This window comes from Anabrus simplex, chromosome 8, assembly GCF_040414725.1.
Source record: "Anabrus simplex isolate iqAnaSimp1 chromosome 8, ASM4041472v1, whole genome shotgun sequence".
Lineage (NCBI taxonomy): Eukaryota > Metazoa > Arthropoda > Insecta > Orthoptera > Tettigoniidae > Anabrus > Anabrus simplex.
This window is the reverse complement of record NC_090272.1, coordinates 77,967,444-78,039,532: the sequence shown is the minus strand read 5'-3', so window position 1 is coordinate 78,039,532 and position 72,089 is coordinate 77,967,444.

Sequence of the window (72,089 nt, the reverse complement as noted above, 5' to 3'; positions counted from 1 at the left end):
ACACTTCCCCTCTCCTCTTTACTGAACAGAGTATCCTTCAATGCCCTTCGTGCACTACCCTCTGCATTGAACAGATTTATTGCTCACCTCATTCCCCTCACTCCCCTATTTAGAAACCGGAGCAAGAGAATTGGCTTCAGCCTAAATGGAGTAGCAGCAGATAACGGACGACTAGCAGCTCAAGTTAAGTACAGGAAACTTTCTCAATGTTACCAAGGAAATAGTGGAGGATCACTAAAATCATTACTTGTATCACTTGTTCATAACATCGCCAATTCATAATATTTACAAGTTTACAGAACGTAAAAAATATTGTGCATACGTAGCGGAGTCAAGAGGTTCGTGGACTGACCGTCTAGTGTCGCTGTGGTGCACTGCAGAGGAGAGTCTGCACAACAGTTCTTTACTAGTCCCAGCAAGAGGTAGTTGTGTGCTTACAGTGCAGCCAGAACCATGGTCTCTGTTGTGAAGGGTAGTTGAATTTGAGTGTTAGAATTTGAGAATGTCGTAGTTTGAGCAACAGGCAAATCAATCAATCAATCAATCAATCAATCAATCAATCAATCAATCAATCAATCAATCAATCAATCAATCAATCAATCAATCAATCAATCAATCAATCAATCAATCAATCAATCAATCAATCAATCAATCAATCAATCAATCAATCAATCAATCAATCAATCAATCAATCAATCAATCAATCAATCAATCAATCAATCGATCGATCAATCAATCAATCAATCAATCAATCAATCAATCAATCAATCAATCAATCAATCAATCAATCAATCAATCAATCAATCAATCAATCAATCAATCAATCAATCAATCAATCAATCAATCAATCAATCAATCAATCAATCAATCAATCAATCAATCAATCAATCAATCAATCAATCAATCAATCAATCAATCAATCACACTGATCTGCATTTAGAGCTGTCGCCCAAGAGGTAGATAACCTATCAGTTGTTTACGCAGTCATTCCTTAAATAATTTCAAAGAATTTAAAATTTTATCAAACATCTCCGTTGGTAAATAATGTAAAACCCTAACTCCTCATCTTATAAAACGAATATTTGCTCCAATTTGTCCTCTTGAATTCCAACTTTATATTCATATTGCGATCTTTTACTTTTAAAAGCTCCACTAAAGCTTATTCGTCTACTAATACCTTTCCACTGACAACTTAGAACATACCACTTAGTGAAGCAGTTCGTCTCCTTCCTCCCAAGTCTTCACAGCCAAACTCTGAAACATTTTCGTCAGACCACTCTTTTGTAGGAAATGATCTATAATAAGTCGAACTGCTTTTCTTTGGATGTTTTCAGGTCTCGAATCAAGTAAAACTGGTGAGGGTCCATACATTGGAACCATACTCTAACAGGCGTCTTACCAGTGACTTATGCACCCTATCCTTTACATCCTTACTACAGCCTCTAAATACCCTCAAAGTTATATGAAGAGATCTGTAATCTTTATTTACAGTCCTGGTTATTTGATTACGCCAGTAAAGATTCTTTACTTAAACAGTGACCTCCATGAGGTACTTCACCCCGTCAACGCACTAATTAAAATTGAGGGGAACCTTTCCTCTTTGTGAAACTCACAACCTAACTTTTCACCCATTTACTATCATACCACTGACTGCTGTCCATCTCATAATATTGTCGAGGTCTTTTTGCCGTCACTCACAAACATTCTCTGAAATCCTATTTAGTTCCTTTCAAAACCAAGCCAGTCTATGACTCATGTGGTTTTAACGCTGAACGCCGTGAAGCTCCGATAATGCACTGCTGATTTTTACAACTACTTACTGCGGTAGACGACTCGCTGTGAAGCGATGGAAACAGAATATGTAGATTATTAAGTATAAGAACAATCTGAAAATGGAAAATAATATTTATTTGGACTTCTAGTTTGTAGGAAAAAATGTGCAATATTTATGTTATTAACTTACTGTTAACTATAGTCTGTGTCAAATGAGAAGCTGTTTGCATTGCAGTCGTTTATATGAAATAAATAAAAAACATATTTTCTCTTGGTACAAGGTATTTACCGCATTGAGTTGATGGGATAGCCCGACAACATAGCAGCCACTTGGTTGGACAATCCTGAGTAAACTCTCCAGGCTAAAATGCTTCGTTTTGATATAAACTGTAAAGATGTGGGTGCAATCATGCATTTTCATTAAACATGTGTCACATTGGTCTTAAAATGAAAACTGTAAAATGACTCTTTTTCGAGACGGCAATGGCATGAAGTGTTATTGTACAGTACCTGGAAGAAACAACATTCTGCTGTAAATTGATTAAGATCTGAATAATAATGTATTTCTCATTGCAGCAACAAATGCACTACTGTACATATTATATTAGTAAAAGGGAGATGAAGTTAGTATAGTGGTCTGGGGAACGAACGGTAAAGAAGTACAAGAACAACTTGATACATTGTACGAGGAAATTAAAAAGTATGGTATGAAAATCAGCACAGAGAAGGGTAAGACCATGATGATATCTAGAGGGAAAATACAAAGAAAAACCATTGTGAAAATTGATGGTCAAAACTTTGAAATTGGGGACAGTTTCAAATAACTGGGGAGTGAATTCATTCAGAACACAGAACTGGACATGGAGATTAGCAAGAGAGGGCGGCATGTAAGAAGCCTTGTAGAAAATGCATTATGCACCCCGTTTAACTTACGCGACTGAGAGCTAGACAATGACGACTAGGAAGAAGACTAGAATTCAAGCCAGTGAAATGAAATACCTAAGACAAGGAAACGAAGATATTTGAAAGGAATTCGGAATAGAAAACCTAAATTAGAGAACTGATACGAATAAACTAAGATGGTTTAGACATGTGAAGAGGATGGAGGAGAAAAGTGTACCAAATGCAGATGATGGAGATGAAGTTCGAACGAAAGACAACGAAAGGGTTAAGGGGAAAGGAGGAAAGGAAGATGATGTCTAGAGTCGTATCTTTCGTACACGTTAAAATGAGGTTTCATGATGCTGAGAAATGTAATAATTACGGCAAAATGATTTTGTCGGAAAACATACTGATTTATAGCCTCGTTGAAAAATTACACAGTTTTAACATAAAATTCCTTAATTATATTCTTTACTATTTTTCTCAAGACTTAGTTTCTGGTTTCCATCCGCTACTTCTCTCTTCCGTTTCGCCACCTCCCCTTCCAGCAACTGAACTTTCTTTCGCATTTTGTACATCTCCTCCTCCTTACTCTCTACCCTTTCTTTTACCTCTTCCACTTCCTTCGTAACGCACTGCCTTAAGTCCTTTAGCTCCTTGGAATGATATCATTTCCTTTAATTGGTCTATCTGACACGTCTCCGTCATCACGTCTTTTATCCCCTGAATTTCTTTCAACCCCAGGGTACCTACTGGACCAGGCCCTGGGTTTATCTCCACACCACCTATTATAAAAACCGCTACCATCGCCGCTACCACCAGCAACCCTGCCATCTTACCTATTTTCTTTCCCTTCATCCTCATACAGCCAACGGCCGTAGCCGTGTTGAAACATCGGATCCCATGAGATCTACGAAGTTAAGCAACATTGGGCGTGGTCAAGATTTGGATGGTTTGCCACGCGCTGTTGGTGGGGGTAAGGGAATGGAGGAGAAGAAAGGAACTGGCTACCCTACCGTACGTAAACTCCGGCAAAGGCACATCTCTGCGGAGGTTCGGACCTGCCTTCGGGCAGAATACACCCTTACCCTTATCATCCTCATACACAATTCTATTTTCTTCTTCCTTCTGCACTGCCAACTTCCAATCCTGACTCGATAAAGCTCCAACGTAATCCCCAACCTTCAGCAATCCGCTCGCACTGCTTACTCAATCGAGACTTCGAAACTTATTTTCTGTGACTCATGTGGTTAAAAAAAATGACCGATTCAATTATTACCTATTAATTAACGTTTGATGAAGTAATCGAGTTGAGTGGAGAATGAGAACATCCAAACTGCGTAGCAAAGCTAAATCAAACAGTCGAGACACAGAAGCGTGCACGCTTGATTGTCCCCTGTCAGACAGAAAAGCCTGCAGTCTCTGCTACGCTCGTGAACTGCTCGCCTACTCAGCTCTGGTTTAGAATATTCATTGCGGGAGCCAGGACTTGGTCATCACAAAACATGGCTGGGGTGCAAATTTGCTCCATACGGAAGACTGACTGTGACTGAACTCATATCGGGCCTCACAGGCAGGTCTTCAGGAATTTCCGTCATCGTGCACGACAAAAGTCATGAAAGTTTCACATTTTGGTTTATCTCTTCCTTGAGTAGGGTAAGCTTTCCTGAATCCAAAAGTACGCACTGACCGGCACAAAAAGTGGATCATTTCAAATATTTTTTAAAATGTTGTGTTGATTTAACCGAGACAAGTTTTTGATTGATTACACGATACAGTGGATAGACTGTGCCTTTTGCACATTCTTTCCATTGTTAAAGGTCAGTTTCAAGTTCTTTTTGCAATAGGTTGAGAGGATTTTGGAAAGTTGGAGTTTTCCAAACTGAATTTCTATCTTCTATCTATCTTAATCTGTTTACCCTCCAGGGTTGGCTTTTCCCTCGGACTCAGCGAGGGATCCCACCTCTACCGCCTCAAGGGCAGTGTCCTGGAGCTTCAGACTTTGGGTAGGGGGATACAACTGGGGAGGATGACCAGTACCTCGCCCAGGCGGCCTCAACTGCTATGTTGAACAGGGGCCTTGTGGAAGATTGGAAGGGATAGAGAAGGAAGAGGGAAGGAAGCGGCCGTGGCCTTAAGTGAGGTACCATCCCGGCATTTGCCTGGAGGAGAAGTGGGAAACCACGGAAAACCACTTTCAGGATGGCTGAGGTGGGAATCGAACCCACCTCTACTCAGTTGACCTCCCGAGGCTGAGTGGATCCCGTTCCAGCCCTCATACCACTTTTCAAATTTCGTGGCAGAGCCGGGAATCGAACCCGGACCTCCGGGGGTGGCAGCTAATCACGCTAACCACTACACCACAGAGGCGGACCAAACTGAATTTCACTATGTAAAATTAAAGGCACTGTCTCTCTTAATTAACAGTCTTCCTCAAGCTAGTAATGTGCGCTTTCCAACCCTGGTGACGAAGACAGTCTCCATGTTACCCACAAGGCCCTGGATCATTTCCTGAGGGATACGCATCCATTTCCCCCGATAATGCTGGTCGCAGGGTGTTAACATTTTGACGTTGGATATTTTGCTCAAATATCCCATAGATGCTCAATGGGACTGAGGTCTGGTCTACGTGCCGGTCAGTTCAGGATCTGTATCTCGATGTATAATATATACAAATATATGTTCCTGAAGGAAAAGTGTTTTTAAAGTGGATATGTAAATATTATGCCACCACTGCCACTATCAGTTACCAGCTAACATTACATTTCCGAAAGAAAATTTAATATTTAGATACACCTTACTCAAGAACCATAAGAGATCAATCAAATCAGCCAACTTCCTTCATTGTTTAAAATCTACAAGAAAGGCTTGATAAAACAGATTTTCTCCTGAAATATAAATCACTGATCATAACCAATTTTTGACATAAATATGCCTTACTGCTGGAGATCATCTGAAATTAGCGATACATAATGTGTGACATGATGTTACGTAGCAACGGTGCAGGCTGTGATGTGAAGTACTGATGGATGGCCATGACTGAAAGTGTAATATATGCTGTTACAATTTTCAGATTCATTTCTAGAACCATGTGATTATAATCAGTTGTATTAGATTGTCACTACGTCAGGATTGGACGATGTGTACTACGTCATTGGGTCATGTGGCCGTTCAAATAAAGCTCTCTCATTGGCTCTTCCTTTCTCGCCTATCCACAGCCTAAGCTTTCCCTTGACTTCGGGTCAGTCTTCTTAGTGATGGGCTGTGAATGGACTCGCGAAGAATCGAGTCTGGGACCGTAAAACTCGAGTCCGGACTCGAGGCCGAGGACGCTGGCAGCGTTATCTGCGAGCTGTGTATGGAAACAACACGATGCATAATATTGTAGGTAGGCCAAGGACAAGGATTGGTTCCGTTTCCCAATAATGCACAGTGATATAATGTACAAACTAATGTTGCGATGCGGTAATGAACATCACTTTAAAGAAGTGTGTACACAGTCACACTTTGAAACAGTCGTTAATCCCGAAGCATACATACAGTACCGTACCGAAAAAATAAGTACGATATTATACGGCAGGTCAAAATACTGGAGGTGGAAACAATATAATTATGTTATTCTTGGATACCTCATCAAGTGCCCAGAGCATTCCTTCAATCAATTGAACTTTGTGGACGTTGAACTAGGGCATGCGTTGTTCTACAGCACAACAAGATATACAGCCGAACATGTACATTATGCAATATTTACATGACTGTATAGGCCTACACAGCAAACTCTTACTGTAACGTAAAATAAGGAACGTGTGGACACAGGTGCTTATGTACCGGTTCTGGCTCCATGGCTAAATGGTTAGCGTGCTGGTCCTTGGTCACAGGCGTCCCGGGTTCGATACGCAGCTGGGTCGCGAATTTTAACCATCATTGGTTAATTTTGTTGACAGGGGGGCTGGGTATGTGTGTGTTGTCTTCATCATCATTTCATCCTCGTGACGACGCGCAGGTCACCTACGGGAGGCAAATTGAAAGACCGGCTTCTGGCGAGCCGAACTTGTCCTCGGACATTCCGGCACTAAAAGCCATACGCCATTTCGGGAGATAGTGGGTTCGAATCCCATTGTCGGCAGCCCTGAAGATGGTTTTCCGTGGTTTCCCATTTTCACACCAGCAAATGCCGGGGTTGTACCTTAATTCAGGCCACGGCCGCTTCCTTCCCATTCCTAGGCCTTTCCTATCCCATCGTCGCCATAAGACCTTACTGTGTTGGTGCGACGTAAAGCAAATAGCAAATAGCAAAAAAAAAAAAAACCATTTAATTTTACCGGCGCACAATGTGAAATTTTAGAGATCAGGCAGGACAAAAGTACATTTTCGACTAATCTGTTTCTATTATAAAAGCAAAGTCATCTCCGTACAGGCCATGAAGGCCCTTGGAGGGGTGGAAGGTAAAGGCTTCCACTATCTGCAACCTCGGCACTTGATGGGGTAGAGTGGTTAGCTCTACGCCCGACCGCCTTTGCCCCCAGGAATTAACCTGGTACTCAATATTGGTGTAGGCTGAGTGAACGTCAGGGAAGTGGAAATATCCTTTCTTAAATTTTACGACTTCCTGACGGGGATTCGAACCCAAGTCCTTCCGGGTGAACCAAGCACGCCTTTACCGCCTCGGCTAGGCAGCCCCTGTTTCTAATTTAAAGTTCATTATATTATGCTCTTGACTTCTTTTGGCCAATACCTTAATGTTTTGATGCTTCGGATCCCTTCCATTTTTTCTCGCTGATTAGTGTAATATAGAGGATGATTTCCTAGTTGTACTTCCTCTTAAGGGTGAAACCCAGCTTAACAAAGGGAAAAAATAGGCTAATATTCATTCGATTGTTAAGTATGCTACAATTGTTGTTGAAAATTTCTGCACATATCCCAGTATTGGCATGATTCCTGGCAACCAGAAGCAACTTCAATAATGTCAGTTTTTTAATAATTATAATTTAAAAAATAAAATGTTCAAAATTTCCCGCCCTTTTAACAATATATCACTGTTTCCCTTATAAATTCCAAGTTTATAAGAATTTTCGTACTTTTCCTTTTTTAAAGTGTGCATCAAACCTCCAGCTACAAAATGAACCTCAATCATTAACATAGACTGTGATTTGGATTTTTTGTCGGTGTTTTATTCCGAGCACCAGACAATATTAATATTTTTGTAAATAAATATGTTATATAAAATCTAATTTAAATCCTATTGATCTGAATGAGGTACAGATTGTAGTACAACATTATTGGAGGACACTCTGAAAAAATCATAATTATCCGTGAAAAAGTAAGAGAGTTACGAAGGAAACCGTGATATGTTGTTAAAAAGGCGGGAAATTTTGAACATTTTATTTTAAAATGTTATAATTATTAGAATTTTGACATTAATGAAGTTGCTTCTGATTGCTCTGAAGCATGCCAATACTGGGATATGTGCAGCATTTGTCAACAACGTTTGTAGTATGTATAACAATCCCCGTGTTGAGCTAGGTCTCCCCCCCTAAACAATCACCATCGCCACCACCACCACCAGCACTCTGGAGGAAGTATGTAATACCTACAATGAATAGTTAAGTTATGTTCCTAATCTTAACTCCGTATCTATAGTTACCAAAGGCTAACCTAATAGGCAAATAGGTCCTCATCCCGAGGTAGTGGTGCTCCTTTCAGGCACACCCCCATTGCAGGTGAGCTGCATGTACCATTTCAAGCACATACCAGCACTCTTGACATTCTAAAATTTCTGGCGGTACCGGGAACCGAACTCAGGCTCCCAAGGACGGTAGCTAATAACACGAACTGTTACTCTACAGTGGCGCTGTAATGAACGAGCCCAACTAAATATAGACGAAGGAGAAAAAGAAGAATGCCGTGTGACAAACTAAACGAAAGGCATTTACACTCGCGGTTTCACGTTATGGTCATCGTTTACTTAGCTGTTGTAATAGTACTTAATGCAGGGCCTCTCAGGGTGCATGCGCTTGGTGCATGCACTGTGCACGGTGCAAAAGACGACTTGGCTTGGTTGACCAGAGTGCAGACCCCCACTCCTCGATTTGGAGCAATAGCGCTGTCTCTCTCTTTCCCCACGCCTGTCTCGCTCGCTCCCCCTGTCTCCCTCTCCCCCACTTGCGCCGTAGCGCTCCAAATCCTGGGTGAGTTGAGCCGAGTATAGCCGAGTAGAGCCGAGCATAGCCGAGTAGCCCAGAGACGAAGCGTTGATCCGAGCCATACCGAGCGGCACCGATGCACAGTGCACGGAGCTCTTGCGTCTCGCTCTGCACGCGTGAGATTTTGGGCGTTTGAGAGGCCCTGACTTAATGATTGGAGTATTTATTCCGACTGCTCAGCAACAGGTCGCAGTTACGGACGTGACGTTACCGTGGAGACTCGAGTACTTCGCACGGGTTACTCGGAGAGGCTCGGACTCGCTAGACCCGATTTTCGCGAGTGCAAGCGTCACTCGCGCGCATCACTAGTCGTCATGTAGCCTGCACCTGATTCATTCCGACTCCTTAGCTGATGTCGTACTTCCAAAAAAAAAAAAAACGTGTGCTATTACTGGTTATATACCTCAAGATGTTCCATACGTAAAAATTGGCGACGAGGTAAAAGCCATCACATTGCAGCGAGTGCCAGTGCTTCCTCATGGAAACCAAATTTTTTCTCGTGTGTTTTCACTGTGAATGACGCAACATAGTACAGTCCGTTGTATCGGGCCTCCTTCTGAAGCAACGTAATGTCGGGTGTGCCTTTCGCTCCATGCCCTTAGACAACAGTTTTTTCACTGCCTTTGCAACCTTAACTCAATTATATCACGCGATGTCTTTAATTGGTAATATTGGACCATTTGACAGTTCGGAAGATACTTGGTCAACCTACGTGGAACGCTTTGAACTTTACGTACAATTCCGAATGCTAAAATACAGTGATCGGTATTAAAATCTACAATTTACTAAAAGATTTAATCACCCCTGATAAATCTTCTGACAAACCCTTTGATACATTGTTAAAATTGTCCAAGACCATATCCATCCTGAACCTGCATTTATAGTTGACCGATATAAATTCAGCAGGCGAGATCAATTGGAACATGAGACTGTGTGAGATTATATTGTTCAACTAAAGCAGTTATCCAAGTATTGCGAGTTCGAAGACAAACTTCCTGATTATTTACGGGACAGATTAGTCAGTGGCATCCGTGGTGAATCCACCAAGAAACGACTGCTGTCGGAGGAGAATTTCACATTCCAGAAGGCGGAACAGCTGGCGATATCGTTGGAAGCAACTGACAAGGATGCAGTGTCCTTGGCCTACCACAACACACCAAGACTCCAGAAGTTCACAGCACGGCATTCTCCACGGAGTCCGCCTCTGTGGTGTAGTGGTTAGCGTGATTAGCTGCCACCCCTGGAGGTCCGGGTTACTGGTCATTCTCCCAAGTTGTATCCCCGACCAAGAGTCTGAAGCTCCAGGACACTGCCCTTGAGGCGGTAGAGGTGGGATCCCTCGCTCTGCCACGAAATTTCAAAAGTGGTACGAGGGCTGGAACGGGGTCTACTCAACCTCGGGAGGACAACTGAGTAGAGGTGGGTTCGATTCCCACCTCAGCCATCCTTGAAGTGGTTTTCCGTGGTTTCCCACTTCTCCTCCAGGCAAATGCCGGGATGGTACCTAACTTAAGGCCACGGCCGCTTCCTTCCCTCTTCCTTGCCTGTCCCATCCTATCTTCCCATCCCTCCACAAGGCCCCTGTTCAGCATAGCAGGTGAGGCCGCCTGGGTCCAGTTGTATCCCTGACCAAGAGTCTGAAGCTCCAGGACACTGCCCTTGAGGCGGTAGAGGTGAGATCCCTCGCTGTGTCCGAGGGAAAAGCCGACCCTGGAGGGTAAACAGATGATGATGATGATGATGATGATGATTCTCCACGGAGCAATGTACCTAATGTTTTATCACGTGTGGTGAAAGTGCCTCAGTGTTTCTTTTGTGGTCATAAAGGTGGGTATTCTACTGCTAAGTGCCGTTATCGTGAATATATTTGCAATTTTTGTCGGAAGAAGGGTCATTTAGAGAGGGTTTGCAAGTCAAAAAATAAGAGCAAGTCTCAGTTTCATAAAAAACCAAACATGCTTACAAACAATCCTTCTTTTTCTAAGGGAATTAAGAATCAGCAGGGAAACAGACTTAGACCCAACCAGCACTATGTAGACTTACATGAACCCAATGTTAGTCAAGAAAAAATGTGTGTTGAAGTTTATGATATGTCTAACATTCTTCAGTGTGATGAAAATGATCAAATCATTCAGCCTAAGTTAGGTAAAATAACAAAAAATGTGCCCATTAGAGTAAATTTTATTGTTGAAGTAAAGCCAATTAATTTTGAAGTAGACTCTGGTGCTTGTGTGTCTGTTGTTTCTGAAAATTGAAAATTTTTATAAGGCTAACTTAAGTCATGTAATATTGATACCCACAGACTTAGTTTTAAATTCCTACACCAACGAGAAAATCAAACCTGTGGGGAAGATAGAAGTAAATGTTAAATATCAGTCCCTGGAAAAGAGTTTAGATTTGTATGTTATTAGCAATGGATCTAATCCTCTCATGGGGCGTGATTGGATAACAGAGCTCCAAGTTGTTATAAGCATTCCCAGCAGTGTAAACAACGTAAACTTGAAGAATGTAAAAATTAATGCAGAGTCTAAATGGGTGCAAGACTTATTTAATGAATTTCCAGAGGTATTCACTAATAAAATAAGGTTGCTTTAATGGAGACCCAGTAAAACTAAACCTTAAGCCAAATGCAGTACCTAAGTACCATAAACCTAGGTCAATACCATATTCTTTAAGATAAAGGGTTGAACTAGAGTTGAAAAGTTTAGTGGATGAGGAAATTATTTCCCCAGTATCTTCAAGTGAATGGGGCACTCCGATTGTTCCAGTATAAAAATAGAATGGTAAAATCCGTATTTGCGGAGATTTTAAGGTTGCTTTAAACCTCCCACTAGAAGTAGATAGACACCCAATACCTAGAATTGAAGACATCTTTGTTGTCTTACAAAAGGGAATTCAGCTTTCTAAAATAGATTTGTCATCAGCTTACATGCAGTTGAGGTTAGCGGAAGAAAGTAAAAAACTATGTACTATAAGTACACATAAAGGGTTATTTGCTTACAACCGTCTCTGTTATGGAATCTCGTCAGCACCGGGTATTTTTCAAAGAGTTATTGAACAAATACTACAAGGTATACCAGGTGTGGCCTCATTCTTTGATGATATTATTGTGACTGGAGCAAATACAGCAGAACATTTATCAAGATTACGAGAAGTTTGTAAACGCGTAAGTAGTAATGGGTTGACTGTTGGTAAAGATAAGTGCCAGGTTTTCTGTGACAGTCTAGACTATTTAGGCTATATCTTAAGTAAAGATGGTTTATCTGCAACCAATAATAAGGTCAAATCAGTTGTTGAGGCTCTAGTACCTAAAAATGTTACACAGCTTAAAGGATTTCTTGGTCTTGTGAACTACTATGCTAAATTTATCCCCAATGTTGCCACTGTTCTTACACCCTTGTACCAGCTTCTAAGAAGAGATGCAGATTTTCACTGGAATTTAGCTTGTCAAAAATCTTGTGAATTAGTCAAAGAAAAATTAGTTTCGGCTAATGTACTAGCACATTACAACCCTGACTTACCAATCAAGTTGTCATGTGACGAGTCACCTTACGGCATTGCGAGTTTTAAGTATAATAGAAAAATATGGTACCGAGAGACGAATTTCTTTCGCAAGTAGAGTCTTAAATTCAGCTGAAAAAACTACTCTCAAATTGATAAAGAAGTCTTGAGCATTGTGTGTGGTGTAAAGTAGTTCAACCAGTATCTATGGGGAAGACATTTTACTCTGTGTACAGATCGCAAGCCGCTTCTAACCATTTTCGGTCCCGAAAAGGGTTTACCAGCCTTTGCAGCAGGTAGATTGCAACGCTACGCATTGTTTCTGTCAGGTTATGCCTATGACATTCAGTATGTTAAATCTCAATGCCATGGCAATGCAGATGGCTTATCTAGGCTACCTTTATCAGCCAATCATTTTGAGGACGTTATAGTTTAGAGTACGTAGGTAGATACTTACAATGCATAATGGAATCTGATGTTCCAATAAACTTTAACGATATACGTATTGAGACACATAAAGACCAGGAGTTAAACAAAATCCTAGGTTATGTGTTGTACAGATGGCCTAAAATGCCAGATACAACTTTAAGCAACTTTGTAAAACGGCAAGCTGAGCTAACTGTAGAACAAGGAATTATGATGTGGGGCTACAGAGTCGTAATTCCAAGGTCCTTGAGAAAGTCCTTGTTAAATGAATCACACAGTGGACACCTTGTAGCAGTTACAATGAAATCATTAGCTAGATCGTACTTATGGTCGCCTTCGATTGATGAGTACATCGAGACAGTAGCCAGCAGTTGTTCAGCGTGTCTTGCCCAGTGAGAAATTCCTAATAGAAGTACACTTCATGTATGGGAATTTTCACCCAATGTATGGCAATGAATTCACGTAGATTTTTAGGACCTTTTAAAGTAAAACTGTATTTAATTGTAATGGACGCTCATAGCAAATGGTTGGAAGTTGAAACAGTTAACTCAACTTCAACTAAACAAGTCATTGATAAATTGCGTCCTATGTTTTGTAGATTTGGTTCTCCCCGAACTCATTGTTAGTGATAATGGCCCTCCCTTTTCCTCTGAAGAATTTTCTCGATTTTTGAAACAAAACGGGATAAGGAAAACGTTGATAGCACCATACCATCCTGATTCTAACGGGCATGCTGAGAATGCAGTTACAACTGTGAAAAAACGTTTAAAATGTGCAATTTTTGAAAATGAAAGTGTAAATTTAGCTTTGAGTAGATTTTTAATAGCTGATCGTAACGCTGTACATAGTACTACTAATGAAACTTCTGCTCAGCTAATGTTCAATCGTCCTTTGAGAACTAAGCTGGATTTGATCAGACCTAATTTGCAGAAAGCTGTAGCAAATAAACAGGACGAACAAATAACTAATGCAGGATGTAGTTACACTAGACAGTTAACTATAGGGCAACCGGTATTAGCTAAAGACTACAAAGGAAAAGATAAGTGCGTAGAAGGTAGGGTTATATATAGATTAGACCCAGTTACGTATTTAATTCAACTCGAGTCTGGGTTGACTTGGAAAAGACATACAGACCAGCTAATAGGGTTACAGTCAGGGCCCGTTTTAGCTCTGACCGTTGTAGGGCTAATTCCTTACAGCGAGGGACGTCACAGTTAGTTGACTCTCCATCAGTGACCACTCTCTGTTGTCACCAGCCTCAGAGTGCCAACAGAGTTCTCCTACTTGTCTCTCCCCGCCCCCCCCCCCATACAAACTGTATCACCATCACGTCATAGTCCAGCTGCAGCTAGCAGACGATATCTGCAACCCTCACAGCTAACTGTTACGTCACCTGTCGCAACTAGACGCTATCCAATTCGGGACAGGAAACCTATTGTAAGGTTCGATTCAGAGTAGGTCACTCTTTTGTATTGTATAGTATCGCATGATTGTATGTTAATTTGATTTGATTTTTCAAATTGTATGGTTACTTATGAATCATACACAATCATTTAGTTACATAATCACTTTTTTAATTCAGTATATATTGCTGTGTTTTCTGTGTTTTCTAATGAATGCGTATGATACTACATTGGCCTGATCTGGTGTAGTCAAGATCTTAAGGAGGAAGGAATGTAATATATTCTGTTACAATTTTCAGATTTATTTCTAGAACTTACGATTGTAAACCATGTGATTTTAATCAGTTGTATGAGATTGTCACTACGTCAGGATTGTACGATGTGTACGTCATTGGGTCATGTGGCCGTTCAAATAAAGCTCTCTCATTGGCTACTCCTATCTCGCCTATCCACAGCCTAAGCTTTCCCTAGACCTCGAGTCAGTCGTCATGTAGCCTGCACCTGATTCATTCTAACTCCTTAGCTGATGTGGTGCTTCAAAAATAACGTGTACTATTACTGGCTGTCTATCTCAAGATGTCCCATACGTACAAGAAAGACTATTACTGCTGATGGATGACCATGACTGAGAGATATATAGAAGGCTCTTTCATCAGGGAAGCATCGTCTCATCATACCCTAGAGAAATTATTTCATTCATAGTAGTTGCATAAGCCCTGAGTGAGTATCGCCATCTCTATGCACTGAATCCTACATTTGTCGATTCAAAATTCCATACAGATGTCTATCGAAAACGATTCGTTAGATGCAAATAAATAATTTGATAAACGATCGTCATCGTAAGACTTGTCGGTATCTGTGCGACGTAAACAAATTGTAAAAAAGAAAAAAAACTTCGGTCTAAATAAATCAGTAACTACACTGAACACTTTCAGGAGGGTAAAGAGTAATCTGAGGAATTGATTAATAAAGCCCGGATTTTTATGCACTAACAGGTTAGACTGCAAACTAATTTGGTTCGCAGGAAGTGTCGGCCACCCGCTCTTCCATAGTGTAAATTATAGGGATTCTGATGGGCCGTACCCCTAATGTTCGTGCAAACCTCATAGCATGGTCGTTGTGAAGGTAGACTATACTTGCTACTCGCTTCAGTAAGTTTGCATTCTAACCTATTAATGCATAAAAATCCGGGCTCTGTTGATTAAGTCCAAGACGTCTGCAGCGGAACATGTCGATGGGTGATTGGAGATGTCCACACAACGGGACGTGCAGCTCAACACTTCCACAGAGCACGAGGGCGGGGACTGAGGAACAGATGAATTAATTTATAGTTTAAAATTATACCAAATATGATAGTTAAATCTACTTCATTCCAATTCATTTTCTATAAATGAAGTACTCTCCCCCACAGTGTCATTTATTGTTAGTTGCTCTGTTTCTTTTACTCTTGTAGCTGTAAGCTAAATAAATAAATAAATAAATAAATAAATAAATAAATAAATAAATAAATAAATAAATAAATAAATAAATAAATAAATAAATAAATAAATAAATAAATAAATAAATAAATAAATAAATAAATAAATAAATAAATAAATAAATAAATAAATAAATAAATAAATAAATATCTGGGCTTTTTAAGGACTATTAATATCAAACGTTCTTGTCTTAGGCCTACGGGTACGTGTGTGACGTGTCCGACCGCAATGCCGTGATGCAGACGGCGGGGGCGGTGAAGAGAGACGTGGGCTCTGTCACCATGGCTATCAACAACGCCGCCATCTTGGAGTACGGCTCTGTGCTAAACCAGAGTCCAGAGGAAGTGCGCAGACACTTCGATGTTAATGTACTGGCGCACTTTTGGGTAAGAGCTATCACATTAAACATGTAGGCCTGTGGTTGCCAAAGTTTTACCACATACCTCATATAAGTAAGTTTACCTCTGATTTTTGTATTTCATTTTGTGTGAATTACTACTTTAGATAGTTCACCAACAATACAGATGTAAGAAACCTCTCGAGGTACTTTCACCGCTCTCGGCAAACCACAGACTAGCAATTTGTCGCCCGGCATTCCGATTTATACGAATAAAAGTACATCGGTGCTACGCTCACTGTCCGCTACTAATCATAATTACAGTACGCCCTGTTTGTTGTGACCTCTTTTCACAAATGAGGCGAGTAGATTCAAAACCTCTTAACCACCAGCCTCCCGTCATAAAATTCACGTGCCTAGTATCTTGCCTCCACGTCGTCATCCTCTAGGCGGATGTGATTTATTTATTTACATAGCTCAGCAATTATCTGTTATTTTTAATGGTGAAATTTTCATGTCGTTGCAAAAATTCTTAAACAATATTTTTCCTTTCTTCTCCAATACTGTAAGTTCTCATATTTAGTCATTGCATATGATGGAGAAGTTGCTGAAGCTGTCAAGGCATTCTGAAATGAAATTATCATTTCAAGAATGTTATCGGTTTTACATACCGCTAACTAGTTTTACGGTTTTCGGAGACGCCAATGTGCCGGAATTTGTCCCGCGGGAATTCTTTTAAGTTCCCGTAAATCTATTGACACGAGCCAGGTTCGAACCCGACAAATTGGACTCAGAAACACAGTGCCTTAACCTTTAGAGCACACAGTCCGGCTTTTTAGTTTCTCTGGTTTATACTTAGGAAAATATTGGTTTCAATAGATGTAAATATTACTGAAAAACGTTATAACAATATATTCTGCCATGTACAGTACCACAATACACAACAGTGTTTTTGGATTAAAACAAGTATTGTACTTACAAAACTTAGTAATTCCACACTGTCGCTGCAGAATTGAGTAAATCCCAACATAAAATTTAAAAATGTTACTCCCATTTACCTCATCAGTTCATCATAGTAACATACATACATACGTACATAAATACGTACATACATACATACATACATACATACATACATACATACATACATACATACATACATACATACATACATACATACATACATACATACATACATACATACTGTACCGGGAAATAGTTATCGGGTAAGACAATATGAAGGATCTCAGGTTGTGTACGGTTGCTATTGGAGCAGGTACAGAGAAGGATGATTTCGCAGGGCGAATAATAGATGGTAGTTAAAATTTTTGACAATATTTATTAATAATTTCAAGCAAATCACCCTGCTTCTCATTCATCGAAAATTAAATCTTCAATCGATCTCTTCAGAATGCAATTAAATGACTGAAATATATACGCCGTTATGATTGAAACAAATTGTCTCTTTGTCCTATACATCCACTCGATGTTAATAATGTTCAGAATAAATACCACGTTTCAATGATTTCAATACACCCTAAAGTTCATCTAAGATTTCACACATAAACTCAATTTCAAAAGAACACTTTGATCATAGACCTTCATTCAACCACTTTGTCAATTGACCAAGATTTTTAGAAGAACATTAAATCAATCACTTTAGGTGCAAACCTAAAGTCTGTCTAAAATTATTGAACATAATATTAACTTGCACTTGCTTTAGCAATCCTATATTTTCAGCTAAATATTTTCAATCACTTGCTGAAGAAATCCTACAGTTCATCTAAATGAATTAAACAGGTTTTTTAAATTGTGGACTTGTTATAGAACAAGTCCTACAGTTCAATTAGGTTGTAGTGAAATGACTTAAGTTTACACAAACTTCGAAAAGAACACCTTAAAGTTCATTTAAAAATGGATCTCCAGTTATGCTTGCTTTGGAGAGAAACCTAAAGTTCACTTAAATATAAAGTCTCGTTAAATGATCTACCATTTCTACAAGTAGTAGGATTAGAATTCACACGATCAAAAATTATTTCGTTAAACGAAGCACTTTTCATTTGATAAACGTAGCACTGTTGAACAATGAGATTGGTTAAGTGCTTTATGAATAAGTCAGTTATTGTCTAAGTATAATTACTCACTCAAGAAAATGTAAAGTACACTTATATCACCCGTGTTCTGCTTATAAGAATGGATGAAGTACGGCTCTACAGCTTGATTACTGGAACTTCTGCAGCGAACAGCCTGAACTCGAACTCAGCATCAGCAGCATACCACGTTCCATCCCACGAAGACACCACGTTTTAATCCCTCGTAGATACCACGATTAGTCCCTCGCTGTATACCACGAATATCCCTCGAAGACACCACGAATAATCCCACGCTGGATACGACGTTCAAAGTAGTCTGAGATTACAACACTTCGCCAAGATTTCCGGTGTTTTAAAAAGAAATGTAGAAACACGGGAAAGTTCAATTGACACTATACAGCAAGTTATAGCACTGTTAATTATCATTAATGAGGTACATTTCACACTGAAATAAGTTCGAATGCACAGTTTGTACTCGCACTTTTATACTATGGCATTGAATACGTCACTTGAAATAACACAGTCTATGTCACAGTTCGAACTACACGTCAAGTTTCTGTGGTAATAAAATGAGATTCACTTCTGAAGTCGAAAGCACAGTCTTTCACTACGCAGTTTATATGAAATGAAATTAGACACTAGCACAGTTTGTAATATCCACAGATTATGTCCTAAATTCAGTATTAGTATGACTATCACAGTCCGTTAAATACTCGAGTAAATGCAAAGAACACAATTTCTACAGCAGTCTTTGGAATCCTAATATTCACTGCCTAAGTGGATTTTAGAGTGAGTTTTCATAATAATGGTTCATATGACCTAATATCACCATAAAATGACCTTAATATTCAATCCTTTTCTTACGACACTGATCGAATTTTCAAGAAAATCCGTGAAAATTGGCTACAGTCAGTCCTATTCATCACTGAATATTCGAGTTCAAATAACTCACAATCGTAATTGTAAACGAGAAAGATGTCTCAAAACTAATGAAATTGTCACTAATTGAAAGTTCAATTTATCACGCACAATTTCCTAATATGCTTGTCACCGTAAGTGATTATGACAGAGTTCAAATTTATGAGGAATTAACAAAGCCCATATTACTGTCGAATGGCAAATTAAACACTGGTATTCTCAGTTCTACCCAAATACACGGTTAAAATCACGAGATCACTTGTTCAAGAAATGCGTAAGTCTTATACGACGAAACTCAGCTTTATAGAACTTTGTAATATTTCACACGTCCACGACGCGGTTGAAGTTTCACTTAATACTATCTTGCACAAGTTCAAAGTCTTGGAATATGACTTACTCATATCTCAGTCATGATCGAGTTGTAGATTTCAACTGACTATCCCCTAGAGTCGTTTACCTTTTTATATTCTGCTGGAAACAAGCTCACTGGGTCAAGCGACAGAGGAGTAGTTACGTATCCCAAATTTCTTCTTGTCATATCTTCTAAACTAAGAGATGGATTGATCTCAAATTTGTAACATTGTACATTTGAAATATGGGCTACATGTTGGTGTTTGTCTTATTTTTATCTGTCAAGCCGTTTAGAAGTTACACAAATAATTTCTGGATGTTTCCATGGTGAGGTGAAATACATGTGGCGCTGACCTTGTTCCCTTCTCTCGCTGTCTCCCTCACACTTACACGGAGCAGTAGAGACGATAAAATTCCCTCGTACAGCTGTTTCCGCTATTACAACTCAGCCATTCTTTAATGATTAAAGATTTTATAACACTCATGTGTCAGGGCCTATGCCTTCCTGGTATAATACATACGTACATAAATGCATTAATACATACATATATATACATACATGCATACATATACAGCAATTCTGTTTTTCCATTTGCCTTAATTCAACAGTATGATGGTCCTATTCACCAGTAGAGATCTCAACTTTTACCTCCGAATTCGGATGTTGCGATGCTATGTTTTCCCTGCCCTGTTGTATGGTTTCGAAGTCTCGACGCTCAGACCTTTTCTGGAGAGGTGGATTGAAGCTTTCGAAATGTACTTGTAGAGAAGAATGCTTCGAATATTTTGGTTGGAAGGGAAGACCAATGAGGAATTCCTCAAGTTGTTAAATAATAAAACAGAGCTTCTAGCAACTACTAAGCAGCGAAACACCGGTTACATCGGGCACATTAAGAGAGGTGAAGGATATTAATTTCTCCAAGTTATCATCGAGAGGAAAAATGAAGGGATACTATCTGTGGAGAGACGGAGAAATTCTTGACTTGAAGACCTGCATCGCTTGTGTTGATGAACTTCCATTGAAAGCTTTCAGTCCTCTGAATCATACATTTTACATGGATCAAGGCTCATGTTAGCAATGAAGAAAACGAACTTACAGACCATCTGGCCAAACAAGCTCCAAACCACCTGGGCTTAAAGGTAGGGGGATGGCGTTCTAAGAAGATGATTTTAGTTAGTGTTTGTATAATACAGTATTATATTCGAGAATTAAGCGTATATAGTTGTCATTTAATTATTTCTAACCACTGAGTAGACAAAAACATACATATCAATAAAAACAATTGACTGTGTTTGTTCACAAATGAACACACGTCTCAAGTAACGCAGAGACTGGAAACATTGCTACGTCCTTTAGTTGGACTCGTTTGTCTTCTTCTTCTCCTTCTACTACTACTACTACTGCTACTAAAAACGTAGACGGTAACACCGTCTCTCAGACCATGGAGGTGTGATACGGTGAAGGAAACGTTCGGAGAAGGTGAGGGGGTTGGCGGCCGTGGTCTATACTAGGAGCTGTCCCAGCATTCGTCTTAGAGCAGGAGAGTGGAAAACCATGGAAAACCATTTTCAGGACAGCCGACCATGGGGACCATCCCCTCTTTGTCCCCCGAGTACAGAGGCATAGAGCCATGGAAGAGCCGTCTCCCGAGTACAGAGGCGTAGAGCCACGGAATAGCCGCGACCACCCCTCGTCTTCTCGGCTGGTCGGTCGGAGTACAGAGCCGTCGAACCACGGACCAGCCGTGGCCACCTATAGACCGAAGCCCACTCTACATCCATCGATGTTGTCTTCATTCATAACTTGTGTGCTACTTATCGTGTGTAGTGTAGTAGTATAATAAACACTGCGTTGATACAGTTTGAGTTGTTATTGTGTAGTGAATAAACAATAAACGTGTTCAAATGTAGCAAAAGAAAACCTACAGCAGTGTGGAAAAGCTTGCGCGAATATTTGTTACGTTCTTTAACAATATCTGGTGGGGACAGAAGTCGGCTCGTATTGTAATCCCTACAGGAGGAATATTCAGCCTGGGCAGACCACAACCCGCTTTACAGGTGTCGTTGTACTGGAATGGCTAGCAGTTATGCCGGCAACCTGTCCGTTTACGGCGTTAAGTGGTTATCCATACCTTCCAGGCGTTTTTTATAGCGATACTAACGAACTTTTGCCTTACCAGACAGTTTCTCTTTATTCCTTTTTTTTTTTTTTTTTCAATTTTACAACCTTAATTATGGTACAGATAGTTTAATGGGCTCTCTGATAAGAAATGTAATATGACTATTAATACGATCCCATAAAGAGTCATTTATGTAATAAATCTTATTAAGCGCATGCGGATGCTGTCATTTAATAATTTGTGAGTAGACACACGGCAATATCCTCGACGCGCCCTTGTCCTATGTGCAGGGATGTATTCACGGTTGCATGTTTCTTTGTTGGTTTGTGGTGTGCTGTGCTGTCTATGAATGAGGAGAAATGTATTAAGATAAATAAGGACACCTGTTCCAGAGCTAGAGCAATTAACCATGACCAGTTAAAATCATCCTCTCTGAAGGTGAGAGTGGTGGATTACCTCCACGGTATCCCCTGCCTGTCGTATCAGTTGGCTACGCGGGGGAGCGTGGGTTGGCGACCATGGAGCCGTTAGCTGAGTCTGACACAGTTTCTACTTACTTGTGTTAGGTTTTTCACTTTAATGTTTCCTGTTCAACTTCCCTTGGTCATTGTTCCTTTCCTACCTCGATGGTATTACGTGTGGAAGACCTAGAGAAGTCTCTCAATTTCATACCCTTCATGGCCCTTCTCCTTTTTACTAGTGCCCTTATTCTTCCAATTGTCAGACCGCTTCCATCTTCCGCTGATTAGTGTTAAGAAATTATTGTTGCCCATTTGTACCCTCTTAAAACAAACACCAACACCAGCAACAACAACACCAGTTGAAATCCTCAGCCCGGCTGGGAATCGAACGCGAGGCTTCTGAACTGAAGGCAAGAGCGCTGACCATTCTGTGAAGTAGCCGAACCAATGGGTTGTTTTAAATCTGTCCTAGAATTATAAACACCAATCTGTCTGACTGCGGTGGATGTGCCTGGGAGTAGATCGATGACGTTTATTTTTATATAATTTGTTGCCATACATTGAAGAAAATATTTAGTGTCCGCAAATTATCCTTCTTATTGTTATAGAAAAATGTGTAAATAATAACCTCTGAAAATGCCAGATGACTAGTCCAAATATATTTCCAGTGAAATGTACCTGAAATGTGATTAACCCTCAACTGGTATCATCTACGTTTGTAACGTAACTGGTATCATACGTCTGTCAGACTCCAGATATTTACTTTTAAATTAAAACATTTGTTCTTAATTTTTTGTTATTTATTCAACTTAATTCCTTTAAATATATGTTTGCAAATATGTCAGTGCAAACAGTAGAAGAAAAAAATTACAAACCCAGAAAAAAATAATAAAATATTAGAATGATGCTCCAAAAATGTGGACGCTTCTGCTTTTCTTAAAAATCTAGAAAATATGATTATTACGATTATTTCGCTGATATATCAGTATTATACAAAGACCATCCAAACAAATAAAACATAAAATTACTGGAAAACTCAAAACATAAAATTAAATTTTAAGGTTCAAAGTCACTGTTTGTTAGAAAGCACAATTTTCCTTATCACAGGATATGTTACTTTATTATATTTTTTCTTTTTTTTTTGGCGCACTCCAAGCAGATCGGTTTTCCGCACTTCTGGCACTGGTACTTCGTTCTTCTTTTCAGTTGAGGATCGCAAAAGTAGCACGTTTTACGAACCTAGAAGAATTCAGGTTCCTCTCGTTCGTCATCAATCTGATGAATCCTCCTCATCCAGAATGTCAGTTCACGTGGAATTTTCTCCACCTCAGTAAGCTTCCGATGCATTTGAGGATATACCAGTGACTTGGCAAGTGACTTCATAAAATCAAGCCTAGCCATTATCTCAATAAACACTCAATACTGAATAACGTCATTCCCGAACAATAGTCACGGAACTGGTATCATACGTCTGTCAGACGGCGCGATAAGTTTAATACTCACTTATTCAAGGTGAAACAAAGCGAGCGGTACATCACCTTCCCTGCAGGGAAACAACATTCCAGCTGAGAGGTACACAAGGGAAGAAAGCAGTAGGCTGAGGATAGGAGAGGGCATGGCCTTGGGAAAAATTTCGGCCGTCTCACAGACGTATGATACCAGTTGAGGGTTAACCAACTTGGGCGAGATAGTTGATCCTCGCTTTAATAAATGAATTTTCTAGTTCATCAAACATCTCAACCGTTGAGAATGTTACTGGTTCGACACCAAGACGAACTGAGCGCTTACTGAAACCCATGTATAAGAAAATAAACATACATATTTGAGTATATTTGGCTATATCCTATTGTGTCCAGCTGCAGGCGCTTTTCTTTCCAGTACTATAATTCTAAAAGCATCGAACGACCGTCCTCCACATCCCCAGCCGAAATAATTGGAGTGTAAAAATCAGGTGCCTGCATGTGAAATTTTGAAGGCTCGCATGTTGACACAACACTTTCCACTCCTGCATTGTGAGTAATCGCTTGCAGTTGGCTTGTCCCGCTTGCATAGCAGGGTGCCCATACTAAGGTTTTCGCATCAACCGTTTCCTCTTTCACTGCAGTTTGGCTGACTGTGCAAAAAAAGCTACCAGAATGATCGCCACATCAAACACCCTCTCATCAAAGTCACAGGAAATGTCAAAGTTTACAAGATACTTGCCGAATAAATAAATAAATAAATAAATAAATAAATAAATAAATAAATAAATAAATAAATAAATAAATAAATAAATAAATACACTGACTGACAGAGCAAATGCAACACCAAGAAGGAGTGGTCAGAACTTTATGCCAATTGCAGGGTAGACTGACGTCACTGAGGTATGCTCATGATGTGAAATGCGCCGCTATGCTGCGCACGTAGCGAACGATAAATGGGACACGGCGTTGGCGAATGGCCCACTTCGTACCGTGATTTCTGAGCCGACAGTCATTGTGGAACGTGTTGTCGTGTGCCACAGGACACGTGTATAGCTAAGAATGCCAGGCCGCCGTCAACGGAGGCATTTCCAGCAGACAGACGACTTTACGAGGGGTATGGTGATCGGGTTGAGAAGGGCAGGTTGGTCGCTTCGTCAAATCGCAGCCGATACCCATAGGGATGTGTCCACGGTGCAGCGCCTGTGGCGAAGATGGTTGGCGCAGGGACATGTGGCACGTGCGAGGGGTCCAGGCGCAGCCCGAGTGACGTCAGCACGCGAGGATCGGCGCATCCGCCGCCAAGCGGTGGCAGCCCCGCACGCCACGTCAACCGCCATTCTTCAGCATGTGCAAGACACCCTGGCTGTTCCAATATCGACCAGAACAATTTCCCGTCGATTGGTTGAAGGAGGCCTGCACTCCCGGCGTCCGCTCAGAAGACTACCATTGACTCCACAGCATAGACGTGCACGCCTGGCATGGTGCGGGGCTAGAGCGACTTGGATGAGGGAATGGTGGAACGTCGTGTTCTCCGATGAGTCACGCTTCTGTTCTGTCAGTGGTAGTCACCGCAGACGAGTGTGGCGTCGGCGTGGAGAAAGGTCAAATCCGGCAGTAACTGTGGAGCGACCTACCGCTAGACAACGCGGCATCATGGTTTGGGGCGCTATTGCGTATGATTCCACGTCACCTCCAGTGCGTATTCAAGGCACGTTAAATGCCCACCGCTACGTGCAGCATGTGCTGCGGCCGGTGGCACTCCCGTACCTTCAGGGGCTGCCCAATGCTCTGTTTCAGCAGGATAATGCCCGCCCACACACTGCTCGCATCTCCCAACAGGCTCTACGAGGTGTACAGATGCTTCCGTGGCCAGCGTACTCTCCGGATCTCTCACCAATCGAACACGTGTGGGATCTCATTGGACGCCGTTTGTAAACTCTGCCCCAGCCTCGTACGGACGACCAACTGTGGCAAATGGTTGACAGAGAATGGAGAACCATCCCTCAGGACACCATCCGCACTCTTATTGACTCTGTACCTCGACGTGTTTCTGCGTGCATCGCCGCTCGCGGTGGTCCTACATCCTACTGAGTCGATGCCGTGCGCATTGTGTAACCTGCATATCGGTTTGAAATAAACATCAATTATTCGTCCGTGCCGTCTCTGTTTTTCCCCAACTTTCATCCCATTCGAACCACTCCTTCTTGGTGTTGCATTTGCTCTGTCAGTCAGTGTAAATAAATAAATAAATAAATAAATAAATAAATAAATAAATAAATAAATAAATAAATAAATAAATAAATAAAAAATAAATAAATAAATAAATAAATATTGAAATGATCATGATCTTTCAGTTTTTCGAACACATTACAATAAAACGAAACTAGTTATACAAACGATATAAAGCGCAACTGTAAAACATAACTTCACAAAACGTCCAAATACATAAACATCAATTTACTCGTTTAATTCTGCCAGTTTAATCACCAGTCACCAAATGTATGTTTCCAAAAATAAAAAGAACTAATCGTTGATGCGAAAACCTTAGCATGGGCACCCTGCTATGCAAGCGGGACAAGCCAACAGTAGGCGATTACTCACAATGCAGGAGTGGAAAGTGTTGTTTCAACATGCGAGCCTACAAAATTTCACATTTCTCCATCTATAAAATCTTTCGTTGTTACTGTACCTTTAATTCGTTCATTGTAAACCATGTATAGAGTGATCCGTATAGTACCGGCAAGATACAATGAGCTGTGAAATAAAATATACCGCATAAACAGTAATCCATTTTCCATAAAACTTACCTTGGATGCTGTTACGTTCATTGGAATCAGAGCAGGTGTTGAAAGTGTGCGCCATTGTCATCAAGGCACGCCGCTATTCACCGTTGCATATTTTTAGAGACTCGCCGCAGTGTTTCTCTGGTAATCCTTCTGATATCAGCCGAAATGTCCTTCAACTAGTGTACCGTATTAGGTTTGTTAACACACCCTGTCCTTCAGCAAACCCCACATAAACAAATCCTGGCTCCTGAGGTCGGGGGATCTTCGGTGCCACGATCCATTAGTGGCGACGCGGTTGAGGAAGGAGCTCTTAATCATTTCCATGGACACAATGGGTGTGTTGCTCGTTGCTGAATCTTGTTGAAAATAAACATTCCATTAGTTGCACGGGGCTGTCCAGTGTCGTGTCAAAGAAGATTGGTCCAATGACTAGTAAGCCAGAAATAGCACACAGCACACCCAAAAATTGCATGTGGATTTTCAAACGCCCAAATCCGGGAAGTTTGTGCATTTACATGGGTAGAGCCATGCTTCATCACTAAACCAAGTGATATACTGAATACTACATTTATCACGCATTAAATCGTGGAACCATAAACAGGACTGTACTAATTTTTAAAATTACATCAGTTGACTGCTGTACACTTTCTTTGAGCCCTGTCTTAATTGTCGTAATGATTTGCTGGGAGACTTCAATAATGTGTCCGTCATATCTGCAATCATTGCTTGTTTACCATGTTTACCATGTTCAGTTAACGGCGTCACTGTTCTTCCCACTTTCTTTCGCAGTGGCGGCTCGTGGATATCAAACCATGTTATCAAGATACACACTTCGAACAATATACGGTACAATGGATATGCAATTATTTTGATTATTATTATTATTATTATTATTATTTTTATTATTATTATTATTATTATTATTATTATTAACATTTGCCTGTTCTTGCCTACGATCGAATTATGTTTACGAATAGTTTCACTGTAGTGATCATTCAAACAAGACACGACATTGACTTTACCAAACATTTCAGAGTCCATGGTACTGTTGATATCACCCCCGTGGTGATCCATTTATCTCCTTTCCTAGAACGGGAGAATAGCAGGCAATGAATGCAGTAAAAGGTTTCTGTGATATCACTTCCACATACCCGCGCGTTCTTGTTGTATACGTCAGGAGAATTAGTCTTTGAGAAGCCCTATTTTCATTTTCCTTGGTCTCCGGTTTTTTCAACGAGAAGTCTGGTGTCGGCCTACCACACTCCTTCAGTTCGACTTTCTTTTCGATAGAAAGAGAAGAAAACGTTAGTTCTTTAATATGTTCGACGGTTATCATACTGTAGGAAGTGCAAACATAACACTACGCCTATATATAAATCACAACCTTTCTCCTAATTTCACCTTGTCACAGTCACCTCACGAGATCATTCATCAACACAAAGCTAAACAACGCGCTCTCCAGTGAGTATGGCCAACATGAGTCAAGTGCGAGGAGACAGTAGTTACAGTCGTTACTTGTTTTGTTAGTTAATAATCCTAAAAATTGCAAGACTGTTTTAAATATATACCGGCACATTTAACTCAGGTAAGTGCCTCAGTAAAATAGTTCCTAGTTTTAGGAGAGAAATGGCACAAACTGACCCCTGTTAAATAGAAATCAAATTAGCAATGTTTCGGGTAGGTTGGCTGCAACGATAGGCCGCGGCAGAAACGCGCCGGAATCTCCATTAGAACAGCACATCTCTACTGTGCCTCTGATTGGCTCCCTCAAGGCCAGTCGAGCGAGACTCGGAGTATTTGGTCCGCTATGAGAGAGCGCCCTCCTGCGCAGGGCCAGCAGCGCATCGGGCCGCAGCACAGTACAACTCGCGCCCTTTTGATTTTTGAATTTTGATTGTTTATACCCGTACGCATCAACTGCGAAGGTACTACTGTAGCACATTCATTCGGCCAGTTCTTTACGAAACAGCCTGAATTTATTGATCTCATATTAAGATTTTGTTGTCTCTAAAAACCTACCAATCTGAACGGTGGCACGACTCGCCAGGTCCTCGAGCCGGTCCCAGAGTTCACTAAAGACTTGTATGTGTTGCAGGTCCTTCAAGCCGTTCTCCCCGGGATGGTGGCACATCGGCGAGGTCACGTGGTGGCGCTCTGTTCAATGAGCGGACTGTGTGGTTCCCCTGATATGGCGGCATACAGTAGTACCAAGTTCGCCGTGAGAGGTAAAGTTCTTTAGAAAAAAGTGTCTTCGTACGTCCTGTTTGCGGCTGGTGTTGTGCTAGCTTCTCTTTCTACACTTCGTACCTCGTCAGAATCCATAGGTAAATGGTTAGCGTTCAGGCGTTTGGTCACAGAGGTCCCGGGTTCGATTCCCGGCAGGGTCGGGAATATTAACCACAATTCATTAATTGCCCAGACACGGGGACTGGGTTTATGTGTCGTCCTCATCATCATTTCATCTTCATCACGATAAGCAAGTCGCCTACATGTGTCAAATCAAAAGATCTGCATCTGGCGAGCCGAACTTGTCCTCGGACACTCTCGGCACTAAAAGCCATATGCCATTTCATTTCACTTCGTACCTCGATATTATTCAAAATCCGTCTATGTCAGTGGTAGAGAGTTAGCCTCCGGGTTCAAACCCGGCAGAGGTTATCGGATATATAAAAGTCAGGAAGAAATACATTCGATACAGTACTAGATGTCGTAAGAATCCGGCATCCAAAAGATTGCTGGTGAAACGTTTGGTGTTTAGCTGACAAAATGAATTGATTCTCAAGTCTTAGACCGCCCCTCAGAAATTCGGTTTAGTCTGGCGTCCGATAATGTAAAATGGAACGTAGAAACTGGCACGCAGGCGGCCTAAATGGCTTCAGATAAAAATAAAAATAAAATAAAATAAAATAAAATAAAATATAAAATAAAATAAAATAAAATAAAATAAAATAAAATAAAATAAAATAAAATAAAATAAAATAAAATAAAACGAGTGCACAAGACAAAATTATCATATCATTCAAAACTACTTTCTTGGGCGAATATGTTATTGCCCGGTTCCTCGGTGAATGGTGAATGGTCAACGTATTGGTCTTCGGTTTAGAGGGCCTAAGGTTATTTCCCGCCCGAGTCGGAGATTTTACCTTCATCTGGTTGATTCCTCCAGCTCGGAGGATGGGTATTTGTGTTCGTCCTAATATGTATTATCTGAAGCCATCTCTTTTCAGTTTCGATTGTTAACTAATTTATAACTGTTAGCTTCTCCAGTCTGCAGAAACGAATTCTGAGCAATAAATTCATGAACTATCTGAAACAGAAAGCGAATGGTTACAGAAAGATACTTGAAAAAAAAGAACAACTTAATTAAAATATAATAACATGTTTCGTTCTTAAAAGAACATCATCAAATTTCTTTCAAATCACACTCAAATATTTAGAAATGTATTAATATTTATGTTTATTTTCGTTTAATTCCTCAAAAAAAACCTAGACTAGAGTGGAAGTCATCTCCGTACAGGCCATGAAATCCCTTGGAGGGGTGGAAGGTAAAGGCTTCCACTATCCGTAACCTCGGCAGTTGATGGGGTAGAGTGGTTAGCTCTACGCCCAGCCACCTTTGCCCCCAGGAATTAACCTGGTACACATTTTTGGTGTAGGCTGAGTGAACCTCAGGGCCATGTGCACCTCCGAAAGTAGAAATCTCGTTTCTTAAATTTCACGACTTCTTGACGGGGATTCGAACCCACGTCCTCGGCCAGGCAGCCCCTATAATAGAGTGGAAAGAGCGAGGAATTCATTAAAATAATTTCCATATTTCAAGTTTTTAAGGATTTTAATAGAAACTAGCAAATGTACCCCTGCTTCGCTACGGTATTCTACATTGTATACGGATTTCTCTGCAAATTACTGTAAAGGCAGTGAGTAAGATTACATTAAATTGCACGTCTCTTAGCGCTATCCGAGAAACAAAACAGGGAGGACACCATACGTTGTCTTCAACGTAAGGCAGGCATTGGGGAAATTTCGTTGATAATGGCAGGCCACATTTCACAGTCGGGTTCCGGACTTTCGACTGTAACGGCAGGCTCACTTGGCAACTGCTATTCACAGTAGAGATGGAGAGTTTTCATTATAAAGAGAGGCCCCTTTAACTAATGCTAGTCACAATCGAGACGAAAAGATTTGATTATAATAGAGAAATTCAGCGCTTTCTAACGTACCAACAATCGATACACGACAGTAAACACGGCCGACTGGATCCCTCGCTGTGCTCCTTATACCGGTCTTGAAAATCGCTTGTGAAGCCCAGCATAAAGCTGTATATAAATGGAAAGTTTCAAAATAAATCCGGTGGAGCGCTGACCTCGTAGTCACTGACAGGAAGCTGTTTACCAAAAATTGCCGCATTTCCAGTCTTATTTATATTGTTTTGCTGTCGTAAATGTTGGCAATGTGTTCGCAATGAGGTGCTTGTTGGCTTGATATTGAGAGCTGATAGTTATGCGCATCATCAGTTTATTTTTTGATTGTGCAGTGTGGTGATCTGATTTTTTAAATTGTGTTTACAAATCTTGGAATGTGTGATATTATTGTGCGCAATTTTGTACTTCGAACAGGGAAAAAGAGCAAAGGGACGCTATCATTTCACGAATTCTCTTTAGACCAGGACAAAACTACGGAGTGGCTCAAAGTAGTTAGCACTTTCATCTAGGTTTTCCGTTTCTATTTCCCGTATTTATCTTCTTTCTTTCTTTCTTTCTTTCATTCATTCTTTCTTTCTTTATTTCTTAATCTGTTTACCCCTCCAGGATTGGCTTTTCCTTCGGACACAGCGCGGGATCCCACCTCTACCACCTCAAGGGTAGTGTCCTGGAACGTGAGACTACGGGTCGGGGGATACAACTGGGAAGGATGGCCAGTACCTCGCCTAGGCGTTCGCAACTGCTAAGCTGAACAGGGGCCTTGTGTTGGGGATGGGAAGATTGAAAGGGATAGACAAGGAAAACGGAAGGAAGTTGCCGTGGCCTTAAGTTATGTACCATCCCCGCATTTGCCTGGAGAAGAAGTGGGAAACTATATGGAAAACCATTTCGAGGATGGCTGAGGTAGGAATCGATCACCCCTCTACTCAGTCGACCTCCCAAGGCTGAGTGGATCCCGTTCCAGCCCTCGTACCACTTTTGAAATTTCGTGGCAGGACTAGGAATCGAACCCAGGCCTCCGGGGTGGCAGCTAATCACGCTAATAGGGTATTTTTACCAGTAAATTTTATTTCATTGAATAATCCTTTAGGGGAGTCGTATTTGCCACATGACAGCAACACAACATATGTTTATCCCAAGATAATCTGAACTTTAACATTTAAACACTGAAAAGTAAGAACTGCTACTGTTATGACTGTAAAGCAACGTATGAAGTGTTGTTACCTAAGCAATGAACAGTTTGCGATGTATTTACTCAAAAGACTTCTCTCTCACTGAATTTTTATTTAAAATTCTCCCTCTTCTTCTTCTTCTTTTTCTTCTGATTTTGCTATTTGTTTTACGTCGCACCGAGGCAGATAGTTGGGACAGGAAAGGGCTAGGAGTGGGAAGGAATCGGCCGTGGCCTTAATGGAGGTACAGACTGACGTGAAAATGGGAAACCACGGAAAACCTTCTCCAGGCCTGCCGACATTGGGGTTCGAACCCACTATCTCCCGGATGCAAAGTCATAGCTGCGTGCCCCTAACCGCACGGCAAACTCGCCCGGTATTTAAAATTATATTGCAAGTTATGAATGAAATGTAATCGGAAACTGTATATATTGAAATTAAAATTTAAACATGTTTGGGTCAAAGTATTTATGCTATCCATACAACGAATACAGAAAAAGTAAGACTTTTATGTTTTGTCAAGCCCCCTTCCTAAGAACAGCACTTGAAGAATTTTAAAAATCTAATTGAACAATGCCTCTTAATCTCAAGACTAACATCAGAAGACAAAAGTATTGTGGTAAGTTCTGCTATGTATCTAAATGCCATGATAATAAAAGCGATTACTATTATTCCTCACAGTTAATGAACGTCAGTTTTACTACTCCATCTCTCGGCAGTTTCGTTTCACGACGCTATTTTGGCAAATATCAACGAAAGTAACCTTTAGGATGAATCATTTTAATAGTATTAACCCATGTAACATTCTCCATAACTCTAAATTACGATGAATCGACAATCAAAGTCAATATATTTTGCATAAAAAGTATGCATTTCTACCGCAAATAGTTAGGCCACCAGCGCTACGTGTCGAGCTGTGTAACTACTCTGATTACAGTGCGTGGACCCGATTGTCAATGCTGGTAAGGAGCTAGCTAGAGCGACGCATCAAGTCGGCCGTGCAATAAGTCATAGGACCAAAGTTGTAGATCTCTCCAAATTGTAGGGAGATTATGCTATTCGTTTTGTAATACGACGTACCGTTTAGCCACCAACTACCCCGAAACGAAGGTCTGCACCGTCTTTAAAAAATCCCTATTTCGATATTTCCGGGGCCAAAAGTTATACATGCATCCGGGAGGTAGTAGGTTCGAATCCCACTATCGGCAGCCCTGAAAATGGTTTTCCGTGGTTTCCCATTTTCACACCAGGCAAATGCTGGGGCTGTACCTTAATTAAGGCCACGGCCGCTTCCTTCCAACTCCTAGGCCTTTCCTATCCCATCGTCGCCATAAGACCTATCTGTGTCGGTGCGACGTAAAGGCCCTAGCAAAATAAAATGTTATACATTTGAAGAGCTTAGAATATTCCTGAAAGAAAATAGTCTCTATGTTTCGTGATTAGCATTCCCAGACATACGGAGTAATTAAGGAAGAAAATAATACAGTTAAGCAATTTGAAATTAATAAAAATAGGATTATAACTGAGGACAGCCGGATAGGACAAGTTTGTGAATACCAAGTGAATGTACTGGAAAATAAAACGTAAAATGTAAACTGTGGTAGTATGAGTTACGGAAGGGCGGTAAAAGACGAGAATTTTGAGCGCAGGGACGTAAACAGATAAGAAGACGACTTATGGTGTTATTACTTAAGCCTAAAGAGGCAAGGCAGATGCAAAAACTTAAAGCGGGAAACTGAAGTAAAATAGAAATACAGTAAAAATTATAGCAAATGCCAGGAAACACTTTATGGTATAAAATAATGGGCTACATTCCGCGGTACTGTTCACATATTAACAATGCCCCTTACTGCTATTCGAGGACGACTGTAACCTCCAACGGAATTTCGCCAGTATCAGAATAGCCGATTGTCGTCTCTCTTGATTTCCATCCAAGGAACAACCACGAGTTTATAGGAATGATGACGAAAATGGCAGTACTTTACTTCCCTGCTGGCAGGAAAGACATTGGCATGGTAACCTGTAGGTTGGTTCGCGGTTTGTCGACAACTCAATGCAGAGCATGAGACCCGCAGGAAATAGTAATTTCCACTTTCATTTGAATAAGCGAAATTATGTAAGTAACAAAAGGGACGTTTCACATTTAGCCCACGGATTTTACAGAAATCGAATAGCATCAGAGAAAATGGAAGAAAAGTGTTCTGGTTTTCCTATAAACCCCCGTCTGTGCAGAGATTTTTAAATCATATGCATATCAAAACCTTCCCCGTGATCAGTATACTCTAAATATGAACTTATCTCCAGCTCAGGTACCGTTGCACCGAGCTCGATAGCTGCAGTCGCTTAAGTGCGGCCAGGATCCAGTATCCAGGATCCAGTATTCGGGAGATCGTAGGTTTGAACCCCACTGTCGGCAACCCTGAAGATGGTTTTCCGTAGTTTCCCATTTTCACACCAGGCAAATGCTGGGGCTGTACCTTAATTAAGGCCACGGCCGCTTCATTCCCACTCCCAGCCCTTCCCTGTCCCATCTTCGCCATAAGACCTATCTGTGTCGGTGCGACGTAAAGCAACTAGCAAAAAGGTACCGCTGCTCCTGAGATCAAGAGCTATGGCCAAAAATGTAATAACGAATGTGTCCCATTTATAGAAGGATCTTTCTATATTGTTATCGCTGAAAATGAGAGTAATGTCCAGTCTGGTATTTTCAGTTTTCCTCTATGTCACAGACCTGAAGAAAAACTATTCTTTCGAAATGTGGTGCTGGCGAAGAAATGCATACCTTGGACAGTACTTCGCACCAATGATTCCATTATAAACCAGTTCAACCTTAGAATCAGATTATCATGAATATGTAAACAAAGAATTTTTCAATTCTTTGGACACACTGTACGACGTGGGAATTACAGTATATAAAAACTGATTATTCTCGGATATGTTTCCGGCAAGAGCAATCGTGGAGGAGTTCCCACTCCAAGGTCGAAGGTGTAACTGGGTTGAACATCTTTTGGGCAGCACTTCTGGCAGAGGACCGCAAGAGACCAATAGGCTCCTCGGAGATCACGATCCTCAGAATTGAGGGATTGATGAAAGAGAGAAAGAGGTGAACTTATTAACTTATTTAATTTTTGAAAATCTCAGTATAACGGATAAGACATATAAACATAATGGTATAACGTTTCCTGCGAATGAAATCGTAAGCTGCATCGATAATTTTCATCCACTAAAATAAGGAACTACCTCCCCCGCCATTGCGAGGGTGGGTGGGGGTGGGGGGAATTAACTGGTATTAGTGCGCTATATGCGCTCCTTTTCCAGTCTTATTAAGGAGTTTGAAATTATTATTGAATAAGCTATTGAGATTAGATTTCTAAATTTAGTAAAAGGGAAGAAGAGAATAGGATTTATGTATAGTGTTTTGAAATGAAGAACCGAGCTCGATAGCTGCAGTCGCTTAAGTGCGGCCAGTATCCAGTAATCGGGAGATAGTGGGTTCGAGCCCCACTGTCGGCGGCCCTGAAGATGGTTTTCCGTGGTTTCCCACTTTCACACCAGGCAAATGCCGGGCTATACCTTAATTAAGGCCACGGCCGCTTCCTTCCAATTCCTAGGCCTTTCCTCTCCCATCGTCGCCGTAAGACATATCTGTGTCGATGCGACGTAAAGCAAAATAGCAACAACAATTGAAATGAAGAAAGGGTGTGTAAAGAGAGTGCAGATAATTACGAATTTTCTAGTAAAAATTGCAGAGTTGTTGCTGTTATTGTTCATTTTAGTGATTGTTGAAATTATGGATGGATGACCGTAAACAGCACCGGTGTTGATATGGCTGACATTTATAAAACTTGTTTAATTTTGCCTGTGATAAGTGGTGGGACCTGGATGGTCACCCATCCAGGTACAAACCATGCCCGATGTTGCTTCAAGTATGCAACCCGGACTAATTTATTGCTGGTATTCTCTTATTAAATTTAGCGGTTGTGAGATGTTATATACACCAAAAAATAATCTGGTAAAGCAGCTTGATGTTACAGCCTATTGAGGTGCACCGCCTCGGTGATCCTTGCTTCTAGTGCTTCAGATGGCGGAAGGATGAGTAGTTGATTGAAGCTAAGGAAGGCTGCTAATTGCGAGTGAAAATAGGGACGAGGGTAGTATTGATGTTAGTGGAAGGGTTTTGTTTGATACTTCCTACTTTGCGGGTAGGGGGGTAGTATTGATGTTAGTGGAAGGGTTTTGTTTGATACTTCCTACTTTGCAGGTAGGGGGTAGTATTGATGTTAGTTGAAGGGTTTTGTTTGATATCTCCTACTTTGCGGGTAGGGGGGTAGTATTGATGTTAGTGGAAGGGTTTTGTTTGATACTTCCTACTTTGCGGGTAGGGGGTAGTATTGATGTTAGTGGAAGGGTTTTGTTTGATATCTCCTACTTTGCGGGTAGGGGGGTAGTATTGATGTTAGTGGAAGGGTTTTGTTTGATATCTCCTACTTTGCGGGTAGGGGGGTAGTATTGATGTTAGTGAAAGGGTTTTGTTTGATACTTCCTACTTTGCGGGTAGGGGGTAGTATTGATGTTAGTGGAAGGGTTTTGTTTGATATCTCCTACTTTGCGGGTAGGGGGGTAGTATTGATGTTAGTGGATGGGTTTTGTTTGATATCTCCTACTTTGCGGGTAGGGGGGTAGTATTGATGTTAGTGGAAGGGTTTTGTTTGATACTTCCTACTTTGCGGGTAGGGGGGTAGTATTGATGTTAGTGAAAGGGTTTTGTTTGATACCTCCTACTTTGCGGGTAGGGGGGTAGTATTGATGTTAGTGAAAGGGTTTTGTTTGATACTTCCTACTTTGCAGGTAGGGGGTAGTATTGATGTTAGTTGAAGGGTTTTGTTTGATATCTCCTACTTTGCGGGTAGGGGGGTAGTATTGATGTTAGTGGAAGGGTTTTGTTTGATACTTCCTACTTTGCGGGTAGGGGGTAGTATTGATGTTAGTGGAAGGGTTTTGTTTGATATCTCCTACTTTGCGGGTAGGGGGGTAGTATTGATGTTAGTGGAAGGGTTTTGTTTGATATCTCCTACTTTGCGGGTAGGGGGGTAGTATTGATGTTAGTGAAAGGGTTTTGTTTGATACTTCCTACTTTGCGGGTAGGGGGTAGTATTGATGTTAGTGGAAGGGTTTTGTTTGATATCTCCTACTTTGCGGGTAGGGGGGTAGTATTGATGTTAGTGGATGGGTTTTGTTTGATATCTCCTACTTTGCGGGTAGGGGGGTAGTATTGATGTTAGTGGAAGGGTTTTGTTTGATACTTCCTACTTTGCGGGTAGGGGGGTAGTATTGATGTTAGTGAAAGGGTTTTGTTTGATACCTCCTACTTTGCGGGTAGGGGGGTAGTATTGATGTTAGTGAAAGGGTTTTGTTTGATACTTCCTACTTTGCGGGTAGGGGGGTAGTATTGATGTTAGTGGAAGGGTTTTGTTTGATACTTCCTACTTTGCGGGTAGGGGGGTAGTATTGATGTTAGTGGAAGGGTTTTGTTTGATACTTCCTACTTTGCGGGTAGGGGGGTAGTATTGATGTTAGTGGAAGGGTTTTGTTTGATACTTCCTACTTTGCGGGTAGGGGGGTAGTATTGATGTTAGTGGAAGGGTTTTGTTTGATACCTCCTACTTTGCGGGTAGGGGGGTAGTATTGATGTTAGTGGAAGGGTTTTGTTTGATACCTCCTACTTTGCGGGTAGGGGGTAGTATTGATGTTAGTGGAAGGGTTTTGTTTGATACCTCCTACTTTGCGGGTAGGGGGTAGTATTGATGTTAGTGGAAGGGTTTTGTTTGATACCTCCTACTTTGCGGGTAGGGGGGATCTTGGATGAGTGGGGGAAGATGATCACGCGTTGTTGTAAAACGGGACCAATCTGAAACTATGCGGATTGTCCAGGGAACACCAGTGACAGATGCGCATCGTGCCTCGGAGTTCAGTTGAGTAGCACCGCTCAGAGAGGCGATATATTGTCTTGTAGTGTGTCGTATTACCTTCGACAGGGTTTCAAGGTAAGCTTTACAAGTGTAACATAATTACATCACCCAAGAAACGGCATCTGCATCTTATTCTTTATAAAAAAAGTGAGGCTAAAGTAAATTATTACGCGTTATTCCACGGTGGTGTTTAATGTGGTGATCGTGTACCTGTTATCCCTCTGAAACCAATAAGAATTGCTTGCGCAAAATTGCACTTTAACAATAAAATGTTCTCTTTACAGAATTACTCCTGACATTTCCATCGTGATGTATTTGACGCGTGGAGGGGACAATCGTAAACTACACAGTTTGATGTGATATTATAGTACGCGATTGATGCGTTTGGTGTTGCTGAGTTGCATACAAATCCATTGGACAGTTTAAAGCCCACTATGATGACGTTTCTCTGCAAACTTCAGGGTAAATGGAGAAGGGAAAGACATCGCGAACTTATTTTAAAAGATAATGCATCGTGGGAACAAAACAAATTAACCTTTTCTGATACTTTGGCGCAATCCGTGCCTGATCCTTCAAATATTGCAGCATGTCTAATGATATATAAATGCGTTTAAAGATTGCACTCCAGAAGTGCAAACAAGAAAACTCAAATCTCTAGTCGACAGTCGAGAGCATGAGTAAAAAATGACTCTTCATTTCAACACAAACCATTGGTGCGGTACTGTGATAATTTAGTGGGCTTTGTTTATGCTTTTGCATGTAGTAGCCTATATTGTATAATATGAACTATGTTAAGTTCTAGCCTAAGTAAATTATAATATTACAATTTTATTCATAATATTTCGCTCTGAGTATGGTTACGTGCCTACGATTTGTAATGTTAACAGCGATCTGAACGTATAAGTTTGTTTTCTTGTGTACTGTATGTGAGCGGTGTCTTGCACATGCGGGATCTAAAGAGTATTAAATAAACATTTCTTGCATAAACTGTGTGTTTATATTACTCAATAACGCGGAAAGGCCTCACGTACCTAAATGCAGTTCTAGCAGAGAATGGAATTTCCATAGAGGAAGATCCAGGCATGGATTTTTCCAGTATCAGGAAAGGTTAATTTGTGTTGCAATGTGTCTAAACTTACAAGGAGCTGACTGGGGTCTCAAGGCCACGTGATCATGTTTATTTAGGTAGGGATTGATCATGAACGTTTTAAAATTAACCGGATCCCGTGAGATCTACAAAATTAAGCAACATTGGGCGTGGTCAAGATTTGGATGGATTGCCTCGCGCTGTTGGTGGGGGTAAGGGAATGGAGGAGCGGAAAGGAACTGGCCACCCTACCGTCTGAAACTCCGGCTTAGGCACACCTCTGCGGAGATTCGGACCTGCCTTCGGGTAGAATAAACGTTTGAGAAGAGTAGTTATAGACATTCTCTGAACACGTTCAGTGTTGGCTGACGGTTATAGGAAACCATGTGGTTTCAGCTGAGCCTGGCATTGTGATAACATTATTTAATATCCCTTCATTTATTGCAGATTTTGAGGGATTCGAAGGCTCTAGAATTTTGTCCTGCAGTAGGCCTAGTTACTCAATGCATGGCAAGCCAGCGACACGGAGTTGTCGGAAAGTCAGACCTTTTCTTATGGTACCTCTGTCAGGCTTTAGTGGGTTATTCTTCTATTCAAATGTCGATGGATTTACGTCTCTGAGGAGACCCCGCGGTGTTAGTTTTCACTCTCTTAGTCGCCTTTTTCTTTCTTTTATAGGATACCTTCATTCTACGAGTGTCGGGCCTCTTCGCATTCCCCCTCCCCACTGATTATTATTATTATTATTATTATTATTATTATTATTATTATTATTATTATTATTAAGAGGGGATGGTTTCCCACTTTTACTTCCTCTTAAATAAGTGTTTGCCGAGTGGGTTGGCCGTGCGGTAGGTTCGAACCCTATTGTCGGCAGCCCTGAAGATGGCTTTCCGTGGTCTACATTTTCACTCCAGGCAAATGCTGGGGCTGTACCTTTATTAAGACCATAGCCGCTTCCTTCCAACTTCTATTCCTTTCAGACCCCATCATCACCATAAGATCTGTCTGTTTCGGTGTGACGTAAAGCAGACTGTAACAAAAATAAAAAAATACAATAAGTGTCTGAAAGAGAAAAATGACGAAAATCGTTGTTTATTCTGCGGAGAGGCAATGGAGGAGGCGCATCCATTGAGAGTATGAAGGATTAAATATCTGGGCAGTAAATATAATGCAAAAAGATGAAAGCGAGGATCCTGGAATGCACAGGGAAGAACAGTCAATATTTTCTGTAAAAAAATATGCGTAAAATTAAGTAAGAAAAAAGAACTAGCACTAACTTATTCAATGAAGGGGCAGATATATGCTTGTCCTGGAACGTATTAATCCGTCCCCGCGGTGTAAGGGTAGCGTGCCTGCCTCTTACCCGGAGACCCCGAGTTCGATTCCCGGCCAGGACAGGGATTTTTACCTGGACCTGAGGACTGGTTCGAGGTCCACTCAGCCTACGTGATTAGAATTGAGGAGTTATCTGACGGTGACATAGGGGCCCCGGTCAAGAAAGCCAAGAATAACGGCCGAGAGGATTCGCCCTGCTGATCACACGACACCTCGTAATGTGCAGGCCTTCGGGCTAAGCAGCTGTCGTTTTGTAGGCCAAGGCCCTTCAATGGCTGCAGTGTCATGGGGTTTGTTTTTTTGTTTGGGTTTTGGAACATATTACATTGTATAACATCTGGTACGACCGGGCGAGTTGGCCGTGCGCGTAGAGGCGCGCGGCTGTGAGCTTGCATCCGGGAGTAAGTTCGAATCCCACTATCGGCAGCCCTGAAGATGGTTTTCCGTAGTTTCCCATTTTCACACCAGGCAAATGCTGGGGCTGTACATTAATTAAGGCCACGGCCGCTTCCTTCCAACTCCTAGGCCTTTCCTATCCCATCGTCGCCATAAGACCTATCTGTGTCGGTGCGACGTAAAGCACCTAGCAAAAAAAAAAATCTGGTACGAAAAGGATAAAAAAGAGTAACGATAAGTAGAAGAGACAATAAATATTCTTAAATTTAATTTAATGTGGTAATAGATAAAATATTAGTAACAAGGACAGGAACAAAAAAGAATGGATTGCAATAAACTCTCCCCAGTTTCAGATAGGGTATGGGAGTACCTTATTCTATTATATTATATTCCATATTTCCTCTTAAAACAATAATCACCACCATTACCAGTCTGTGAGGATTAGAAAATATCTTCCAGACAATTGTTCTTCCAATATTTCCTAATTAGCTCCATCATCATGGAGATGATTTCCTAAAGGTTACTCCTTGTCGCTGCAACCATTGACCTCTTCTCTCTGCAATTCGTTTTATATGTACGTAACATTGCCACCTCTTCTAGGATCTTCTTGCTTGGTTTTCTGCCCTTTTTATCCAGCATTTTGCCCTCAAATATATACTGCAGGAAATTATTGTGCTGGAGAAGATGGTCAAATATCGATGTTTTCCTCTTCTTTACTGTTAACAGAATAAGCCTCGCATTGGTTTTCCTATTGGTCCAGTTGGTTCACATCATCCTTCTCCATACACACATTTCCAACACCTGTAGCCGTTCCTCATCATCATATCATCATCATCATTTCACAGTCGTAGGGCAGTATAATCCAAATGAATGTCTTAATTAATGATCAATGAAATGTGAAATGTCGTATTGCTTTTAGTGCCGGGATATCCCAGGACGGGTTCGGCTCGCCAGTTGCAGGTCTTTCTATTTGACGCCACTAGGCGACCTGCGCGTCGTGATGAGGATGAAAGGATGATGAAGAGAACACATACACCCAGCCCCCGTGCCGTAGGAATTAACCAATTAAGGTTAAAATCCCCGACCCAGCCGGGAATCGAACCCGGGACCCTCTGAACCGAAGGCCAGAACGCTGACTGTTCAGCCAACGAGTCGGACATTGATCAATGATTTATTCACTAAGAGATGTTTCCTGTCTTGAAAGGCTTTTTTTACCTAATGGTTTCCTCCTTTTTTAAAAATTTCTGCAACACATCCGATGTCATCCGTTATAACTGACAGTAAGTACCATAAGTTATGCACTTTCTGCATTGTGATTTTTTCCAATTTTGAGATCAGTTGTTATCTTTTCTTCTGATTTGTTTGCAACCACAACATTTGTTTTTTCACACTAATATTTAGTTTAACATGTTTAAAAATGGTCGTTAGTTTAATTAATATAATCTGCACAATTTTTTATTCTAGGTGTTTTCAATGTAAAGATTTTTATGGCAGACTGAATGTACAGGTTAAATAGAAATGATGATTAAAAACAGCCCTTCTGCACGCCTTTCCTGATTTTGACCTTGAAAATGGTTTCATTATTCTCAATATTTATCCTCTTGTTAATTCAGAGGTTTAGTATTGCTCTTCTGTGTTTCCAGTCTAAGTTGACGGCGATGAAACTCCCGTCACCAAACGTGACCCAATTTTGTAATGCTGATATCTCCATATGTAGTAAAGATATCGTCATTATAACTACATCGTCGAAAAAGAGAACTTCTAATCTAAAATTTGGCACCAAAAACGCTCTGTGGCGTCGCTCGTAAAAACAAGATACCTGCAAAATAACACCCATTTTGGCGATACTGCAATCGTTATAACTAGGGAAAACCGAGCTCGATAGCTGTAGTCGCCTAAATACGACCAGTATCCAATATTCGGGAGATAGTGGGTTCGAACCCCACTGTCGGCAGTCCCGAAGATGGTTTTCCGTGGTTCCAATTTTCACACCAGGCAAATCCTGGGGCGTACCTTAATTAAGGCCACGGAGGCTTCCTTCCCACTCCTAGCCATTTACTGTCCCATCGTTGCCATAAGACCTATGTGTGTCAGCGCGCCGTAAAGTCAATAGAAAAAACTAGGGAAAGGAAATTTACGTACTACAAGGTTAGAATGGCAACGTACTGAACCAAGGCGCAAGTGTCTCCCGCCCGTACAACGGCTGTGCTGTGAGATTTGCATAAATATTAGCGATCTGAACTATCAGAACCTCTACAATATGTGCAATTGACCGACATAACTGTAGAGCGGCTAGGATAGAGGTGCTCACGCTGGGCAATTTGTTCCGCGGGTGCCCAGCACTGTTCGCGGGTGGACTGGCAGGCGATGAGTGTATGCTGGTCAGCCAGTGATGATGTGGCTACGTCACAAGCCATGAAGGTTGGGCGACGTTCTCCCAGACACTCTCGAACACTTCAGCGATACACGAGTTTGAAATGGAGGCAGAAAATAAGGAAAGAAAGAGGGTATAAATCCACGTCATTATCAATTTACGTTGTAAGAAATCAGTTTTCATTTTTAAAATTAAAAATGCTATTTATTCGGGGCGTCGACCTAAGAAGATTTTTGCCGCTACTTTGCACCATATGTTATGAACCGGAGTGTATGTGGAAATTGTGGAAGTGAAAAGTGTTGAATGTGAGGAAAGTAACATTAAGGACGACACAAACGCCCAGTCCCCAGGCTAGGGATATTAATCGTGTACAATTAAAACCCCTGACCCGGCCGGGAATCGAACTCAGGGCCGCCGGGTGACAGGCAAGAAATAAGTTACTTATGTTCATTGCAGTGTATGTATTTGACAAGATACAATAAAGTGACCTACAACCTCAAATATTTTTGTAATATACGTAAAGAATTACAATATTCAGGACTAAATTTTAAGAGATGCTTTAGAAGCATTTCTAATATTAAAAAAGAGTTAAGGAGGAGAAGCTGTGGCTTGTGGTTGCTTGCGTTTAAATGATCTGATAAACTCACCAACAATTCAATAATGCTCACCGGGAATAACATCAATTAGGTTATTTATATGAGGGCATACTGTATATCTATCTGGTAGATATATTTACATTATTGTTGTTGTACTTTAATCCTGGATAGTAAATATCTAACCGGGCGATTTGGCCATGCGGTTAAGGGTCGCGCAGCTGTGAGCTTGCATCCGGGTGGTTGTGGGTTCGAACCCCACTGTCGGCAGGCCTTAAGATGTTTTTCCGTGGTTTCCCATTTACACACCAGGCAAATGCTGGGGCTGTACCTTAATTAAGGCCACGGTCGCTTCCTTTCCACTCCTAGGCCTTATCTGTCCCATCGTCGCAATTAGACCTGTCTATGTCGGTGCGACGTAAAGCCACTAACAATAGCCCTCAATCCGCGTGTATTTCCGGACGGGGGCTCCTTCTTGAAAACCGGTCAGTCCGTAATCCCGCACAACATAATAAGCCTTGTCGTTGTTTTTTGTGGTCATTCTGTATATGCATACACAATACTCTGGGATAAAATATGATTTCCGAAGCTCAGTGTGCCCATGGGGTATCACTGCTAACGTAGGAAAGTTTGAACTTTTCATATAAAATAGGATGTGTTCAACATTATTGCGATAGAAAATTATTCCTGATGTGGAAGTAAAGCGTTCATAGACCAATGTCCATATAATGTATTTTCTTTTTCTCCATGCGAGGAATGTGCCCTGAATGTTAGGCCTGCCTTAGTTTTACATTCTGTATACACTTCCCATGTGGGTGAGAGGTACAGAAAACTTTTCGCCCTACTCGCAACACTTGGTATGTTCGATTCATTTCGAATTTACTCGCATTTTGATCTGTCAACACGGCCAGTATCCAGTATTTGGGAGATAGTGGGTTCGAACCCCACAGTCGGCAGCCCTGAAGATGGTTTTCCGTGGTTTCCCATTTTCACACCAGGCAAATGCTTGGGCTGTACCTTAATTAAGGCCACGGACGCTTCCTTCCTACTCCTAGACATTCCTGTCCCATCGTCGCCACAACACCTATCTATGTCGGTGCGACGTAAAGTAACTTGCTTGATCTATCAACATAACAATAAAACTATCCAGATACAAATATTTCACGTAGGCAGGACTGCAAACTATGGTATTTCTCATAGTCTACTGCACCCACTTATTTCAGGTCTTTCATCTTCGCTAATGGGTCACCGCGGAATCAGCATTTTTCGGCCAATGATTGTGCAAGTCTCCGCTCCTCCAACCATGCCGATCGTGTGAGTCTCCTTTCGTGTTCCTCAAATCCCCGTGCTTGAATGATGTTTTGTATTTCCCTTCGATCTTGTAGATTTGGCGAATCTAATTCAGTGAGGTCCTTCTCTAATAATTTGTACCACTTTGGTCTAGTGGCCTTGTTTTGTAGAAATGTGTAAATTTGATGTTTAATTTCGTGTGGCTATTTGTAGCCAAGTGCAGCCCTTGTAAGGCAGACCCTCCGATGAGGGTGGGCGGCATCTGCCATGTGTAGGTAACTGCGTGTTATTGTGGTGGAGGATAGTGTTATGTGTGGTGTGAGAGTTGTAGGAATGTTGGGGACAGCACAAACACCCAGCCCTCGGGCCATTGGAATTACCCAATGAAGGTTAAAATCCCCGACCCGGCCGGGAATCGAACCCGGGACCCTCTGAACCGAAGGCCAGTACTCTGACCATTCAACCAACGAGTCGGACTAAATTTGATGTGAAAGTCTGTTATGGTTAATTCGTTCCAAATGCCCTGCAAATTCCAAGTGCATCTGTAATTTTGGAGATGTGCTTGTATATTTCGCTATCTGGGGTAATGAGTTTCGTTTATGATTCTTGGTCCTAAGACTTTTCTCTTGATTTTTCGTTCTTTAATTTCTAATAGTTACTTTAATCCCTTTTGTTATAGTTTGAGAGTTTCTGCAGCGTAGAAATGCTTCTGGTTTAAATACTGTATTGCAATGTCGTATCTTATTGTTCCATGAAGGACACTCTTTATTGTCAGCGGTTCTTGTTAGATGGATAGCAGTTTCCATCTTTTGAATTCTTAAAGTTATGGATTTTCTTTCATTACAGTTTTCTGTAATTCATTCACCTAGGTATTTGAATTAATTCACCCTTGAGATTTTTTTTAGTGCCAATGATAAGTTTTTCGGCGCATTTTGTATGTCAGTCATATAGTTAGTTATTTAGTGTGATATTTGAAGTCCGATTTTTGCTGCTTGTTCTTGGAGAATAATAGTTGCTTTTGTGCATCTGGTACGTTTTTGGCTCTAAGTGCCATATCATCAGAAAATGCTAGACATACAATTTTTGGACCTTTATTCTTAAGTCCTGAATGGTGATATGGTGCACCTGTTTTCCTCCATTCCCTAACAGCCTTTTCAAGAGTACAATTGAAAAGTAGTGGAGATACCCCATCCCTTTGTCGTACTACTGTGTTTATTTGAAATTCCTCACTATATTCACCCATAAACTTTACTTTAGCTGTAGTTTCGTAAGCGTTCCCTTGATATTTCACGTCTATATTTGAACTGAAGAAAGAAATGATGGATATATTGCGATGCCACTGTTCACTTCTGGACGCTAAATTTCTGTATTTGTTTTGCAGGGCTAATGGAAACCCTTCGAGAGGAGATAAGGTTGGACCCTCGGGGTCTCGATATTCATTGTACTTGTGTGTACCCGTTCTTCATTGACACTGGGATGGCGAAGAATCCACATTTCAGGTATGGCGACATTACTGACCTGTGTAGTCTGTACTCTGTCACATGACAGTCCGTCTGCTTTAAGGGAGAGAACTCGTTAAATATCTCCTGTCGACATCGCTTTTGAGTACCGGTATTGTCTGATATTATTATTATTATTATTATTATTAGGCTGAATTTACGTAGAGACGCACACTACTTTGCACCATTAAATGCATTCTTCACACACGAATATGATTTCTGCACTCGCTTGTATGGATTGCTGCACTGTAAATCATACGCCTGAAACGACAAACATTAGAAACTGCCTAGGATGATGAAAATCAAATTACTTTTTTTTATTTCAGTCTTCACTGATCTGCATTTAGGGTTGTCGCCCAGATGGCAGATTCTCTTCCAATTGTTTACTTATTTTTAAAAAATAAAAGAGTTTACCGAACATCTCTTTCTGTAAATTATTCCAATCCTTAATTCTTCCTATAAACGAATATCTACCCCAATTTGTCCTCTTGAATTCCAATTTTATCTTCATATTTTGTTCTTGGATTGCACAGATGTGAGCTTGCATTCGAGGGGTAGTGGGTTCGAACCCCACTGTTAGTAGCCCTGAAGGTGGTTTTCCGTGGTTTACCATTTTCACACCAGGCAAATGCTGGGGCTGTGCCTTACTTAACGCCACGGCCGCTTCCTTACCACTCCTAGACCTTTCCTGTCCCATCGTCGCCATAAGACCTATCTGTGTCGGTGCAACGTAAAGCCACTAACAGAAAGAGAGTAATGACTTTGGCGGGGTCGCGTTATCCGGTGAACCTCTATGTTTCATTTCTTTAAGTTTTGTTTCTTACAATATTGTTTCTAATACTTCTTTTCTCTGTTCAATTCCTAAACAATTTCAGTGTTAATTTTTGGTTAATGATGTTTTCGGGACACTTCTTTATTTGTGCTTTTTGCCACATGATTTTCAATTATGCTATAGGATATTAACTTTTGCAAAATGCATTCACCAAAAATAAGAAAATATTACAACAAACAAAACCCTATGCCGGATCTGTGGTTTACGAGATTATGTGAAAATGGTAATATCTTACCTCGTAATTCTGTGCTAAGTATGCCATATAACGATAAAATACCAAAAGATGCATTTGTATGCCCGATAAACAAAACTCTTATTTTAATCAGATTGCTAAGAAATATATTTATATCACTTTAAAAGAATGAAGCCAACGGCCGTAGCCGTGTCGAAACACCGGATCCCGTGAGATCTCCGAAGTTAAGCAACATTGGGCGTGGTCAGGATTTGGATGGGTTGCCACGCGCTGTTGGTGGGGGGTAAGGGAATGGAGGAGCGGAAAGGAACTGCCCACCCTACCGCACGTAAACTCCGGCTCAGGAACACCTCTGCGGAGGTTCGGACCTGCCTTCTGGCAGAATAACCCTTACCTTACCTAAAAGAATGAAGGTGAGATCTGGAATATAACAAGGGATTGATATTCGCCCCATACTTATGATATTCTAAACAGGGAAGCATACAGCTGTATGAGCATAATGAAGTAGACTTCACCTTAATGCTGTACCACTTACTGCAATTAACCTCACAATCACGTCAAGTGACAGTACAATTGCTCTGGCCATACAGGAAATGGGTAGTAAAGATCAGAGATATGAAAGCATCTTAGACCAATAAAACTTCAGACAAGGGAAATAAACTAGTACTGACCATAAATAAATCCGGTGACACCAGAGAGGTGGATAAAATGAAATCCTGGTCATCGTTTTGAAATGTTTAGCCTCATTCAAAAACAACAACACCTTTCCATTTGTAATCAAAGAGACTTTTAATTAAGCAATTTAAGTTAATTACAATTTAATGAAAGGAGTACCCTCGTTGGAAATGACTGAACAGAAAATGAGAAGCTTAGTGGTCAATTAACAAGAATAACCTACTGCCGACCGTTTAAAAAATGAATTAAGGAATTCATATGGAGTTACAGACTTCCTAAGTAGCAGGACAGTGAGAGTTCAAAATCGCTACATCAGCACTTTTTCTGCAGCGTCAGCACCCGAGGTCTTACCCCGGGTGACGTCACGACCACGTGCTATTGTTTGTAAACAAAGCCACGTGCTTGGCCACGTGCTTTTTTGGCAGCTGTCAGCTCTTTAAACAACAGAGCATCCCTAACCTCAGTGCTGCTATCTTGACGGGGCTAAACCTCATGGCTTCCATATTATGGCGGAGAATTTAAAATCAACGTGCATTTTTTACAAGTGTTAAGGTGACAGCTGCCATCTTTAACCACGTGGGCGCGGATTTTAAGCATAGCTAACTTCAGTGTTGCAATCTTGACGGGGCTAAACCTCATTGCTGCCACCTTATGCACGTGGTGGCGGGCAATTTAAAATCCACGTGCTTTTTTGACAACTGTCAAGGTAACAGCTGCCATCTTTAACCACGTGGGCGCGTAATTTTAAATAAGTAAACATAGCTAACTTCAGTAATGCTATTTTAACAAACCTAAACCCTATTGCTGCCAGCTTATGCATGTGGGGTGGCGGGCAATTTATAAAAAACTACGTGCTTTTTTGACATCTGTCAAGATAACAGCCGCCATCTTTAACCACGTGCACTTGTTTTGAACACGGCTTACTTCAGTGTTGCTATCTTGATGGAGCTAAACCTCATTGCTGCCACCTTATGCACGTAGTAGCGCGGAATTTAAATTGATCATAACTGGATTTAGCTATGCCGCGGAATTTAACAAAATAGCCAGGGGGTCTAATCACAGGCAAGCTGCCCTTCTCAACATACCACCATCCTAGAGATAATAGTTATAAAGCAAGCTGCCCTTGTCGACATACCACCATCTTATAGCAAGCTGCTGTTTTTTTACATACTTACCATCTTATAGCGGGCTGCCCTTCTAAACATGTTTAGAGAACATAGTTTTAAAAAGCAAGCTACCTTTCTTGACATACTTACCATCTTAAGACAAGCTGCTCTTTTTGACATACGTACATCTTAGAGAACGTAGATTTTAAGCAAGCTGCCCTTCTGAACATTCTCAGACCTTAACCCAACTGCTGTTTTCTTAACTTCGTTGTCTATGGAATTTGAAAAATGTAACAGCCTTCTCGTCCTCCTCTTCCTCCTTCTCCTCCTTTGATGTTCAGACATTTATTTTAAGCAAACGATCCTAACCTTATCTTGACAGATTATAGCCAAGAAGAGGAGGGAGTGGTAGAGAGAAGATAAAACCTTTTATATGTTTTGTTCGCTTGATAAACAAGTAGTAAGAGGAGGTGGTAATGCATAAATGGAGAAAGGAATAGATAATCTAAAATAAAACTATATATAAATTCTACAATATTTATTATGGTTATTACCGATATTTACAGCATTGCATCTTGAATGATAATGTAAGTTCCTCCCCTCTTACAAATAATGCATGTACAAATTAATTATAGCATTAGTGATTTTGCGCATCTTGAATACAACGTTAGTGATTTATGCACCTTCAATGATAATATAATTTTCCATAATGTATGTACAAGTTAATTATAGTATTAGTGATTTTCTGGATCTTGAATGATAATGTAATTTCCCCTTCTTACAGATAATATATGTACAAGTTAAATTATAGCATTAGTGATTTTCTGGATCTTGAATGATAATGTAATTTCCCCTTCTTACAGATAATATATGCACAACTTAAATTATAGCATTAGTGATTTTCTGGATCTTGAATGATAATGTAATTTCCCCTTCTTACAGATAACATATGTACAAGTTAAATTATAGCATTAGTGATTTTCTGGATCTTGAATGATAATGTAATTTCCCCTTCTTACAGATAATATATGTACAAGTTAAATTATAGCATTAGTGATTTTCTGGATCTTGAATGATAATGTAATTTCCCCTTCTTACAGATAACATATGTACAAGTTAAATTATAGCATTAGTGATTTTCTGGATCTTGAATGATAATGTAATTTCCCCTTCTTACAGATAATATATGTACAAGTTAAATTATAGCATTAGTGATTTTCTGGATCTTGAATGATAATGTAATTTCCCCTTCTTACAGATAATATATGTACAAGTTAAATTATAGCATTAGTGATTTTCTGGATCTTGAATGATAATGTAATTTTACCTTCTTACACATGTTAGTGTTCTCTCTTCTTACAGTTAATTATAGCATTATTAATTTTGTCCATCTTGTAATTTTACACTCCCATACACGTTTACCGTCAAAAGAAAACAATGAGCATTTACTTCAACCGATGGTATGTACATGATGTATGCGTGATTGGATTCCTTTTTATGTACAGAAAGCTGCATTTCTAGATGACAGTACATCGCGATAGTGTTGAACATGTAAACGGCTAACTGCCCTTGAACGTTCGACTTTTGCTTTTTTAACCGATTGTGAATTTTGAGTGTCATAGGCATAAGTTCTTGGTGCTAAACCAAAAAAACTCACTTATAATAATTATGCCACATTCATCTTTCATAATCCCTACGACTTTCTTGTTCTGTGGCTTAATGTGAAATGGTGAAATGGAAGAAGTGTCAGAGTATTGAGAATGATTTCCCATGACATCGTAAACGTCTGTAATCCGAATATAATAAATAAAACTACCTGTATCTATATACAAAATTGTAAGATTAGAAAACTGTTGCTTCGTAAATCCACAATGAAAATCATAGATTTTTAATTTTGAAAAATCAAGTATAGCCATTCCCAAATAAATTGGCTTCGCACAGACGATCTCAATTTTTTCATTTCAACAGAAATAATGTCACGGTCAATAACATGATAGGCTTTGAAATAAGGTTTTGAGATGTACTTGCGTGCCCCATACCGGCCATCCCGTTGATTAATTAAATTAATGTGGCGATGTTTGGGTACATTTTCCATGCTTTTTCCATAGATAGAGTTATTCATCAGTTTCAAAAACGTACTCTCAAATGCTGTTGTAGCACGTTGACGATGTTCACTATTCAAATCTATGTTCGATTTAAGACATGCTTCCTGCTCAAATGCAACAATACGATGAATAAACTCTAACAGTAAACCATATTCAAGTCATTGAACAAGACATTGTATGTGGATAACGTAGCGCTTTTTCGGAAGAAGAGTAGCTAGCAGTTTACTATGCTTTAATGTACTGTATGATTAGTTGGAATCAACTTTTAAACGCAAAAAGGAAGGCCAGACTGTGAATCATGCAGATGAGAAGGGTATGCAAGTGTAACCTCAATGACTAGCCGCGATTAGGGTCTTTAACAGCTTGAAAACATCAAAATGTTGAATTTCAGCTTCTGTTTCCATACAAGATCTTTACATGGTAATGGGTGTTACATGGCCCACCCATACAGATTATTGACATCGAAATACATATCTTCTTTCTCTGAAACATAATTCTGGAGGTAGGGGTTATTTGCAATTGCATGCCTGTTAACAAGCGAAACTAGTCCGCGGCGAATGCCGCGTTCAAGAAACAAAAGGATGTCAACATCCGTAAGAAGATCAAGTTGAACACCGGTACACTTTAGCATGGCATCCCACGAAAGGCCGCGTGTTGTGTAGTAATAGCAAGGGTCTAATCCATAAATAGTTGAACACATTTTACGGAACTTCTGAAACACATCACCTGGCAGGCATGCGAATAGTCTTCATCTGAAATCGATACTGTATGCTTATCGTATGGGATGAGCTTTGTGACGGTGTACTACATTCTATTCACACACTTGTAAATGCAGACGGGGGGAGGTAATTTTATTTCTTCTAATGTTTGAAAGCTCTACATATAGTCATAGGGCAGAATACCTTTCCTTATACAAAGTTTAAATTGCTCAGGATCTGGAAAATATTCTCGAATGTATTTCAAGTCGTCGCTTGAAAGACCATTTACAAGTGTATCAACTGAAAAGTTCATAATTTTTTAGGAATCTAGAAAGCAAATGCTAATATTGCCTACATGATAATTGAATGAAATAAAGCGTTCATGATTTCGTACAATTACAGTGAACTTTGTAAAATTTAATTGTGCAAACTCACGAACAATAAAGTGACTGTCGTAGCCAGGCAAGTTATGGAAAACGCAAGGAATAAGTTTAGGAACACGATATAAAAGATTGCAAGAATGATGTGCAAGTCCACGATATTTCCCAGTCAAGTGGCAGTGATCTCTAACCTTAATCTCTGGGAATGTAAATGGCTTTTTACAGATGTGAAATTCATCGGTTTCATGATGCAAAATCATCTCATCCAACGTCACTTGAATTGGCACTGGTTGCGACATACAGCTAACATCTATAAATCATAACTCATTCAATTAAAAGTAAAACAAAAGAAAAAATTTATTAAATTATTCAAGAATGAAAGAATAGAGAACTCAAATTATCTTAAAATTATTTTCAACTGTGTTTTAAATTCAATCATATTTACACATATCTCATATAAGTCAGCGCTGGCTTAATTAAAGAAAATTAAATTCTTACTGAAATGAACTAGAATGTTCTTACATTCCATTTTTGTATTAAAAATTATTCAATTACTTAATTGTCATGTTAAATAAATCATTAATTCGGAAAAAATTCATGCATCGTATCATTGACATTATAACACTAAGTTCAGTCTCAAACACATCTTTAAGAATTGGAAATTGGCAATCGGAATTAAATCTTTAATTCCATTCATTGGCGTGTAGAAGAATTGTTGATGATTGATGCGCTAATCTTACTATCCCTAATGCCTGCCAAAATCTAGGTTCCTAACATCCTAGCCTATCATATTTATACGTTAAATAAATCATTAATTATCATTTAAAAATATAAAAATTGATCTACGTCATATTTCTAACTAAATAGCTCTTAATTTGCTATTCGCAAGCTCAATATGTATCTGATCATTCATTTGGCTTATGATACTATGTTAAGCTTGTTTAAGTGACTCCACAAATATTTCATTTACGATCTCATTACTATCCACCTACGTTATTCTTCATAATGGCTCCGCACACTCAATATATCTTTCATTGAATTCATTACGAGAATATGTCATTGCCACGAGTATTTCTTAACATCTACAGCTGTAATTGACATAATGGAAACCATTTACTCTTAACTACACACATGGATTCGATATTCATACCTTAATATTGAGTTACTCCCCCGACGTACGTCTTTCATTGTACTTGCATCGTATATCTAATGCTCTTTTGAATATTTCAACATTGAACTATCATACCTACGTCTTATTATGACACAACGTCAAATTAGTTTACTTAAATCACTTCACGTCACTCCATTTTCAACTATATAACATTCAGTCATTTCAATAACATCATTAACATTACCGTATTTCATATCTCATAACCTCTTCCTATAACAACACATTTATAAAGACGTATTATTCTCTGTTACATTCACATTCTCTTATACGGATCACTTCTTTTCTCGTAGATCGATGCTTAAACTGTAACAATTCATAATTCTATTTATGACGTGATTTGACAAGGAGTATTTCGTATGAATCTCTACTTCTGCTCATAACGTCCCATCGTGACGTAAACATACCATGAACGGCATCACGAAATCCATTAATGTTATCTAATACTCGCAAATTCTCGTATTTAACAGCATAATAATCTACCTTCTTTCTCGAAATAACACGTACTCACATTTTATACGATCATCTACTCGACTTACGCATAGCCACTTCTTTCGATATATCGATTTACTTACATATTAACTTAATATAGTGCCATTCAACTATATAATATCACTTCACTGAGTCACTTCCACTTCTAAGTATTTCACAATTATTGTAAGTCATATTAGATACTGCACCAGGAAATGATAGTGGGTTTTGGGCATGAGAAGGATCTCGGGTATTGTATGGTGTTTCTGGAGCCGATACAGAGAAGGATAGAATCGCAGGGAGAATAATAGATGGTTATATCTTTTTCTATGAAATTTATTAATAATATCAGTAGATAGATCACCCTGCAATCTTACTGTAGAACTCAAATCTATCATCAATATTTGTCAAAATCAAAGATTTATATCGTGACCTTCTTGAAGTCAGTTTAAAAATAAATATCACTCCTTCATGGGACATTAATATCCTACAGTCTTTTTAAATCTCGTGAGAACATAAGATATCAATTTTGCACCTAGAGTCTTTCTAAGTTTAAAATCACACAAAAATGAACACACAAATTTATTTAAAAAATGAGTAAAATAATTAAACTCTTGTGGAGTGTCTCTAAGTTTGGATTGTAAGAAATGATAACAAAAACCCTAAAGTCTATCTAGGTAACGTGAATTTGAATAAATTATTAACTTTGAAATAAATTTGTCACAGAATGTGAACTTCTTTGATATGACGAGAAAATTATGGAATACTTTTCACACGAAGTACTGATAATATCACTGTATTGGATTAACTGTTTGGTAAAAGTCAGTCAGTTTGTAATTACTCACTCAGAACAGAAATATCTGCTTACGAATGTTGAAGTTGGAGACTCGGCGTCTGGAACATTCCGCGGTGTGCGGAAGAAGACTCGAACTCGGCGATGTTCCGTGAAGAGATCACGTCAACGTCCCTCGATGGGTACCATAGATGAAGGAATGGTGTTCGATGTAGCAGGATGTAATATTTCGCGAAGGTTTCCGTCACTCTTGGAGGTGATATTAGCACACGGAAAGTTCAATTGGCACTGAGCAATTCAGTAATCACGGAAATTATTACCACTCACTGTCGTGATACACAGTTCTGTTTTAACTTTAATTTTACGATATTAAATTAATATTCACAGTCCTTGTGACACAAAACACAGTTCATAATCGTCACTGATTACGTCTGCAATTATGATTGCGAAGTAATAAGCACAGTTCAAACACTTGAAAATGTAATTTGCAATAGTTTGTATCACAGTCTCTGAACAATTGTTGTTGGCAGATTAAGGTAATTTTATGGTCGTGTTTATATAACACTAGTCTGAATTATTTAATATAACCATAAAATGTTCTTAATGTTCTCTGAGTTTATTATAGTGTTGATCGAAAGATCGAGAGTGTTCACTGGGAAAAATAGCAAAGTCTTGTCCTGTTATGGAACAAATGTTAAGAAAATAAGGTTACATACAGTTCACTGTTATACTGTCTTAAAGGAGTGTGTCCTAGAATGATTAAAATTGTCGTAAATTATGATTTCCGTTTTGCCACACACGATAATTTAAGATATCGTCAGAGTTCACAATTACACGAAATTAGTAAAGTGTACCAGTCCGTAAAATATCAGACACTAGAATTCTCATTCCAAATTGTGGTCTTATTCAGTTAATAATTTCACAAATGTTATATTACGGAAACGTCTAGAATTTTACCATCATCGCGGCGTATTGGAACTTCACGTAAGGTACTAGTTCAACGGCGTTCGATCATGGCCATAACCACGTCCTCGCGAATCGCGACGGAGCATATTTTCTTCACTGACGAGACTGCATTGACAGACTGTACTCGCTACACAGGTCAGACTGCTCTCTCCCTGGCCTTGGCCCAGTGGCATATACACTGACTGACAGAGCAAATGCAACACCAAGAAGGAGTGGTCAGAACTTTATGCCAATTGCAGGGTAGACTGACGTCACTGAGGTATGCTCATGATGTGAAATGCGCCGCTGTGCTGCGCACGTAGCGAACGATAAATGGGACACGGCGTTGGCGAATGGCCCACTTCGTACCGTGATTCCTCAGCCGACAGTCATTGTAGAACGTGTTGTCGTGTGCCACAGGACACGTGTATAGCTAAGAATGCCAGGCCGCCGTCAACGGAGGCATTTCCAGCAGACAGACGACTTTACGAGGGGTATGGTGATCGGGCTGAGAGGGGCAGGTTGGTCGCTTCGTCAAATCGCAGCCGATACCCATAGGGATGTGTCCACGGTGCAGCGCCTGTGGCGAAGATGGTTGGCGCAGGGACCTGTGGCACGTGCGAGGGGTCCAGGCACAGCCCGAGTGACGTCAGCACGCGAGAATCGGCACATCCGCCGCCAAGCGGTGGCAGCCCCGCATGCCACGTCAACCGCCATTCTTCAGCATGTGCAAGACATCTGGCTGTTCCAATATCGACCAGAACAATTTCCCGTCGATTGGTTGAAGGAGGCCTGCACTCCCGGCGTCCGCTCAGAAGACTACCATTGACTCCACAGCATAGACGTGCACGCCTGGCATGGTGCCGGGCTAGAGCGACTTGGATGAGGGAATGGCGGAACGTTGTGTTCTCCGATGAGTCACGCTTCTGTTCTGTCAGTGATAGTCACCGCAGACGAGTGTGGCGTCGGCGTGGAGAAAGGTCAAATCCGGCAGTAACTGTGGAGCGCCCTACCGCTAGACAACGCGGCATCATGGTTTGGGGCGCTATTGCGTATGATTCCACGTCACCTCTAGTGCGTATTCAAGGCACGTTAAATGCCCACCGCTACGTGCAGCATGTGCTGCGGCCGGTGGCACTCCCGTACCTTCAGGGGCTGCCCAATGCTCTGTTTCAGCAGGATAATGCCCGCCCACACACTGCTCGCATCTCCCAACAGGCTCTACGAGGTGTACAGATACTTCCGTGGCCAGCGTACTCTCCGGATCTCTCACCAATCGAACACGTGTGGGATCTCATTGGACGCCGTTTGCAAACTCTGCCCCAGCCTCGTACGGACGACCAACTGTGGCAAATGGTTGACAGAGAATGGAGAACCATCCCTCAGGACACCATCCGCACTCTTATTGACTCTGTACCTCGACGTGTTTCTGCGTGCATCGCCGCTCGCGGTGGTCCTACATCCTACTGAGTCGATGCCGTGCGCATTGTGTAACCTGCATATCGGTTTGAAATAAACATCAATTATTCTTCCGTGCCGACTCTGTTTTTCCCCAACTTTCATCCCTTTCGAACCACTCCTCCTTGGTGTTGCATTTGCTCTGTCAGTCAGTGTATATACACGCCAGGTGGGCGGCGCTGTGAATCAGCTGACGGAGGGGTGTTCATTCTTCCCAAACTTCAAATCGTTATATTTCAAAAACTACTAGATGGATTGACTTGAAATTTGCAGGGCATTACTTCTATAATGTTAGCTATACTTTAACGTTGATCTCATTTTAATCGGTCCAGGCGTTGAAAAGTTAATGAAAAAAACCTTCTAGAAATATCGGTAGGGGAAATAAGCAGTAAGCGGCGGTGACGTCACTTGACCTTGCTTGACTTGCTCGTGCAGTGTGGTAGGTACTAGAACATTCTTTGACACAGCTGCTCACGTATCAGGATGGAATTGTATGCTGGAAATAAAGTTTTTAATTTATATGTGCTAGGACCTATACTAGACTTAACTAAAGTTGGCGTCTGACAGGTAAGGTTGGAGGGAGGAGCACTGCACGTGCCATTTCACGATGTTGCCACATTCCAGCATTCCTTTCTATATGCTCTTACCCCTCGCTTCCGGCTCACTTGTTCCCTCCTTCATTCTGACCGCTGTGATCTCTTGTAGACCTGGCCAGGCGGTGTCGTCCCATTTGCGATCACTTTTATACAAACAATCATGTTCTTATCAGTGACAGTGACAGGTTTGGCAACTCCCAGCAAGACGAGCTGCCCTGAAGTTTTATCTCCATGGCAACCGCAGTCGCCCCACCCTCGTTTCCATGGCAACCACACAGCCACTCCCTTTATCCCGCCTCGGCAGGCAGTAAACGGACCTCCCTCTAAGAAATGTCAGACGCCAACTCTTATTATTACCAGTATAGGCCTTCTTGGTACAATACCTATGCTTAACTTAATTAAGAACTAACGTATATGTAGTAAGACTTAGCTCGTCAGTTATCAAGTACGCCCTCTCTGTAGCTCTCTCTCTGCGTCACATCATTGGTCTCGGCTGGCTACGGTCTGCGGTTTGTCTGGAGGTCTGCGGTTTGGCTGGTGGTCTCCTCACATAACAGGTCTGGTCTCTAGGCTCGATCATATCCTTCTCCAGGTCGGTCCATCTCGAAATTAGCAAGTCATCATCTTCTTCATACAACAGCTGTCAATAACATCCAAGAAATTCAAGCAGTAATTATTGTTCATTTTAAAAATAATTTCTTTAACTAATAATCTCTTCTTAATTATTCTGATATTCTTCGTATTCTGGTCAACCAACTATTTGAAACTTGTGTTGATATCTTCAACCTTATTTCCGAAGAAACTGTAAGTTTTGATTATTTAACTTCTGAAAAGCTTAATTCTCTTAAATCTTCCTCTCAGGAAAATGATTTGTTCTTACAACGCTCCTCGATGATGAGCTCCGACGTGTCGTTGAATTATTTTCAGCTCAAACTGTATTTCACGCCGCTCTTATATTTCTTGTTGACGTATAGCAAGTATTCTGCCGTATATTCTTGCTTTTAAGGTGTAGTATTTCTGAAAATCCATCTATAATCGCTATTTTTCTCCTCTTGATCGCAATGGTAATGAATTGCTTCTTGATGCTTCCAGTTCAATTTAGTAAGTGTGTATAATAATATATAATAGTATTTTATTTGTTTTTCGAAACAATTCATTTGATACTGTACTGTTCTTCTCACAGCCTTTTAAGATCGTCTGTTCCGACTTAGTCATGGCCTCCTATAGACTTATATCTTGGGATTCTCTGCCATACCAATCCGGCCTGTGTGGTCCATACCTTTACTTGACGCCATTTTGAAATACGTCAGAAAATGCAATGGGCACAATGTTTTTAATCATTACTTTCAAGTACCGATAGTTAACACGCTTTTTGTATGCTACGAGTTATTATTTTCTCATTAATAATAATGAATACTATATTATAATATTAAAATAATAACAGCGCACGAATGTGCATGAAGTTTTAGGGAGTCAGATCTCCTTACTGTACTCGTTCAATGATCTAGTTCGATTTTTGCAGTACGTGCAGTGATATCTTTCACACGGTTTGTCACTTAAGTTGCATATTCACTGACTGTTTGGTTCATGGAAGTGTTTTGTTTTACACAGTTTGGGGTGGAATCCGTGAATAGCGATTCTTCTGATGACGCTTCGCATGCTCTGGTTGGGTTTGGTCCAGCCTCTGTCAATCATTGCATCTATACTATAGAATTCCATCCATATTTCTTCTCTTTTGCGTTTTCTCTCATTGAGCACGTATTCTGCTGGTCTAGTGGATGGGAGTAGGGATGTTTTTAAGTCTTCGATGAGGGAAGTATCGTTGGCTATTTCATATATTAGGCTTGACGGTGCATATTTTGAAGTCCCTAATGCTGCTTTCAGGAATCTCGCTTTCACTGATTCCATTAATTTTATGTTCTTCTTTGTTAGTTGCTGCCAGGTGATAGATGTTCCATATGTCATTATTGGTAAGATATTTGCCCTGAATATTTTTTGGCCGCTTCCAATGAGAGGTTTGTTAGGTATCTAATTTCGTAGATGGCTTTGATTGCTGCTACTGGTCTGTCTTTGGTGTTTGCGCTGAAATTGCATCCTGAAGGTTGGAGTGTAACACTTAGGTACTTGAAAGGGTTGTTGTTTAGGACTATGTAGTCCTTTCCGGTAATCCTCCCTCCTTTCCGAAATATCATTTACCGGGCGAGTTGGCCGTGCGCGTAGAGGCGCGCGGTTGTAAGCTTGCATCCGGGAGATAGTAGGTTCGAATCCCACTATCGGCAGCCCTGAAAATGGTTTTCCGTGGTTTCCCATTTTCACACCAGGCAAATGCTGGGGCTGTACCTTAATTAAGGCCACGACCGCTTCCTTCCAACTCCTAGGCATTTCCTATCCCATCGTCGCCATAGGACCTACCTGTGTCGGTGCGACGTAAAGCCCCTAGCAAAAAAAAAAGAAATATCATTTGCACAGTTCTTGTTTAATTTATATGAAATTCATTCTCTTTTGCCCAGTTCTTTAGTTCGGTGATTGCCCCCTGTAATGTTCTTGAGTCTGTTGCTCCAACTAACATATTGTGTGCGTACATATACATAGAGATGTTTGAGTTTTGTACTGCTCTCGGTATGTCCGATGTCATAACGTCAAAGAGTATAGGGCTCATTGGGTCGCCTTGGAGCACTCCATTGGATTGTCTTATGGTTTTGGAGACTGTGATTGAGTCATCTATCTGAATTTCGTTATATGCCAGTATGTTCTTGCTGAGAGTTGTGATTGGATTACAAGCGCATGTTGTGTTTTCTAGTTTTCGTAGCATGAATTCTCTGTTTATTTGATTAAGGGCTTTGCTATAATCTATGAATACGGCCAGAAACTTTCCTTTGGGTATTCCCAGTGCGTTTTCAATGTCGTCCAGTAAGTTCTGAACGGCATGTAGGTTGCATCTTCCTCTTCGAAAACCGAATTGTGTGTCCGGTACATGCGGGTCTATCTGTGGTGTTAGTCTGTCTGTTAGTATTCTCATGAAGGGCTTGAACGTGTTGCTTTCGAGGGCGATACCTCTGTATGAATCTGGACTTTCCGCTGGGTCGTTTCCTTTATACAGCATTTTGATTGTGGATAGCTTCCAACTTTTAGGGATGTCCCCTGTTTCCAAACATTTATTAAATAGGGCTGTCCATATGTTTACCAATTGGTACATTGACTGCTGTAAGTGTTCATTAAATATACCATCCGGTCCTGCTGCTTTTCATTTTTTGAGGTTTGTTGCTACATTCTCAACTTCCGTTGTTGTTATTGTCATTGTTCCCGTTCTTGTATTAGTCCTAGGTGGAGTGGATGTGGTGTTTTCTTTTATTTTGTTTTTGTTGAGAAGTTCACGAAAGTGTGTCTCCCAACATTCGGCTATTTGCATTTTCTTTGCCTGAGAGCTAAGAAGAGGTCGGATGCTGCCTCTATTGCCATCTTCTTTCCTTCTTCTTCAGTGTGTTCGTTCCGTTTCCTCGTGATTAGCTGTTTGTATAATCTACGGGCTACTGCACACGTCTGGAGTGCCTCTTGGGATAGGCTTTTATCGCTTCGTGTAGAAGGGTCACAATTGTCCGTCTCTCCTTGTAGCACTCGGTATCGAACCAGGCTTTTCCGTATTTCTTCCTGGCTGGTACTATGCCTCTTTTAAGTACTTCAGTTATCATGTCTACTGCCTTGTTTAGATCGCCTTTATCTATCTCTTCCGCTATTGCGTTGTTCAGAATTTCTAGGCCAATTTGCCTTGATATTTTTGGCGACCTTGTCTGTTGTTTGTCGTCATCCCAATTAAGATGAAATTCTGTTGTGATCGGAATATGTTTTCATAGGAGTGTGTCTCCCGATTTCCATGCTCCCTTCTGCTTTTGTGCTATGATAGTGGTGCCTCTGTAGAACACAAGGTCTATTGCGCTAGAGCCGTTGTGTGCCATGTATGTCTTTAGTTCTGGTTTCTCGAATAGAGTGAAACCTTCCTCTTTCATGGTCTCGAGCACAGTATTACATCTGTGGTCAGGGCGGTCTATTCTGCAGTTGAAATCGCCTGCGATTACAGTTCTGCTTGGACCAGCGTGCGTGCAAGTCAGGGCAGCTAGTGAGCTCTCGAACTGAGTGTACGGTCTAACGAGTCTATTTTTACTTGTGTGTAAGTGACTACCTGATAAACTCTTGACAGTGGTGACAGATAGGGTTGTTCAATATATCCATGTGTTCATAGTTAAAAGATCATCATGATAGTGGAAAGGAAGAATACGATTGTGATCAACTTCACCGACAGAGACACGCCCCGACCAGCCCCATACGAAGTGCATGACTGGATTTTTGACACCTTGCACTTAGAAGAAAGTGACATCGAGATGATCCAGCTTAATGGTATATCGCGGCAAGTGTACATAACATGCAAGAAGCAGGAAACAACTGAAAAACTGCTACAGGATTATGCAGGTGACCACTCCTTCTTACACAGTAATGGGTTCCGTAGCAAAGTGACTATTGATTCTGCGGTTCTTGGTACAAAGTTGGTGAGAATTTTTAATCTTCCGATGGAGGTACCTCATAGAATAATTGTGGAACAAATTAGCAAATATGGGACAATTTTTTCGATTCAGGATGAAACGTGGAGCTCAGGTTTCCGGTACAAGGTTCATAATGGTGTACGAGCAATTCGACTAATGTTAAAGCAACATATACCTTCTTACTTAGATATAAAGCCCTGATCAGTTACGAAAATCAGCCTACTACGTGCTCGTCTTGTAATGCAGTGGGACACTTACGAGGTCAATGCCCACGACATAAACAACCTGTCCAGCTAAGCGAACAGCCTGCTAGTCCCACCTGGACGACCTTGGCCAGTGGGAAACTGCCGACACAGCGCAGTCCGCTGCAAGCTACGCAGTTGACCCCTGAAGACAACTCACACAGTTCGTCACCTAGTGACTTACATGAAGCCACACAGGAAACACAACATGATCACAAGAACACTATGCCGGCCACTTCTGTGACGCACAGGGAGACAGAGTTATTAGGTCAAAAGGTGGGGGATCAGATAACTGAGAATGACAATTCTGATAATAGTAATCAAATACCGCAACTGGAAAGGCTACCTTGCCGTACTGCCAGCACAGCTACCTCAAGAAACAAATCATAACCAGTTACAGCCTCCAATAACTCAGGATATGGAAACAGGGGGCGGAGATGTATTGACACCACCAACATCTGTCAAAGACAGTAACATGCAAAGTAGGGAAGAGCATAATATGCATAACAAATCACCGACCTTCGAAAACGAGAGACCCCCGTCGGTAGAAGAAATGGAAATTACGGAAACAAAACTACCTCAAGTTAGCCAAAGGGATCCTAGGTTAAAGCGGCCGGTAGATGACACTGGCAAAAAGAAAGGCAGTAAAATTATCAAACATGTTCCGAATAAATAACTTCAGCACTCGTCTCCATATCCAAACTCATCATTATGATTGACGCTGTGTTCTTTTCCTTTACCATTCTACTTCTTCATACCGTAGCATCACTTAATGTAAATTGTCTGAGAAGTCCCAGCAAACAGGTACTATTACAAGAATTTATTAGAGATTATGACATCGATATCCTTTTCCTACAAGAAGTTAACGTCTTTACTTTGCCTTACCTTGGGAACAACTACCAATATATTGCCAATCCTGGGGAAAACTCGAGAGGTACTGCAATTATATACAGATCTGGATTACACATTAAACTTTGTGAAACACGCCCTAGTGGGAGAATGACGTCGATATTAACAGAAGATAACACACTGTACATAAACAGCTACCTGCACTCTGGAACACATCGTCGTCACGAGCGAGAGGATTTTCTAACCACACACCTACCATTCTATTTACGACATAACTACAACGACTTAATTTTCGGTGGGGAGTTTAATTGTGTTTTACACGCCAAAGACCAGAGAGGAGAATTCAACCCTTCTCCTGTGGTTGACAGGATATGTCAGGCCTTAGAGCTTCGTGATGGATGGGAAAGTAAACATGGCAATTTCGTACAATTTACATTTTTCCGAGGAACATCGGCTTCTAGAATTGATAGATTTTACGTAAACACCGCATGTACATGACATCAGTGTTAAAATAGTACCCTTCAGTGATCATCACGCTGTCCTACTGAAGATTCGTACCACTAGGAGAATACCTGTTATCGGGAAGGGATATTGGAAACTAAATAATGCGTTGCTTGATGACGAGCAAGTAAAAGAGAACTTTCAACAGATGTGGTCAAATATGCTCAGTCGTCTCACCCAACAGGGACCTTTAACTGTACACAAGTGGTTGCATAAGGTTAAACCAGCGATTCAATCCTTCTTTAAGAAACATGGAGCAGAAAAAGCACGTAACAGATGGAAAACTCTGCACTCTTACTACACTATACTAACTGACCTTCTGGTGCGTCAACAGGCAGGTTAAAACGTAAACAGTCACATAGCCGCAGTTAAACGAAGAATAACAGCCATTCAGGAGAACATCCTACAGGGTTCCTTAGTTCGTTCGTGTTATAATTCACCCTTAGCAGAAGAAACAGCTCAGCTTTATCATGTAGCCCATGAAAAAAGGAATGGAAAGAGCAAAGTAATATCTACTCTTCATACAGATGACAACAGATGACTTTTATCTACTAAAGACTGCCTAAATGAAACTGAGAAATACTTGAGACTCTTTCCGGGACTGTGAGAATTCCCCGCTAGATCAAACGACCATTCTGTCTTTCGTCGATCAACAACTCAATGATAATGACAGGAAACAGCTCCTCCGTCCACTTGAAAAAAGTGACTATTCGAGGCCCTACGATCGGCCAGTAAGAGATCAGCTCCAGGCCGTGATGGTCTAACTTACCTTTTCTACAAAAAGTACTGGAACATCCTGAAAACAACCCTTTCAACACTAATGCAACTATTGTTCGCCAATCTACAAGATTGCACAGGCGTTATTGAAGGAATTATAATCCTTATACCCAAAGTCCCTACACCACGAACTGTATCGGATTACCGCCCGATAACACTCCTCAACACCGATTACAAACTCTTCATGAAAAAACTGGCGAAAAGAATACGACCCTACCTTAATACCATCATCAAAGTAGGGCAAACATGTGCTATTCCCGAAAGGAAAATTACCCACATCCTACAGGCAGTAAGAAATGCAGTGTTACACTTTGAAGCAGAACCAACTGAAATGGGCGCGATTCTAAACCTGGACGTCCGAAAAGCTTTCGACAGAGTGCATCATGGGTACTTGTTAGCAGTGCTGCAACGCATGGGTCCCCCAACCGCAATATGCAATCTTATTCGAACCATGTATAGTTCGGCGCATTCTCGAATACTTCTTAATGGACACTTTTCCAGACCAATTCCAATTAAAACATCGGTACGACAAGGATGTCCCCTATCAATGACTCTTTTTGCTTTAAGTATTGAGCCCTTTATTCGGGCAGTCCACTTTGTACTGTGCACGATTCCCAACCCCCAGAACCTGTTTATGAGCCCTTTATTCGGGCAGTCCACTTTGTACTGTGCACGATTCCCAACCCCCAGAACCTGTTTACGGTGCAGCCTATGCTGACGACGTTACCATATTACTGCAGACACCAACCGTTGCCCCACAGTTGAAGAGCATAATAACAACTTACGAGAAAGCCTCTAATGCCCAAGTCAGTTATCAAAAATCAGAGATACTACCGCTTGGTAGCTGGTCACAAGAGATGACAATTTTGTCCGTACCAATTAAAGATAGAATTAAGATTTTGGGATTAGTGTTTAGCCCTAATATGTACCCAAATATTGACATAAACTGGACAACCATAGTTTCAAGGGTACGCGCCACATTGTCAATCAGTTTGAGTCGAAACCTGAACATCATCCAAAAGGTGTGGCATATAAACTTGTTTGCCTTATCTAAATTGTGGTATGTGGCACAAATTCTACCCATGCCGGTAAAAATAAGCCAGCGAGTTGAACTCTGTATTAGTTATTATTTATGGCGCGGATATATGTTTCGTGTAGCAAGATCACAACTGAGAAAATCCGTAGCGCAAGGAGGACTGGGTCTCATAGCAGTCGGCGAAGAGATAATGATTGCGACGACAGGAGTAGGAGCTGCTCATAATACTCATTTCTGGAATACACGTCAGTAAAACCCGAAGTATTTAGTGCCGACACGATGTTTTAGAAGAGCGCTGCAAGTGATAGATACGATACGAGTGACAGAAAACAACGTTCCTCCTACAAGAGTAATATAAAATCATCTATTAAAGAAGAACGAAACACAACCCCAGATCACGGAGAAGTACCCAAATAGGAAATGGAATAAAATCTGGAGAAACTTCAAAGATCCTCATATACCAACTGACTGGAAAGTAGCCGCATATAAAGCTATAAACGAAATTATCCCCACAGAAGATAAAAAATTCCGTCACAACATCACCCAGTCCCCACCCTGTAAAAAATGTTTGGAGGTGGACACACAGAGGCATAAACTTACTACCTGTGGAAATGTCCAAGTAGTCTGGAAATGGTTTTGTTCTGTGCTAAGACAGATGACAGGATCGGCTAATCCTAATGCAGCTTACAGAGCAGCCTTAGAGCTAGATTTCGGTACGCAGCACTTGAAATTTGCTCAAACCTGGCTTGTCATGATGTATCTTTATTATGTCCAGACAAACGAACAATGCTCCCTGAACACGTTGGTTCGTCTTCTAAAAGATGCCAAACAACAATTACTGAAACGTGTGCCATCGAGAGAGAAACATCAAGTTAAGGAACTGGAGAGTGTTTCATTATGACAGTCGAATGGTCGTGCAGTGGATAGTGCAGTGTTTTTCACGCAATGTGTTTTGTGCCAATAGTTTTCTTTTCTTTCACAGTTGAAATGACTATTCTCTAGAACAATGAGATACGAGGGAAAAGGTATTTTTTTTCCAAGGACAGAAGGACTTGTGACTAGTGAACATTATACTGTAATAAAATAATTCGGGAGACGGAGAGGAGCTGATCCCCACCTTCGACTGTCTTAAAAATTATTTTCCGTGGGTTTCCATTCTCCTGCACTAAAGTGAATGTCGATACAGTTCTTAGTATAGGCAATATACTCACTTTCTCCAAGCATCTCCTGGTCTGAGAGACGGCGTCACCGTCTAAAAGGCTCACCTCCCCCTTCAAGGAAGGAATGAAAACATGTTAGTAGTAGTCGAACATCTTGGAACGCGAAATAGATAGGGAGTGCTCAGCTATTGCTGATTTGTCTAGGTGGTTGAGACGGATATTACGCTGGTGTTCCTTGATACGAGTACCAATGGAACCGGAATGCTTTACCTTGCCGCAAGTACAGGGAATATTTTACACCCCCAGGGTGTATTTTGTATGGTTTATTACTAAGAGTGGTGCAGCCTTTGTATGGCAAACTCTTCAACATTGACAGGCACCATGTGTTATAAGTACAATGCACCTTTCAAAAAAATAAGGAAACAAGTTCTTGCACGGAGAAACTTGATTTTACAGGCAGATACAGAAATCTCCTTCCAGTTTCTGAAGCCACGTCATGATGTTCATCCTCGTGCTGCATCAACGATCCGAAGAGATGGAAATCACTGGAGGCCTGGTTGGACGGTCATCGCTCAGCCCAGCTCGACAAGGTTTGCCTTTTTCTAGGTGAGATAAAGAGAATAGTGCTGTGTTAGTAGGCCTATGTGTCTATTTTGTGGGGGCGGGGGGGAGTGCTGTGAGGCTCCGCCCCGCCTCACAGCCCGTGGTGACCTACCTGTTTGGACAAATGACCGACAAGCGAGTACTAACGCAGGAACATAGCCTAGTACAAGAGTACAGAATAACTTGAGGTGCAAAGGCCAGTCTTCTGCCAGCTACTTCCACCCCTCCGTAAAGGAGAAGTTATGGGAAACCTCCCTAAACCCACCAGGCAATCCCATATCTCCTTTCGGCACTGGTTACCCTGTCGCGGTCATACCAAGACATCCCCGGCGCTAGACCACTGCCGCTCAAGAGCCACTGTCACCCCCGGTCCATGGCCGCCTGCAAGGCTTTCAATGTAGAAAATGGAGAAGATAATAAAATAAAAAAGAAATTTTGACGCGCGGTCGAGATAGAATAAATAAAATGTAGTCTTGCAAACGACCATGTGGATGGCCAGTAATGCGAAAGCTCTTCCCAATGGAGCTACTTCGCATACCCCCTTCAAATTAGGATATTATTGCAGCCACCACTTATAACATTAAGGACGGACCGCATAGAGAATGCGGTGCCGCACCATTGTTGTCACAGCGCTGGTGGTAGTGCTGAATATTGTTTTAGGAGGGCGTACAACAGGGCAATCATCCTCCGATAACACTAATCAGATGGGGGGTGGGATAGAGGGGATCCGACAATTAGAAAAATGCAGGTATCGGCCAAAGAAAGACAAAGTCCACTACAGGCATGAAAACTAGAATCCCTAGGCCTCGTGAGCTAATACTGTCGGGTCTGAAACGAACAAGAGTAGATCAACTGAGGTAAGGTAGGACAGATGAAAGAGAGGAGCCTGGCACAAGCAATGCCAGGGCTCAGCTAAAGACCCCATGGTCGCCAACCCATGATCCTAAATTAAGAGTTTCTGGAGCCCCTTTTAGTCGCCTCTTACGACAGGCAGGATATATCGTGGGTGTTATTCTACTGCCCCCACCCACAAGGCAAGTTAAAGTACATATATTAAAGCTCTCTCACAAACTTTACGTCTGGTAGAAGAGAAATAACTGACATGGCGAGCATCACATCTCGGCTAGCATTCATCTCTGGTCTTCTGGAGGTACTGTAATTGAAGTTGTTACTGCTGATTGTTTGCCTAGAAACTAACGAATAGTACAGGGCAAGGTATATAGCGGAAATCATATTAAGGAGGTTGTCAAGGTAGGTTACAGATTTCTCCACACGGTCATGAGGGTATTTAGGGGGTGTAGTAAGGTTGCAAAGGAGAGGGCGTATGAGTCTCTGGTAAGACCCCAGTGTATGGGACCTTCACCAGGACTACAATACTTGATACGAGAACTGGAAGTAATTCAAAGGACAGCAGCATGACTTGTTCTGGGTGTATTCCGACAAATGTGTAGTGTTACGAAAATGTTACAAGCTTTGGGCTGGGAAGACTTGGGAGTAAGGAGACGAGATGCTCGACTATGTGGTATGTTTCGAGCCGTCAGTGGTCAGTTTGCGTGGAATGATATAAGTAGACGAATAAGCTTGAGTATTGTTTTAAACGTAGGGAAGAAGTATGAAGATAAAATTGGAATTGAAGTCGGCAAATATTCGTTTATAGGAAGAGAAGTTGGGGATTGCAATAATTTACCAAGGGAGAAGTTCAATATATTTCCGAATTCTTTGCAATTATTGAAGAAAAACTAGGGAATGTGCCACCTGGACGACTATCCTAAATGCAGATCAGTGCTGATTGATTGACTGATTGATTGATTGATTGATTGATTGATTGATTGATTGATTGATTGATTGATTGATTGATTGATTGATTGATTGATTGATTGATTGACAGAAGATATCGTGGGTGTTATTCTACTGCCCCCACCCAGGAGATCGATCAGTTGATTGATTGATTGATTGATTGATTGATTGATTGATTGATTGATTGATTGATTGATTGATTGATTGATTGATTGATTGATTGATTGATTGATTGATTGATTGATTGATTGATTGATTGATTGATTGATTGATTGATTGATTGATCAGTGGCTTATGCTGGGATCAAGACCGTAGGCTACCAGCAGACTTAGGTTACACCTTTTCGTTGGTAGGTTTAGTGAACGTCAAGCCTTCAGCGTTTTGAGCTTCAGCCAATAGCCAACGGAGAAGCCTGTTGTATTGTGAAAGCTGCTTCACAAGCTACTGCTCTGGCCTCTGCTGCTGCAAATACTCATCCCTTGATCAGTGGAGGTGGTAGCCGAAGGTTTAGCAAATTAAAGTCCGGCTTTGTGGCTAAGTGGATAGAATGCTTGACTTTGGTCCGATGGCCCCGGATCAATTTTCAGAATCAATCCCCTCATGTTGTTAAATCCCCTGGCTTGGGGACTGGGTGTTTAGGACGTCTTCGCCATTCATTTTATCCTCATTAGGACACCACCAACCCTATGCAGATGCCATGCACCATTATTATTATTATTATTATTATTATTATTATTATTATTATTATTATTATTATTATTAAATACAAATGCTGAATTTTACAGCGGTCGTACCCATCGTTTACTGGTTTACCACTGCATTGGTGTTGCAAGGTGAAAACAATTCAGTTCTCAATGCTGTGATGGACTTTTCGAGAACAACGGATATAATAATTTGACCTTGTGCTCATCGCATTGTTGCCAGTGTTTTGTTTGTTCCCCCCCCCCCTTCTCCTCGCGGAAGAGAGATTCAGTGTGGTGTTATGTACTTGAAGAATGTGGACGATTTGATTTTCATTTCTTATATGTACTTTGCGCTGACAAATTTATATTGTTGTATATATGCTGTGAGTGTTCCTTGTACATGGAGAATGACCAAATGTTGTTCCAACAAAGGTCAATTAAATAAATATTTAAAAAATAGAGGTAGGAATTGAACCCCTCTACTCAGTTGACCTTCCGAGGCTGAGTGGACCCATTTTCAGCTCTCGCACCACTTTTCAAATTTCGTGCCAAAGCCGGGAATCGAACCTGGGCCTCCGGGGGTGGCAGCTAATCACACTATTACACCACAGAGTCGGACTTTCTTTTTTTACTGACTACCTAAATTTAAAACTTTGTCAAAGGATGGTCAGGTGCTATATTTGTCGTCAGTCTTGCAATATGGTGTGGAAGCAAGGACACTCAAGAACAAACAGTGAAATGCTTGGAAGCCTTTGAAATATGGAACCACGGGAGGATGTTCAGGATCTCATGCGTTGCACGACTAACAAACCAAGATGTAGGCCTATTGAGGAGGGTGGGTCTGGAATTCATACCAATAATAAAGCGCCTTAAAATTTCTTACCTTGTGAGCTCGCATTCGGGAGATAGTGGATTCGAACCCCACTGTCGGCAGCCTTTGAGATGGTTTTCCGTGGTTTCCCATTTTCACACCAGGCAAATGCTGGGGCCACATATTTGGAAATAACCGTTACCTGATCTTACAGCGGATCGTACAAGAAAAATACAGAATCGAAGAAGTGTCGGATGGAGGCGAACATAATGGCTTGAAAACATCAAAGAATGGACAGGTATTCACAGTGTTGAAATACTTACCATCTAGCAAGAGATCACATAACATTCTCCACAGCGATCGCCAACGTCAAGGGGTCCTGACGGTACCTAGAAGAGAGCAAGAAACTTTAGTGCCTTTCATAACACAACCACCGGGCAAGTTGGCCGTGCGGCTAGGGGCGCGCAGCTGTGAGCTCGCATCCGGGAGATAGTGGGTTCGAATCCCACTGTCGGCAGCCCTGAAGATGGTTTTCCGTGGTTTCCCATTTTCACACCAGGCAAATGCTGGGGCTGTACCTTAATTAAGGCCACGGCCGCTTCCTTCCCATTCCTAGGCCTTTCCTGTATCATCGTCGCCATAAGACCTATCTGTGTCGGTGCGACGTAAAATAAATAGCAATCATAACACAACCAAGCATCTAGGGGGGCGACCCAGCTTAATACGGGGAGAATAGGCCAATATTCATTCGATTGTTATACATGCTACAAATGTTGTTGACAAATGCTGCACATATCCCAGTATTGGCATGCTTCCTAGCTATCCGAAGCAACTTCAATAATGTCCAAATTCTAATTATAACAATGTTTAATAAAATGTTCAAAATTTCCCGCCTTTTTAACAACATATCACGGTTTCCTTCATAACTATCTTACTGTTTCACGGATAATTATAATTTTGTTTCAGGATTTCCTCCCATAGTGTTGTACTGCAATCTGTACCTCATTCAGATCAATAGGTTTTATATTAGATTTTATATAACATATTTATTTAGGAAAAATATTAATATTTTCAGGTGCTCGATATAAAAACTCGACAAAAATATCTAAATCACAGTCTATGTTAGTGATTGAGGTTCAATTTGTAGGTGGAGGTTTGATACATACTTTAAAAAAGAAAAAGTACGAAAATTCTTATAAACTTGGAATTTATAAGGGAAATAGTGATGTATTGTTAAAAAGGCGGGAAATTTTGAACATTTTATTTTAAAATATTATAATTATTAGAATTTTGGCATTATTGAAGTTGCTTTTGGTGCCACCAAGCATATCAATACTGGGATATGTGCAGCAATTGTCAACAACAATTGTAGCATATTTAACAATTGAATTAATATTAACCCTTTTTTTCCTTTGTTAAGCTGGGTCTCCCCACTTAGTTCAAGAGTGTTACAGATGAAGAATGTCAGTTACTAGAAAGAGTCATTATCCCTCATTTTTGGCAACTGGGGAATTTACTTTCATTTTATGAAACTTACCTCGCAACCTTAACTACCACTGA